General features: G+C 45.8%; 1 long non-coding RNA gene across 1 annotated transcript; it reads left to right on the top strand.

The window, feature by feature from the left end:
• Nucleotides 1-35,280: 35,280 nt before the first annotated feature.
• Nucleotides 35,281-39,159, top strand: LOC132673743 (uncharacterized). The gene is made up of 4 exons (XR_009608185.2): nucleotides 35,281-35,463; nucleotides 38,411-38,474; nucleotides 38,559-38,765; nucleotides 39,032-39,159. It is a non-coding gene; the product is annotated as an uncharacterized LOC132673743 (long non-coding RNA).
• Nucleotides 39,160-72,089: the final 32,930 nt, after the last annotated feature.

Raw genomic sequence — 72,089 nt, forward strand, 5'->3', positions numbered from 1 at the left:
AAAAATCATCACTTTTGTAAATGGTTTATTTATAAACCATAAATATATTTAACCACTCACTTCTAGTATACATACACACACACACACACACACACACACACACACACACCACAACACATATTTAGGGATGTTTATAGAGAGAGTGAAAAGTACATTGGATTTTGCACAGGACACATTTGACTTTTTTAACCCAGTCAGCCAAGCTCCCCTTTCCTATCCATTCCTGTTTTGTAAACATTAAATGCAGTATGTGAAGTTCTAGAACACTCAGTAAGTGTTAATAGCTCCCAATAACCCCACCTCTCCCCATCCTCACTGGAACCCACCTCTGGTCGCCCATTTTATGTAATTTCTTTTGGCTGAAATAACCATGAACAATGGGATCAGGGTTATTTCTGAAATACATTGAAATCCCTTTTGGGGTGAATATTGGGTGCATAGATTAACAGTGTCTTGTAGTCAATTTTGGGGCAGCATTTTGCCATATGGATTTGTTTTGCTTCAGGGGACGTGCTTTCCCTTAGTGGTAGATCTGAGTCACCAGTACATTTATGGAGTCATAGCTCCTCAGGGGAGCCAAGATCTTGAGGGAATTGAGAAATGGTGCAGCTTTGGCTGTCTGCTAGAGGGAGGGGTTACCTACAGAGGAAGGTGACTAGAATGGAGGTCATGGCAGGCTGTGGGAGAGCTGGATTTAGAATCTCTTGGTTACTGATGCTGGGATTGCTCTTATGCTGGGAAGAATTCTTTCCTCTTGGAGAATGTGTTTCACACAACTGGCAGCAGATAATTAGAATCATTTGGGGTTCATCTGGACTGTGACTCAACTAGTGGGGGACACAAATGCTTTCAGCGTCATTGCAATTCTGTTGGCAGCAAAGAGGACAAACAGAATCTCCTGATTGCATCCATTATCTTTTTATATATAAGACAAGGACTGCCAAGTTAAATTATGCCCACAGTCCCTGCTGCCATTAATTTACAGTTCAATGTTTCCTTTCCTCTTCATCAAAAAAAAAAAATCATGCATTTTCTCTATTAACAAAAATGTGAAAGTCAGAATTAGAAAGAAGAATTTTTAAATATCCGTAGTGCCTTCTACCAAAGACAACCACCATTGACATTTTGTGATACTTTTACCCATACAAAAAAAAAATTCTAGGATGATTTTTTTCTTTCTGTTTTTTAAATAGTTGTGACCATAGTCCATATACAATTGCATGTTCTTAAGTTTTCATCCTACATTATAACAGAAATCTTCCCCACATTTATCATAAATTCTTTATAAAAATAATTTTAGTGGTTGTACTATATTAACAACTGGACTTATAACTTTTCCTGTAACTAACTTCTAGGGCCGAAATTACTAGAGAAAGGTGTAGCATGATTGGTAACATATTTTAAATATCAAAATAACTGTAAACATGTCAAAAGAAAGTAATCAAATGTCCAAAAGAACAGAAAGTACAAAGCAAAATAAAAAGCACACGCCATGTTCAGCACCCCTACTAACCCACCATTTTTCTGTTAACCATTTGTAATTTTTGTTTTTCTGGAAATTGCCCCTCCAGCTGTAACTAAGAGTTGTCAAGCATTCTAAACCCCTGTCTAGTAATTTTAGTCCTTGTAGTCAGTAACAGCAAAAGATCTATGTTCAACTACCCAGGTACCTAATAAATTGCCCAGATAGGTATCATGCAGCTACTAAAATTATTTTTATAAAGACTTTATAATAAACATGAAATCAAGCATGACTCTATTCTTGATTTATCAACCACGACCCATGTATTCAGTCCTCAATATTAAATTGAAGAATTTAGCTCACTTAAGATATCTGGTACTTTTCACTCTTTCCTCCTCTCAATTGTTAATATTTATGCTATTACAAGCAGTTGTTATTTTGATGAATTTGGATTATGTACTTATACTTCTATTTCTGGCACGATCCACACTTGGGGCAGCTTATGGTTCCTGCATCACACACGAGGAAAAACATGCACCACTTTGCTTCTTCCTATCTTCCTTTCCTCTTTCCTACTGCTGATGTCTTGAAGCATCACTTTTTTACATGCCAGGGATGATAGGCTTTCAGCAAGGTTGCTACTGACCTGAGACTGGTTTTGGAGCTGCACTGACTCTAGTCAGGAAAATCAGAAATCCAGGGGTAGGAGAACCAGCCAATAACACACATTTGGGAGAAAGTAGGGCATAAATGACCATGCCCTGTGACTGCATCGCATGAGATGTGCTTGCCCAAAACAACAGGTCAGTTAGAGGGACCCTGGCCATGCTTTCTGCTGCTCATCTTTTGGAAATCTCAGGCTTTCCTGGAGGATGTGTTCATTTGTGTTGGGATAAGGGAAACATTGGCAGTGGCTTCCTTCCCCCATCCCCCCCTCCCTGCCTGTGCCGAGGGCTCTTGTTTCAGGGGCTACATAGATGGGTTAGGGGTCTCTCTGAGGTGGCTGTTCCCAGGGAGAAGCTAGTGGTGGGTGCCCAGTCTCTTGATGATCCCTGGGTCCAGGACAGCTCCAGATGCTTCCTCCACTGCTGACTGGGGTGTGGCTGGGGGAGAGGCTCAGTGATTGAGATCCTAGTGTTCTGGTCAGGAGACTAGTAGTATAATGCTTCCATCTCAGAGCTGCATGAGGAACACGGTGGCAAGTGCGCAGGGTAAAGTTTGACAAACAGCTGGGAGTCCTTGTGCTAAGCAAAGCCTTGGCCTTCACCAGCCTTGGCTCCTCCTCGGTCATATGGCATCCATGTTCTCCTGACAGGCCCACACCCATGGTCTGCTTCTGCTCATGCCCATGACTGTTCTAGGCCCTGGGAACATGAACAAAAGGGAAGAGAATCCCTGTAAGAAGCTGAAAGTCATTGGAGGAGGCAGACAATAAGCAAAACCAATGCTGTTGATGGGGTGGGGTATCAGAAGGTGGTGAGTGTGATGGAGACAGTTGCACAGGGAAAGGATGGGCATGTGGGATGGGCCTGGCCTGGATCCTGCCCTTCCTTGGGCTCCCCACTGGCTCCCTCTCCTGAATCACGCCTTCCCCACTGCTCCCTGTGCTCCTGATCCCTGTGCACAGAGCCTCCTGGCAGTGTTGGGGGAGTGATGGACCTACACTGCACTGAAAAGAAGGGTGTATACCAGCTCCAGTTAGGTGCTGCTGGGAAGGAAGGGCAGGAGAGGGGGTGAGAGCAGGGCTGCCTCATGAGACCTTCTGGAGATTGTCCCAGGCACACCCCTCGGCCATCAGGGAGACTCCTGGGGCTGGACTCCTTTTGCATGGATGAAAGGAGGGTGAATCTTCCTCTCCTGCTGGGTACAGCCCCGGAGGGTGAGCTGGGACTGGGTCCCTGCGGGGTTGCTGGCAGGCAGTGCTCTCAGCGTTATCAGGGAAGCTGCCAGCACAGGCAGAGATGGTCCCAGGCTCCCTAGCCACCAGCTCTGTCACTTCAGTCCTCAAATAACCCACCAAGCCTTGTCGGTGAGACAGGAGCCTTCCTCCCCAGCTGCCGTGGCCTGGTGTGAGTCATGCAGTAGGTGCTGACGGGATGTGCCAGGCTCTGTGTGGGTGTGACCCTGTGCTGAACGCTGCTGCCAGGCATGGAGAAGGCCCCGTGGGTTCTGCCTGGCTGTCATCATTCCTCATCAGTCCTACAAAGAGGGAAGAGTGGGCGAGGGCTCTGGGAGGGTGCCAAGGAGGACATAGGGAAGGAGGAGAGAGCCATTGCAGGCAGGGCAGCTTGTGGACACAGGAGAGGCAGACACTGGTGAACAAAGGCACAAAGCCGGGCCTGGGCACCTGGGTTGGCAGAAGAAGAGAATCGAGATATTTCTAGGACAGCTGGGGACGTCTTTTCATTATTCTTTTGCTCAAAATAGAATTATCTTTCGAAATCAAATTTGACAGGCAGCCTAGGCGTTTTGCCTGGGTTGTCTGGAGGAACTGGCTTCCTCGCCTACAGTTACTTTTTTTCCTTCCAAAGGAAGAGGAGGTAACATTCTGCTGGTTTAAAAGAAAGTGGGAGAGAAGAGGGAGACGTGCGGTAGATGAATTTAGAAGGGTGAGGCCGGGTAAGGTGGGCAGGGGAAGCTGGGATAAAGCCCTTAGCTAGTCAAGAACGCTGAGCTACTGTGCACCGACCATCTGGGCCCTGTGTCCTCCACTGGGGTGGCGAGTCTTGGACCCCAGGAGCTCCCAGGGATGTAGCCCCACAGCACAGGCCCCTGGCCCAGATGTCACTGTGATGACAAGAAGAAAGTTCAGTGTGAAAACCAGGGAAGAAAGGAAGAGGAAGAGACAAGAAGAGGGTGTCAGGCACTTGGGGTGGGGGTGGGGGGTAAGGAATGAGGAAGAGGTAGTTAGAGATAGCAACAGGGAAGCTTGCAGAACAGAGAGCAGGAACCCAGGCCTGCTCTAGCCACTGCTATTCTGTTTCCTCGTCCGGAAGAGACCCTTCTTTCCCTTGCTTGGGTGGTCCAGGCAGCAGATCTGGGGAGGCTCTGCACTGTCCCTGTCACCCTCTGTAGCTCCAGATTCTCCATCTGGGATGGTGTCTGTTCTCACTGTTCTCTCTGGAGCTGCTCTGGGTGAGCACTGACCCCAAGTAGGGGTCCTCTCTGGGTTTCTTTCTCTCTGCTGGGGGGGGGGTGGGCAGCCCAAGGCCTCTCCTTTGTGAAGGTGACCAGAGCGGGCTGAGCCCTCCCTGCATGCTCACCAACAGGGCCTGGACCTAGGAAGCATGATGCAGAAAACTTACTGCTACAACAAAAACAGATGTGATTTCTTGCTTGGCCTTGAACCTGAAATGAGGAAAATACTGTCTATATCCCACATTTGGAGGATTAACAAAAATAGCCCACTAAGTGCTCAGGACAGCGCCAAGTACAGTGTGAACTTTCCAGAGAGAGAGCTGCCACCCCAGTGACTGGGAGTCACTGTGCATCCAGTGCTGATAGACCTTCTAAGTCCCTTGTCACTGAGGCCTTCAGCAGGTGAGGGGACTGGAATGGAACCCCCCATGGCCTGTGTTGGCCTCTCTGGAGACAGGTTCAGCCTCTTATCTTCCTGGCTGGCCCCGGCCTCTGTCTCCTACAATCCAATGGTCACCTGTGCTCAGCACTAGCCAGCCTTGCCTCTTCTCTGGACACACAGGCCAGTCACGGACCTCATGTAGTGCTGGGCTGTGCCCTGGGGAGGCTGGTGAAGATGACATGAATGGCCAAGGACAGCACTGTTGGCTAATGGTTGGGCAGAATGAAGTCCAGGGACTTTGGAGACAAAGGATGGGCCGAGGTGTGCAGGGCAGAGCTGTGGCGTCTTCCTAGTTGATATGAGATGAATGGGGGGAACAGCACTTGAAGGCGTTCCAGGTGCTGGATCAGCAGGTGCAGAGGCCTGGAGGTGAGATAGTGTGGACCCATTGCACATGGCTGGAGGGCCCAGGCAGAGGATGGATGAGCTGGCAGGGAAGGTGGGGCTCACATTCCAAACAAAGGCAGAGTGGGCAGGCCCAGGGGTCTGACTTCACCCACATTATGGGGCCAGGTAGGGAGAAGCGTGTCCAGATGGTGGGCTCCTGTGCTGCTCCTCCCTGGCCCAGTCCCTCCCAGCGCCCTCTGACTCAGAAGGAGTGATGGCTATCCTTTGCAGCCCCCATAGGCGCTCTCTGCTGTGCATTGAGCCACCTGGCCCCATCTGTATGCTCTTCCCTGCTCCACTCAGAGTTCAGTCATGTCTGCTGTACCTCTGAATCCCCTTTGCACCTGGCACAGGGCCTGTGGCACACTTGCATGTTTGTGGAATGGATCAGTGCAACAACAAAAACCTCGGAGGAAACTTTCCAAAAGGCAAGAAGGGGCTCCTTTTTAAACAAGGAAAATGAAACATATGCAGTGTTCGGTCTCCTATCAAAATTTCCTTTAAATGACAGTAAAGGAATAAAAGGAGCAAAAACTTACAAGAACAAAGAGAACCAGGGAAGACATAATACAGGCATGCCTCCAAGACAGTGCAGGTTTAGTTCCAGACCAGCTCAATATAGCCAATGTCCAAACAGTGAGTCAAATGAAGTTTTTGGTTTCCCAGTGTATGTAAGAGTTATCTTTACACCGTGTTGTAGGCTATTAAGTGTGTAATAATAGCATTACGTCTAAAAAAAACCCAATTACATACCTTAGTTAAAAAATAGTTTATTGCTAGAAATGTTAGCCACTGTCTGAGCTTTCAACAGGTTGTGATCTTTTTGCTTGGTGGAGGGTCTTGCCTAGATGTTGGTGGCTGCTGACTGATCAGGGTGGTGGCTGCTGAAGGTGGGGGTGGCTGTGGCAATTTCTTAATATAAGGCAACAATGAAGTCTTTGGCATTGATTGAATCTTCCTTCCATGACCACATCTCTGTAGAATGTGATGGTGTTTGATAGCATTTCACCCACAAAAGAACATCTTTCAAAATTGGAGTCAGTCCTCTCAAACCCTGACACTGCTGTATCACTAAATTTATGTAATATTCCAAATCCTTTGTTGTCATTTCAACAGTCTTCACATCATCTTCACCAGAAGTAGATTCCATCTCAAGAACTGCTCTCTTCACTCATCCATGAGAGGCCACTCCTCATCCATTAAAGTTGTATCATGAGCTGGCAGCCATTCAGTCCCATTGTCAGGCTCCACTCCTGATTCTAGCTCTCTTGCTGTTTCCACCATATCTGCAGTTACTGCCTCCCCTGAAGTCCTGAACCCCTCAAAGTCATCCATGAGGGCTGGAATCAACTTTCTCCAAACTCCTGTTCATGTTATTTTTTTTTTTTTACTTCTTCCCATGAATCACAAATGTTCTTAATGGCACCTAGAATGATGAACACTTCCCAGAAGATTTCCAATTAGCTTTTTCCAGATCCATCAGAGGAATCACTACCTATGGCAGCTCAATCCTTAGGAGACATATTTCTCAAATAATAAGACTTGAGGGTCAAAATTTACTCCTTGATCCATGGGCTGCAGAACGGATGCTGTGTTACCAGGCATGCCAGTGTTAATGGTGGGCTCAAAATATTTAGTAAACCGTTTATAAACAGATGTGTCATCACCCAAGCTTTGTTGTTCCATTTGTAGAGCACATGCAGAGTAGTTTTAAGCATAATTTTTAAGAGCCCCAGGATTTTTGGAATGGCAAATGAGAATTGGCCTTAACTTAAAGTCACCAGCTGCATTAGCCCCTAACAAGGGAGTCCGCTTGTCCTTTGAAGCCAGGCATTGACTTCTCATCTGTAGCTATGAAAATCCTGGATAGCATCTTCTTCCAATAGAAGGCTGTTTCATCTGCACTGAAAATCTCTTGTTAGGTGTAGCCACCTTCATTAATGATCTTAGCTACATCTTATGGGTAACTTGTTGCAGCTTTTACATCAGCTCTTGCTGCTTTACCTTGCCTTTTATGTTATAAAGCTGGTTTCTTTTCTTGAACATCATGAACCAACCTCTGTTAGTGTGTTAGTTCATACTTTCTTCTGCAGCTTCTTCCCTCTCTCAGCATTCACAGAATTGAAGAGAGTCAGGACCTTCCTCTGGATTAGGGTTTGGCTTAGGGGAATGTTGTGGCTGATTTGATCTTCTACCCAGATCACTGACACTTTCTCTGTATCAGCTATAAGACTGTTCTGTTTTCTCACCATTTGTGTGTTCACTGGAGTAGCGCTTTTAATTTCCTTCAAGAACTTTTCCTTTGCACTCACAACCTGGCTAACTGTTTGGTGCAAGAGGCCCAGCTTTTGTCCTGTCTCAGAGTTCAACATGCCTCCCTCACTGAGCTGAATCCTTTCTAGCTTTTGATTTGAAGTGAGAGATTTGTGACTCTTCCTCTCACCTGAGCACTTAGAGACCGTTGTAGGGTTCTTTTAAATTAGCCTCATTTTAGTATTGTTGTATCTTAGGGAGTAGGGGACCTGAGAGGGAGAGAGATAGGAACTAGTGGTTGGTGAATCCGGCAGAAAACACAAGATTTATCGATTAAGTTCACTGTCTTATATGGGCATGGTTTGTAGTGCCCCCAAAACAATTACTATCACATTAAAGATCACCGATCATGGTCACCATAACAAAGGCAGTAATAATGAAAAACGTTGAAATATTGTGAGAATCACCAAAATGTGATACAAACACGAAGTGAGCAAATACTGTTGGGAAAATGGCGTTGGTAGACGTGCTCCATGCAGGTTCATCACAAACCTTCAGTTTGTGAAAAATGCAGTGTCTACAAAGCTCAATAAAGTAAAGGGCAACAAAATGAGATGCACCTGTACCAGACAAGAGACGCTCAGAACACTTTGGAAGCCTGGGAGTGGATGAATAAATAGTAAGTGACTTTGCACACTGGAGAAAGCTGGAAACAAATTATGTTATTGGTACAAAACCCCAGGAAGGCTCTAGAATTGAGGGCGGGGTATTGGGGGTGGGATTGGAATGGAGAACTGGATAAAAGTTTTGAGGAAAGCTATCCCTGATTCAGATCCCAATAATGGCCCACCCTGACTGGCTCTCTGGCCTGTGCCTGCACCTCTCCTGCTCCAGGAAGGACAAGATGTGGTTTCTGTGCCCCATGGAAATTTGGGAAATAAGGCAGACTGGTGAAATCACCAGAACCTGGTGAAATCCATGCAGTAAAGCACAACTCCTATTTTCAGGCCTCATCACTCACCCCTCCCACCACACTCAGCCATGTGGCTTGGGGACAGCACCATCTCCTTGTGAACCTCCCAGCATCCAGGCCTGGGGCAGCCACAGGAGGTAAAGGAGGCCAGGAAGCCCAGGGCTGCCCTGTGGCAGGCGATGATCTATCTCTGAGTACTCATTGGGCACTGAAGCAGCAGCTGGTCAAGTCTCACACTTTTCCTGGACTGCAGACGGCTTTATCAAGACATGTCTGACACAGGGGGGAACTTTTACATTTCACCTCTGGGCACACAGCTGGTCTCCCAGCCCAGCTGCAAAGCGCCAAGCTGATTGCTGGGATTGCCTGTGATGTGAACTCAGAATCTTCTCAGCGTTGTCATGGCTGTGGCCCTCTGACCCTGCCCCTCCATGGTCCCTGACAGGCAGAACCTGGGTCTGTGTGTGTGAGGCGCCACCCAGCAGCTTGGGTTGGCAGTTGCTCTCTCCAAGCATCATCTCACGTAGGACAGAGAGGTCCCAGTGTGAGGCTGGCCAAAGAAAGGAGACATGACAGCTCTTCCAGAGCTCACCTCGCCAGCAGCCCATTTTGGAAGACTCAGGTGAACTGGCTCATCCCAATGCGATGCCTCACATCACTCCCACAATTGTGTTTCCAGAGAGGAGAAAACAAGATCTCTTAGGTGTTGAGCGGATCACAGGAACCTTCTTGAGAATGCCATCTCTATCTTTCTGGTTCCTCAGATCGGGAATCTGGGAATCATCTTGCCTCCTTCTTCTCTGGTATTTCCCACATCAACAAATACATCCAGAATTGGGCCTCCTGGCCACCTCACCCATTTTCCTTGGTTCAAGCATCCAGCCCCCTGGCCTTGCTGCTTTCACTCCACCTGCTATCTATATGGGCACTGCGGCCAGAGTGACCCTGTTACACCTGAGTCATATTGGATCCCTCTTCTGCTCAAACCCTCAGTGGCTCCCACCCCACTGAGTGAAAGCCAAAGTCTTCATATGTGTGTTTATGGCCCTTCTGGGCTTTTTCCACAGGCCACCCCCTCACTCTGCCCCAGCCAGACTCACCTCTTCCCTATGGGCACCCAGCTCACCCTGCCCTGGGGCCTCTGCTCTGTGCCCCTCTGCTGGGAATGTCCACATGCTTGACCCCTACTCCCTCAGGTCCTCCTGATATGAGCTGTGGACCATGTCCCCACCCCGCCCTCCCTATTTGGTTTTGTCCACTGGATTTGTTATTAGGTGACCAGGTTTATGTTGATTTGTTCACTGGCATTTTTGAGTCTCCCCACACTGGAACACGAACAACATGTGGACAAGGATCTCATCTGTTCAGTCAGTTACTGTACCCCCAGTGCTATGTCCCCAGCATGCACTGGGCCCTGAGCTCCAGGTCATTACCACAACAGTGCTACCTCACTGAGCTCTCCCTATGGGCAAGTGTACAGGTTTCCTGTGCTGGTCTGCATGGGGCTTGCAAGCCTACAATTTGCAGTCTTTATGTAAAGCTCAGGCTACAGGGAGGCCCAGTCATGTGGCCATGGGCAGGTGGCCAGTAAGGGAGACCTAGCATCTCACCACTGCGAGGCTACCTTTCCTGATTCAAGCTTGGCCTCTAGTTCCTTGACCAAGTTATTTAAGTTTTCTTAGCCTTAGTATTCTCATCTGTAAAAGGGGGATAATAACATACCTCCCTCAGTGATAACAATGCTGATGAACAGATCTTCAAAGTGGATGGGCCAGTGGGACTGGAGTTCCTTCCTTTGTCCCCAGTGCCACTGCCCTATGGAACTTATGGATTCTGTGTGAAGATTTTTCTGAGTCCTGGGCCCTGGGATGTTTAACACTCTGCTTTGTAAGTATCCCTGAACATAACCATTCATGAATTCAGCTGAGGTGGGGTGCAAGGTGCAAAATTGATTTCCTACAGGTTCATTGTTGACTTTACGTCACCTTCCCAGCCCATGGCTGGCAGCAAAGTGAGAGTGAGGGGCCAGCATCTCCATCACATGCTCTGTGAGCCTGGCTGGCTTTTCTACTTGCCCTCCCAGCTGACCTACAGAGGACCAGAGACAAGCCAGTGCTGAGGGACTCCTTCTTTGCTCCTCTAGCTGCTGGGGGTGGGATTCAGGCCCCATTGCTCTCCCAGCGGTGGGCTGCCATTCTTGACCTGCTCACTGGGGGAGAGGGGGAAGAGTCACAGCATCTTTCGCAAGAGTTACCCATCCCCCACCCCCGAAGCATGTAGATATCTTACCTTTTGAGAACCTGTTTCCTCCCATCCGACACCTACATTTACAGACTGCCCTGTCTTGGAGAGGTGGGAGTGAGAATGAAGAGTTCTAAGACCTGAGCTACAGCTGAGTAGGCTCAGCTGGATGGGTCCAGGGTGTCTGCAGAATTGGTAACTTCCTGGGAAGGACTAGGAGTCTCCGAGTTCCTCTGTCAGCCTATGGGAGTGCCCACAAATAGCTGTCCTTACAGGCCAGACACTCCTGCTGTTGAAAATGCCACCCTTTACCTTTCACACAGGGAGTGGGGTGCTCCACACCCAGACAAATTGAGTGGCTAGGTGACATTCTCTAGAGAGGCTGTCTACCTCTTTTGCTCATGTTGGAAGAGACCCCTGTTCTTAGGGAATATCATCAATAATGTGACAGCCTTGTACAGTGACAGATGGTAGCTAGACTTATCTTGGTGATTACTTCAGAACATATACAAATGTTGAATCATTATGTTGTACACCTGAAACTAATATAATATTGTATGCCAACTACACTTTAATTAAAAAAAAAAAGGCATCCAGGGGCACCTGGGTGGCTCAGTAGGTTAAGCGTCCAACTTCGGCTCAGGTTGTGATCTCGTGGCTTGTGAGTTCAAGCCCCACATCGGGCTCTGTGCTGACAGCTTGGAGCCTGGAGCCTGCTTCTGATTATGTCTCCCTATCTCTCTGCTCCTCCCCTGTTCATGCTCTGTCTCTCCCTCTCTCTCAAAAAGGAATAAACATTAAAAAAAAAAAGACATCCATTCTGTCTGTGGGACAGGTGCAGTCCTGGTCTCTGAACTTGATGGTTCTTGAGCTTTGTATGGGTTGTTTTGGGATCAGGCAGCTATGATAGGGGGACTTTTGGTTCCTTTGTCCAGAACAAGAGGCTCTTGACTGGAATGCAGCTGGGACTGGAGAATTACCATGTGGAACATGGATGCAGACACTTCCCGTGTCACTGCATTCAATGTCCACCCATTGCCGGCCCCCAGGCTAGTGGGCTCTGCTCCTTAGAGCTTGTGACACCCAAAAGCATCTTACAAAGGCTCAGGACATCACAGACAAGTTTCAGAAGAACTAGAGAGGTGCTAAAAGGGGCAAGTCAAGGCTAGGGAGCCTTGAGTGGCCAAGGGGGGCAGGGAGATGGGGAGGGTGTGGAACTGGGCTGCAGACAAGGCTTTGTCGGGGCTGAGTTCCTAGGGTACCTTTTTCATAGTCCTGCTTCTGGCCACTCTGGTCCTGCATCTCCTTCTGGGCCCTGGACAAGTCTGTAGTCAGTGAGAGAGACAAAAAACAGGCAGGTGCTGTGCTGTGTAATGTAATGGAGTTGTGAGGAAGAACTGGAGTGGAGGGATGCAGGATGGGACGGTACTGAGGCCAGGCTCAGGGAGGTCCAGGAGAGGCAGCAGGTGACAGCTGAGGATGAGCTGGAGCATGAGCATGTGCTAGTCAGCACTGAGCAGCGGGCAGCAGCGGTGTGGGGGCCCAGGGACAGGAGCAAAGCCTGGAACGGTAATCAGTGTGTGTGCCAGCAATACTGTACAATGAGGAGGTGTGAGCTGGAGCTAGGGAGGTGGGAGACATCACACAGGGGCTGGAGCAGAGGGTTAACAAGTTTGGACTTTATGTTGCAGGGGGGCCATTGTGGGATTTCAGGCCAGGCAGTGACAGATCAGATTTGGATTTCACATAGTGGAGAAGTGTGGATGAGGGTAGGGGCAGGGCGGCTGGAGGCACAGAAGCCAAGGAGTCTGTGGCCACAATTTCAGTCAGATGGGATGTGGCCCTTGACTTGATATGGAAGACAAGCCAAAGGGAGGAGTTCTTTGCAGGGGCTATGGGAATGGAGGACACCAGAAGCACCCTAGCTGAGACCTCCTGAGGGAGTTTTCCTGGGAGGGCAAGTGGGGCAGCCAGAGGCTCTCAGGCTGCCAGCTTGAAGCGTTCCCATGCTGCAAGCTTGGCAGGCAAAGTGCTTAAATATTTATTACAAACAGAAATTGATGTTGGAGAACTAAATTTTCAAAAAGGAAATTGAAAGGAAAGGGAGGGTGGGCCTCTGAATTCCAATTTGTAGCGCCCAGCCTCTGCATATTTCAAGTCCTCTGAGTGTGGAGGGACCAGATGTTCAGGACGTGAGGAGGTCCGGCTATTCACACTCCAATGCTCTGCCTGGCAGCAGTTCATTATTCAGGGGCTGTGTGAGGAAGGTCAGATGCAAAGATGCTTGAAAAAACGAAGAGTGAATGAAATTGTGATGGACAGGGGGAGGACTTGTGTCAAGCTGCTGAAAGAATAATAGATATGAGAAGTCAGTTAAGAATTGAAATGAACATTGGAAAAAGGCAATAGGGTGTTTGGAAAGGCATTGACTATGAAATAAGCTAGACCTTCATGTTTTTACCATCTCTGAGAACTTGAGAAAATGTCTTAATGTCTCTGGACTCTGTGAAGTATAAATAATATAATCTACAACTATCATCATCATTATTATTACCATTACCATTATCACCATCACCACCATCATCATCACCATCATCATCATCATCATGGTCATTACCATCATCATCACCATCATCACTACCATCACCATCATAACCATGGCCATCATCATCACCATAATTATCACCATCATCACTGTCATCACCATAACAATCACTATTATCACCATCATTGTCACCATGATCATTATCACCATCCTCATCATGACCCCACCATCATTGTGATGTTCATTAATCAATATCATCATTATTGTCATTTTCATCCTATTGACCACTTATTGTGTGACCGACACATAATATGATCTATTTTTCAAAACAAAAGTATCATTGTAGACTATTGTCTTATATGTTTCCTTAAACAGTTGAAGAAACTGAGGCATAATAAGTTAGGCTCAAGTTGACCAGAGTCAATAAGTGGCAGAATGGTTCTGCCTGACAGCACAGCACCCAACGTCTTCTGAATTGAGTGTTGCTATGAGCAATAAATACAGTGATGTTTGCACATTGCTGGTGTGAAGCAGGTCTTATTACATGGGACTTCTTACTGCATATGTCTTACTTGGTGAACAGTGGCCATACTATGGCCTGGTCCAGGATTGGAATGAATCAGGTTGAGCCCTGTTAAGCAGAAACAAAGTCTAAAGACATTTTGGGGATCCTGCTGTATGCTAGGCAATGTGCTGGGAAGCACGGGGCATTGTGGTTCTTGAGACAAGCACCAAGAACGATGTCTCCGTGCTGTGGGGTGGACAAGAAGGTGGTTCACCTGCATGAGGGACACACTGGAGGGGGCCTGGAGACCCCCTCTCCTGCTGCCCAGTGAGTCACTGACCAGTGGCTGCTGTATCACTTTCCAAGGACAAAGGTGGAGAGAAAGGAACTTGGTCAGCAACTGCAGGGGTGGTGGGAGAAGCCAAAGGCCTGGTGGCTTCTGCTCAGGTGTCGAGGTGGGTGCTTTGCAGCCATATCCAGGCTTGGGTTGGTTCGCAGAAATGGCTTGAATCTGAGAATTGGTCTTTGACATTTTGAGAGCAAACGGCTAAGGAATTTGAATACATTTTAATTATTTTAATAAAGTACACCCTATAGAATGCATTTTAATGGTGGAAGGAAGGAGGGAAGGGCCTTGCAATTATTCCAGCCCACTGCATAATTTATTTCATGCACTGTAGAGTCACCTCAGACATAAAGGAATTATCTACTGTGCTATTGGCAAAGGAGAAAACAGGCAGAAAAGGGAGACTTTTTTCTTATCCACCTCATTAAACGGTCTAAATTTATTTTCAAAATCTAAGTCAGAGCTTTACCATCTGAAGATGAACCTTTTGTTAATATTTTGTAAATGTACTCTTTCAATTTTCTTTTTCTTTTATTATTTTTGTTTAAAAAAGGAGAACAAAAGGAAGCAATGGAGGATTAAGAAGTATTTGGGGGAAAGAGGGGCCTGCAGGGTATCTTGAGGGTTGCTCCATGCTGTGGAAAGTGGGTTGTCTGTGACTGGATATATGCAGGTTAAAGCTGTACCCTCTCCACAACTTTGACAGCCACTGAGTCTGTGTGCTTCAGTCTCCTTGTCTTCAAAGTAGTGATTAGAGTATCTGTGTGTCAAGGTAGGAAGCACCTGGAGAGTGCTTCAGTGGGTGGCCATCCCTCAGCTGCATGAGGTCTGGGTGCTCTGAATCAAACAGAGAATGTGCCCTGTGCCCATGGGGGTGCCTGGGATCAAGTCATTACCCTAGCACAGACAGATGTACAGTACATGTGCATGCATGCTTGTGTTGATGTGCACGCACACACATACACACACACATACACACACACACACACATACACACACACAGATAAAGATTGGAGCTGGGGACATAGCTGAAGATGACCAGAGAACCCACCAACAAGCCAGGAAACACTCAAAAGGCGGTGAGCATTCCAGGGCCAGTAAGACATGTGCAAGCCTCTGCTGTCTGTGTCAGCTGTGTTCGCCATAGCCAGACCCTTCTACCCCATGCACATCCCTGTGGGAAGCTCCACACTGTCACAGGACCAAGCAGAGGCTCAACTGGCAGTGACAGCTTCTCTCTTCTTAGCCATGACTATCCATCTTGGTGAGCACCATCAATCCCATAGCCCTGTGAGGCTCTGAGACAGCTCTTGAGACATGGGCCATCATGTATGTGGGGTAGACTGAGTGCCCTTGCCTTGAGAGACACGTGGGATAAAATGGTAGCTGTGTCTGCAGTGGACAGAAGAGTGTGTTCTGGTCACATTCTTCATGGCTCTGAGGGGCCAGGTGCTGGGCTTCAAGACTCAGAGAGAAGTTGTTAGGCTCAGCATGCCACAGGCATCTTCCTATCCATCTGGAATGGAGGCAATGTCTGCTGTCTGGAATGTGACTGAGAAGCATGCTCATTTGTGGTGTGCTCATTCATTCAATAGGTATTCTTTGAAGCTCACTCCCCTGGGGGCACTGTGCCTGTGAATGTGAAAGCTGAGATGCTGCAACTCCCTGCAGCCTAGTCCCCCAGGAAGGAGTTGGGTGATCCCTCCCCTTGCATTCAGGGCTGGCTTGGGACTGTGTTGACCAACATAGTAGAGGGCAAGAAGGCCCAGCCATGCAGAGAACTTAGAGAGGACTCGTACAGGGGAAGGGGTTCTGCTCTCCAGATCCAAAGGCACACTCTGCCCACTACGCTGCACTCCCGGCAGCTGGAAGGATGCACCCAACACCTGTCTGGGCTCAGAGTGTTCTGAAGTTCCCAAGCTACCAAGCTCCTCAGGAGCCGAGAAACCAAGCCTCAGGAAGTAAGGTGACTTCTCCAGTGCCCACCCCAGGGCTGACCTTGCATAAAGCAATTCTTCTACCCTAGGCTGTAAAAGTGTGGAAAATGAGGATTTAAAATTTAAGAATTTATCCAGGCAGGTGGATTTAAAAGGGGAGCTGTGAAAGAGTGGGTGGTATGCACATCTTAGGGAGCCAGGCTGTGGGTGAGAGGTCCTAGAAGGTGCTTTGATGAAGGCATGGATGTTCTAATTCCACTTGCTCCCCTTTCCACAGGGCTCCTCGCTATGCGCTTTGGCAGTCCTGGCTGCAGTTTTAGAAGTTCTGTGGTGTGAGTATAGGTGAATGTTTCTGAATATGCATGTGTGGTGCGTGCCTGTGAGTGTGCAAGGGAATGCTGGGGCTCAAGCAAGCCTGACCTGCAGACCCTCTGCCTCCATGGTGCAGGCACTCTGCTCACTGCCTGGTTTGGGGCCAGGTTTTGAGCTTCAGCTATGGACATGCAACTGTACTTTGCCAGGTGAAAGCATGCCGAGGTAGAAGACAGGTCCCCAGAAAGTGCCTGGTCATACTCTGATGGGAGACGAGTGCAGGCAGTGACTACCTGGTGGGCAGTGCAGGGCACACCAGCACCCACAGCGGGAGCCCTGAGGGCATCAGACCCAGCTGCAGGGCAGGAGTCCTCAGGTCAGGGAGAACCACGGGGGAAGGAGCTGGAGTGCAGCGGCAGATGTAGGAGGTGGTGCTGCCTGGGACAGTGGGGTGGGGAAGCCAGAGGCAGGCAGGACAGACTAGGGGGCCCATGCACTGTCTTAAAGACTGGACCTTGTCTTGGGTGCCAGGCTTAGGTCTGGGGCCAAGGGCAGATATGTGTGAGGACTGGGTCTGTCAGCAGTGGAGGGCTGTGGAATGTGACGGTGTATGAGGCTCCTGGGGCCAGAATCAGAACAGTGGTGGGTGGGTGGGAAAGAGGAAAACGGCTAGAAAAACCAGGAGTCTGTCTTTAGCAGCTGGTGAAGAAGTGGAATAGAATCTGAAATGAAGAAAGGGGCTGACGCAGGTGTGGAGAAGGGCTTCAGGCAAGACCAGACAGGAGCATGAGGGTCCTGTCCACATGCACTGAGGACCCTTCGGTCTCATGTGGGCTGAGTGTCCCCTGGGGCGGGTCACTCCATGTCCACCTATTCTCCAGGTCTGCCTCTGGCCTCCAGAGAGTGAGATGGGATTCGGGGATGGGAAAGGGTGCACTGTTCAGACACAGACAGAAGTGCCCTGTGTGTGTGCAGCTGCCGGCTGACTGTCTCCTACTGTGTTGCCCAGCGAGCCATCCAGCAGTGCGCTGGGTGGATTTCTCCCAAGGAGCTCACCCCAGTGGAACAAGACACGAGTGTTGGAAGGAGAGAATCCCAGGCATATTTTGCTTATTACTTAACTGGAGGGGAGACTGTAGGATTTGCAGGCTATGTGTCAGTTACTGGCCAGAAGCAGTGCTACAATCCCCTACACCTTCCCAGGTGAGATGTTGAGCAACCTGTCAGCCTCCCCATGGAGGAGCCTCCCCATGGAGGAGGGTTCAGAGCAGGGCCTACCCTGGACCTCTCCATGGAGCCACTCTTCCTCCTGGGACTGAGCGCAGAGCAGTTTAGGAAGCACACCTGTCAGTGAACTTTAGGGCTGGGAGGTTAAAGGCAGGCTTTAGCCAACAGACTCTATGCGTCCATTTTTGCGAGAGAGGAAAACAACAGTGAGAGTAGCAGCCCCAACACATCAACTGCCTGAGTTCTTCACCCAGCTGAGCCTCAGAGGGGCTGAAGCAGACTGTCCTCCAGGTCCAAGCGTCTCACCCAAGGCCAGCTGCAAAATCTCTGGGGTCCAGGACACAATGGAAAAGTGTGATGGTGACATCAGAGTATTAACACCGGGGTCTTTCTGAACACACAGCTTGTGTAGTCACACAGGCCTCACACCCATTATATTGGCCTGACTCACACCCCACCCCCTGTCCTCTTGTCCACATCTGGTGCACAGAGCAGCTGGCCTGCACATCCCAGGCTCCCTGGGCTACCAAACCCTCAATGGCACCAGAGATCCTGAGTGGTGGAGTTCTGCCAAGATTCAGGAAAACCTGGCTGCTCCATGTCAACCTGTGAGTGAAGCCTAGCATGAGGATTTCCAAGGTGGCCTTTTAGGAGGGCTGCTGACTGGGGATTCTGGGGGATGTGGGGTGGTCCACAGAGCAGGTCAATAGGAGGGAATAGGAAGGAACTGCCAGCTGGGGTGTATGTGGGCACTTCTCTAAGCCTCAGTGTCCTGGCCTAGAAGAGGTCACAGCCCGACCCCCCACCCCAACCCCCTCAGCCCCTGGGGAACCTGAGACACCTGACATCTGAGAAGGGCATCATGGACATGTTCACTGACCAGCTCAGTGCTCAGCACATGGTGGTGGGCAACACAAACCTCCTTTCTGTCCTGGATGGGGGATGGCTTGGGCTGGAGGCAACAGGAAACCAGGCCGAGTAAAAGCAAACAGGAATGAGTTTTGAGGGTATCATAATGCCCAAGGACAGGATTATGGCTGCATGTCAGGTTCAATGAGAGGACAGTACCATGCTGTCTTCTTTCTCCCCTTCTCTTCTTGCACACTGGCTTTTCCATCTGGCCCCTTTGAAGGGACACATGAGGGCAGCCCTGAGATCTTCCTCTTGTGGTCAGACACCAAAGAGAGGCTGGCCCAGCTTCAAGGCCCCAACTCGAGAGGGGGTCCTGGAGCCCAGCTAGGCCTGTTGCCTGAGGCCAGGGGTGGGTCCTGCTAGGGCATACTGCCCCACAAGCCCAGTGAGGGCTGGGGTCCCAGAGGACAGGTGCCAGGAGGATTCTCTAAAGGGAGACTTCCCACTCCTCCTACCTCAGCTCTGTTCAGTTATGGGGCCCTGAAAAATATGCCTTGTTTTGGTCTGTATTCCTAACTTCTTCCTTCCTTCCTTCCTTCCTTCCTTCCTTCCTTCCTTCCTTCCCTTCCCCCCTCCTTCCCTCTCTCTCTTTTTCTTGAGAAAGAGAGTGAGCAAGGGAGAGGGGCAGAGGGAAATAGAGAGAATGTTAATCAGGCTGTATGCTTACCATGGAGCTCGACACGGGCTCCATCCCACAGCCCTGGCATGATGACCCGAACAGAAATCAAGAGTTGGATGCTCAATTGACTGAGCCACCCGGGTGCCCCTGCATTCCTAATTTCTGATTGGAAATTTGGGTATAAAGGAAAAACAGAAATCATCTGTAATTATCCCACTCAGAGATAACTCCTATTATAGCCTGACAACTTCCTTCTTACTCTTTCAAGAACCACTCTTTTGGGATAAGGACTGCAGGCTCCCCATTAGTGGAGAACGGGAATGCCCACACACTTGTGCTCGGGAAAAGTTTGATCCCGGTGGCCTCGTGGGACATGCAAGGCACTTAGGCAGCTTTGTGCCTCTGTGCCTCAGTTTCTTGCTCTGAAATGTGAATAATAACAGTCCTTACTTCATCGGCTGTCTTTGGAGCATTCATTGCCCTGCTAAAATTGATCCAGGGTCACCATGTGAACATTGGTGCTTGTATGACTGTGCCAAGAGCTGGTGTCCCCCAGTCCCCCTCTTTGGAACTTGGAGTTCCACACCTTTGCCCCAGGAGTGGCACATAAGGGCTGCCTGCCCCAGGGGAGTCCCACTTCTCCAAGCAGTCTGTGCCTGGAGCCTCAACCCCCTCCATCAGAGTGAGAATGACTTTACCTGAGGTCAGCCCATGCTGGCCCTTTTACAGGTGGAAGCTGTCCTGTGCCCCTCACAGAGCTTCTGGGAAGGCTCATACAACACTTCTCGACATCCTTGCACATGCAAACCCCAGGCTCTGCTTCTAGGGGAGCCAACCCAAGACAGCTATATGAGCTTCTTGTGTCTACCATAACAAATACCCACACACTTGGAACAGCTGGAAACAACGCAGACCAAATAGTGTATAGTCCTGCAGGCCAGGTGCCTGACGTCAGCTTCACTGGGTACTAAGGTGTTACTAGGGCTGGGCTTCTCGTGGATCCTCCAGGGGAGAGTCCCTTCCCTTACATTTCCCAGGATCCAGAGGCCACCATGCTCCTAAGCTTGTGGCTCTTCTCCCATCCTCATTACTTGTCCTCCAACCTCTGCCTCTGTCATCAAGTCTCCTCTCTGATTCTTCCTGTGCTTACATTAGGCTAATCTGTTATCTAAATAATCTTCCATCACAAGATTCCTTTTCAAAATTTTTTAAATGTTTATTTATTTTTGAGAGAGAGAGAGAGAGAGAGAGAGAGCACGAGCAGGGGAGGGTCAGAGAGAGAGGGAATCTGAAGCAGCCCCAGGCTCTGAGCTGTCAGCACAGAGCCCAAAGTGGGGCTCGAACTCACAAACCATGAGATCATGACCTGAGCCAAAGTCGGATGCCCAACCAACTGAGCCACCCAGGCGCCCCTCCCATCTCAAGATTCTTAATTTTTATCACATCTGGACGTAGAGGAGATAAAGACAGGGACATCTTTGAGGGTCATTACTCAACCGTTATTACTGTCAAAATCCTCCTTCTCAACTGTGTAGACAGGGGCACTTTGGGAGCCAGAGAAGTGAAGAGGCCAATGCCTTGAGGCAGTGGTCTGGGGCGAGCTTTGGGTTGTACTCCGTCCTTTTCCTCCTCCACACCAGACATGAAATCAGACCTGGTTCCTCTGTGCGACCATCCTCCAGTGGCTCTCATCCCTTTTGCAAGCCCCAGCCCTGGCTCATGCCTGCTTTTTCCCCACTGGCCACTTGTAGTTTCCTGAGAGTTCCAAGCATGTTTCTGCCCAGGGTCTTCCCAAATGCTGTTGCCTCTGCCAGACACCCATCCCCAGACTTTCCACACTTCTTTCAAGTCTCTGCTCAGTTTACAAGGTGGACCCATCCTCCCTGACTCACCTCTTCTAACTGGCCCCACCCCCAGTTTTACTTGCTTTGTTTTTCTTCCTAACACTTTGGAGCAGCTGGCATAGGTTTATTTGGTTGTTTGTTTTGCTTCTGTCACCCCAGGAGAATATAAACTGTTGAGGCCTGGGACTTTGCTCAGTGCATAAAACGCTGCAAGTCTTGGTAAACATCAAATGAGTGAGCGAGTGAATGAATGAACGAATGTCAGATGCCTTGAAGAAAAGCTCCCAAAACATGAGATCCAACATCAGCAAGATGGAAAAGAAAATTCTGGCTTGGGATTCCTACCTCAAATCGTGGGGCTGCCTTCCCGCACCCTCAACCTCCTGCTGTCTGGGAACTGTGCCACGTGACCCCTCCTGGAGTTGACCTCAGCGACTGGGGAGGTGGGCTGTGGCTGCCCACTGAGGAAGAAGAAATGGCACTTTTCAAAGCTGGGTGGTATCAGCACCTGCACCGCGTGGCTCCTTGGGCATTGTAAGCTTCTTAATGACGTTGGACCTGAAGGGAAAAACCGCACTCTGTAAATATGCTCTCCCAGACTTAAAATTAAATTCTACATTTTCCTGAGCTCTTGGGAACTGACACTGCCATTAGTCTGTAATTTGTTTCTCAAAATTCTTCTATTTTAAGAAATTAAGCAGGAGGAGGAGAGGGTGAGAAACACAAGGGAGGGAGGGGCTGGGAGAAAATGAGGACACTCCAAAGGCAGACAGAATGGGGGGTGGGAAAGGCAGTGGTGGGGGAGGAGTGGGTGGAAGAGACCGCTGAAGCCTGCATTTTTGAGTCTTTTCCTCCCCATGCTGGCTGTGGATATTTCTAGCTGAGATGTCTTTGCTGCCAGTGTGGTGTGGAGGTCCTGGTAAAGCCAAGGCGGTTGCAGTGGCATTGGGGGACATCTTGGTGAGGCGCAGAGTCCCAGTCCCACTGGCACTCGCTGCCCGCTGTGACCAGCCTGACTGGAGCAGAGCTGCTCAGGGAGGTTAGGCAGAGCACCCTCCCCACCCAGGGCTCTGTGCTTCTCACATTCCTGCTGCCCTCTGGGAGTGTGGTAATGCTTCTGGAGAGCCGGCTGGGCCCTCCAAAAGCACATGCCCCACAGCTCTTGGAAGGAATGGTGGGCAGTGGGTCCTCAGATAAGCTGGGATCAGGCTTTCCTGGTGGGTATGGACCCCTTAAGGTGTCAGGAGCGGCTATGTCCATATTTTGCCCTGGAAACGGATCCACTGATTTCTGTCACAAAGGATCGTTTCCGTCACAAAGAATCACCAGGGTCAGCTGTAGCAGGTGCCACACACCTCACTGCTGAAGGAGGTAGGGAATGAGCCCCCAGTGATATATTTGGGTTGAGTGCTGTCTAGGCCAAGAATAGTAAGTACAAAGGCCCTGAGGGGACATGCTCCCGGCTAGTTTGAGGAGCAGCAAGGAATCCAGAGTGGAATGAGGTGGGAGGGAGAGTAGGGTAGAGGGTGAGAACAGCGGGGAGAGGGTAGGGGATGTGCTTGGAGGCCCGAATAGGATGGGCCAGATGGAGCCTTACTGGCAACTGTGGGGGTTTTGCCATCACTGTGAGTGAGACAGTGGCACTGGGGCTTGGAGAGAAGAGGGCCCTGCCTGACCTGCACTTTGGCAAGACCCCTCTGGTGCTGTGCTGTAGGGAGACTATCAGGGCCAGGGGTGGGGAGAAGCACAGCAATGCATTAGGAGGCAGGAGAGGAGGGTGGGCTTGAACCAGGATGGCAGCAGGGCAGGCAGGGAAGTGGCTGGATCCAGGTTTATGGCATTTGAAGGCTAAAGACTCAGTTGCTGGGGGATGAGGAGTGGGAGAGGACAGTGGAAGCCACAGCGGATGGCAGGCTTTGTCGGAGGTGGGCTGACAGAGGGGCAGGTCTGGGAGGAGGTGGATGAAGAGGACAGGAATGTATGATGGCGTAGGTATGTGCATTCCTGGGCAGTCCAGGTGGGCTGCCATGGTGGTTAAGGTGGTGGCAATGTGAGTCACGCCTGGGGCCTGCCAGAGTCTCCAGGGCCACGGGGAGAAAGGACATGCTTGCCCTCAGGGCTGTGTGGAGCCACCCGTTTTCGGGTCCCATGTGTGGTGGCCCAGCTACCCAGGGCCTCTTTGCTGAGCAGCTCTGAGCCTCACTTGTTAAGGGGGCGGGATGCTCGCAGCTCTGAGACCTGGATCGCTGGGCGTCCCATCACTGTCCTCACTTCCTCTGTCCGGGCCCTATGCAGCTGGGAGCTGTGGTGGTGTTGCCTCTGCCTATAAGCAGGGCCCCCATGCTGTGCTCAGGGGAGCTGGGCCACAGACTTCCTCCCCACCCTGGGGAGCCCCCAGCCTTGGTCAGCTCCACCTTCACTCATACTGTCAAGACCCATGGTGTGTTAACCTTCACTCATACTGTCAAGACCCATAGTGTGTTAAGTTCCATCCTGGACCCAGGGCTGAAGCTCTGTGCTTTTGGTCCAGAAGTGAGTTCTACACTGAGAACAAATACCCACTTTGACTATGCCTCTGACATGTGGGAGGGTGTCCTCTAGCTCTGTGGCCAGTCTGGACCCTCTACAACATTGAGGTCACGTGGAGACCCTGCCTCACCCCGGACTGTTCAGATCACTCTGGGCTTTGGTTTATCTTAAATTTGCATCCTGCCTTTCTTCTAAGGGTTTTCCCTTGAAGCTTCAAGTTGTGTTTTTATTGTTATTGTTGCTGTCATTTTTTACTTCTTATGTGTCTTTGTTTTACCCCAAGGCTCTCTAAAGACCCCTCATCTGCTCTGAGACCTCCTCTCTAGAGCCTTTCTCCTCTTGCCCCTGCAGTCCTGGGAGCCTGTCCCCTCCTGAAGCTCAGTGGTCCTCCTGGGTCACCTCCACCTTTTTGGTCCTTTGTCTTCATATATTTTGGTTTTCACTATTACTTTACTGGACTCTATTAGGAATAACTTCCTACAAACACAGGTTTATTGGGGTTTTATATAGACCTCAAGTTTTCAGTCATTGCATTTCTAAAAAGATATTTATTTTGGTCTCACATTTTTCCGATAATTTGGCTAGGTAAACAATTGTATGCCTGTACAAAACATTTCTGCTCAGAGCCTTGCAGGAACTCTCCTCTGTCTTCTGGAAGTCCTTTTTCTGATGTTTGACATTACTAGGACAGTTGAATGTTTATAGGTGATGTGTTCTTTTGTCTGAAAGACTCATATCTTCCTTTGACTTCAGCAAATTTCCCTCTTAATTTTTAGACTACCTTTTCCCCTTCATTTTGTTTGTTCTGCTTTTTTGGAACTTTTACTGGTAAGTTGTTAGAGCTTCTAGATTGATCTCTTATATGGTTTATCGTTATTTTGCTAATGTTTCCTTCTACAGTCTGGGGAATATTTTTGTTTTTATCTTTCTATTAAATTGTTCACTTTGGCAACGTGTGTCTAGTATTCAAGAGTATTTTCTTGTTCCCTGGCTTTTTATTTTTATGACAGTCTATTCTGTGGATGCCTTCCTTATCACATCCTGTTGTCCCAGAACACTAATTGGATGTCTCTTCCTACAGTTATTTGTGGAGATCTGCTTACTGAGTGATAGGTGCTTTGTTTCAGATTGCCCTTCCTCTTTGTGCTGGCCATGCTCTTCCAGGCTTTCTTCTTGGGTGGTAGTCCTGGGACCACTCATGTTTGACAGCAAGGCACACAGGCTGCCTGGAAGCTCAGGGTTTGGGGAGCTGCAAGGCCATGGTCAGGAACCCCTTTAGATGATGTTGGCCATTATTTGGGGACATGTTGGAGACATGATGGCTGTCGTGGGGTGCCGACTGCCTTCATTCCCAGCAGCATGCAACACAGCTGGCCACTCCCAGGTCACTGTCTTCTGGGCTGTCTGCCCACCTCCATGGCCACCCTCTGCTGTCTGCTGTCCTGGCCTCTCTTCATCTTCCTGACCCACAAATGTTGGAGGCCCTGGGACTTCATCCCAGTTCTCTTCTCTCCTCCATCTTAACTCACTCTCTTCAGGGTCTCATTCCAGAAATAAGTACGTGCTAATGACTCTGAAGCATGTCTCTGGAGCTCTTCCCAGAGCTTCATGTGCCCCATCCTGTTCAGGGCCTCTGAGCACACCCCTGCCCTTCTCTCCCCTGACCTTACTCATCACCCTGTTCCTCAAACTAGCCAGGAGCATGTCCCCTCAGGGCCTTTGCACTTGCTGTTCTTGGCCCAGACAGCACTCAACCCAAATATACCACTGAGTGCTCATTCCCTACCTCCGTCAGCAGTGAGGTGTGTGGCACCTGCTACAACTGACTCTGGTGATTCCTTATAATGGAAATGATCCTAATTGAAATCAGTGGATCAATTTCTAATTGCGGGAGCTATTGGGACCTAACACCCTGATTATACTTTCCCTTGGCCCCATGCCAGAGGCAGAGCTGGGAGGAAGAAGGGGGCATAGGTCCTGAGCCATGCAAAGGAAGCCCTATGGGTATAGGTGGGAAATGGGCAGAGTGGAGTTGATTTGCAAAAGCAAATGGGAAGATTGTTTTTATTTGTCTTCTGACTGGAAGGAAAGGAGGCAGAGGTGACAGGAGGGAAAGGAGTGTCAGCATGGCATGGCCCAACCAGATGTTTCAGTCCAGGAATGTGGACCATGCCATGGCAAGAGGTTTGTGTGTAGTCACAGGGATCTTCCTGACATCCCTGTGTTTCAGTCACTGCCACATGATGATTATGGACAGCAACATGACTTAGAAACCAGAGAAAAGAGTTCAGTGGGAGGAGGCTGCCAGAGCTACTGGGGGCAGGAGTCTGAAAACCACCTAGAGTTTCCCAGGAATATTGAGGAGGGCTTTAGATCTTCAGTGGAGCCTGTCTTCCATAGACAAGCAGCAGGGAGACCTGAGCTGATGTGGCAGCCGTGCCCCACCCGCAGCAAACACCCTGCCCCTAGTTCCAAGGATCTGGAAATATGTTATCACATGGCAAAGGGACTTTGCAGATGTGATTTGGTTAAGGATCTCAAGATGGGGAGGTTATCCTGGATTATCCATATGGGTCAAGTCTAAGTCCTTTAATGCAACATTAGGAGTGGGATTGCCCTTGTTGGATTGAAGTTACAGGAAGAGGGCCATGAGCCAAGGGCTGCACGCAGCCTCTAGTAGTTTGCAGCCAGCAAGAAAGTGGGGACCTCAGTCCTACAACCACAAGAACACTGAGATCCCCTGGAACGTAAGAAACCCTCCTTGCTGACACCTTGATGCCTGTGCAGTGGACTTCGGACCTTCAGAACTAGAAGGTAATGAATTTGTGTTGTCTTGGGCCACTGAAGTGGTGGTGATTGGTTCCAGCTGTGTACAGTAAAGGATTAGCTCTGCAGGCCTCTGTTGTCCAAACCCTATACTTTCCAAAGTCCTGCAACACTGTCCCTTCTCAGCTCCTGGGGCCTAACTTCTGAGCCCTTGGAATAGCCTGCCTGATAAGAGGGTCTTTGTATATCTTTTTATATCTGAGGCATTGGCCAGGCCAGACTGTATACACTAACAATGTGATTTGGGGCTGTCTCAGTCTGATCGGGCTGCCATAACAAAGAGTCACAGGCTGGGTGGCTTCAACCACAGAAAGTTATCTCACATTCTGGAGGCTGGAAGTGCAAGATGAAGGTGTTGGCAGGTGTGGTTTCTCCTGAGGCCTCTCTCCCTGGCCTGCCTATGGACACTGTCTTGCTGTGCCCTCACACAGTCTTTCTTTGGTACTTACACTTCCCCTGGTGTCTCTGTGTGTCCCGATTTTCTTATAAGGACACTGGTCACGTTGGATAAGGGCCACCCTAACAGCCTCATCTAACTTAATCACACCCTTAAAGTCCCCATCCCCGAATAGAGTCATATTCCAAGGTGCTGGGGATCAAGGTTTCAACATAAAACATTTAGGGGGGGATGCAATTCAGCCCATAATGATGAGGGCTCATTTTTCTTTGCCTAGGCCCTGGGCCACGCTGTGCACAGTTTGGCTGCTGCAGGGCTAGAGACTGAGTCACTAAGGTCATTCACATGGGCTCGCCATGCCTGTGTGAGTGGCCCCAGAAGACACCCTGGATGGCCACACTGCACACACATAGTCACATGTCCTCACTGGAAGAATTAAGTACTGTCCACGTGACCCCACTGGGAGTGGACACTGGACACATGCCCAGTCTCTCCTGGAGCCACCTTGTTGCCTTTACCCTGTGTTGATTTTGACGCATATCCTATCATGGCAACACCCCCTAAATGTGGGCATCAACAGCTTTTTTGAGTTTTGTGAGTCCTTGTAGTGACTTATCAACTGAGAGAGGTCCTGGGGACCCCCCAATACTAGTAGCAGTAGAAAACTAATGCACATTGAAAACAAAGCAGGGCTGTGAAGCAAATCAAGGGGCAGTGGGGACAATACTTCATTAGTGAAAATGTCACCTTTCCCAGAGACCTCTGCATGTGCGTGTGGGTCCAGGCTTTTGCTGGCATGAGTTAACAGTGCTGTGAAGGGGTTCAGCACACTTGGCAGAGTGGGTAGGGGTCTCCTTCCTGGTGGAAGACACTGTCCCTCCTCCTAGGAACAGCTAGCTTCCTGTTGTATGTTTTTCTTGGAAGGAAAAATGTTCTTAAAGGAATCTGAATCCAACTCTGTGAGAAGGACCAGGTTCTCCCTTCTCCCAAGGAACCTTGAAGTGAGGTGATGGCTGTCGTGCCAGCATCAGGATGCTTGGGAAGAGAGTCAGTGTCTGCAGTATTAATCCCCACTGCCTCTTAGCTGTTCCCAGGAGCTGTGGCAACATCAGTCTCCTGCCGGTTCTGTCGGTCCTGGTGGGTGAGCTGCATGTGAGCTGAGATGTTTCCTTGCTACTGGCTCGAGAGCAGCGGAGGCTGCCACTGGGGAGACTACACAGAGCAGCTTCCCTGCTGCTGCTCAGTCACCTGCCTATTGTAGCATCTGGCCCTTTTGCTCTCCGTGACTTTTCTCTCCCTTCTTCTTCTAGTTGGCTTGTGCAGGCCCATGAGCTCTGCTGTGCTGGGGACCATAGCTCTGACTCATTCTCAACTGCAGAGACTCTCAGGTTTGCCAACACAGTATGCAGCCTGGGTGTTAAAACGATTAAGTCAAAGTGAACACGCCAGAGTCATGGGGTCATGAGACATGAAGTAATGGGATGGCACTTTGCAGATGGCAAAGGGTACATGGCAAAGGGATGCTAGGCAGGATGATGGAGTTCGAGAAGGTGGCCATGTGGGATAGCTCATGGAGAGAGTGCCGCATCCATAGTCCTTCCCAGAAGTTGTGCTGAGGGCTCAGGAATGTGTGAGGAGGGAGTGGGGAGGGGGACGTGGCAGCACCTCCCCAGGCAGGAGGATCAAGGATCCAGCCTGTGGAAATATGCTGCTCATTAGGAACACACAGCCTGGCTGACCACACACTCAGCTGCTCTCTGTGGAGATAGAGGGATAGCCCGCACCACCACACCACGTACTCTCTTCAGTGGACCCTCAGCTCTGCTAAATAAACTCCTTCCAGCTGGGTGGCCTGCCCCAAGGGGCTACACTGACCCTGAGGTCCTGGCACATTCCTGCCCCTATGGCAGGATCTCCTGGGCTGCTGTTTTCCTCTTCCCTACCCTGACTTCTTTGGTTCTCAGGAAGAGAAGGAAATAAGCAAGCACTGAGCGCCAGTCAGGCCCTGCAAGGGTGACTTGGCACAAAAGTCTTTTCTGATCTTGGCAAGATGGTGACATCACCCTTTACTGATAAGCTGCTGAGGCTCAGAGATGGCCAGGGCAACCCAGCCAGGACAGGCTTGGGTTTGTCAGCTCCCAAGTGCCCTCTTGAATGTCTTGGTGCCTAAGAGGCCCCTGCCTCGGCTCCCTCTGGGTCCTGGGAGCCAAGGCACTCAGGCTGCTATACAGATGTGTCCGTGGAGGGAAAGAGCTGCCTGCCTGGGGAAGGTGGAGGCTGCACACTTCTCTGCCCTCCATCCCCAGTGGTCTCTTCTGGGGCTTCTTTGGTTCTGAGCAGCCCTCATACCTGGCAGTGCCATGTGCCCCTGGGCCCGTGAGCAGAGCTTCCTGTCTTACTCTGGAGCACTAGATCTGTGGCCGCAGGGCTCTCCAGGCTCAGGTTCCTGGCACTGCCCCTGCCCTGGAGGGTCCTGGTCTAGCCCCTGCTGCCCTCCTACCACCTTCTCCTCCCTTCCCCAGAACTGCCTCTCTCGTTCACCCAGCCATGGTCTCCAGACAACTATCCAGGTGTCTCCCAGGCAGGAACCCCAGCGTGCCACCCTCAATGCCCCACTCCGGTCCCCCTACATTCCTTCTCAGGTGTAGTCCTTCCAGGCCTGGGCCCCTGGCTCACTCACCTTGGAACCTCTGCTAGTTATTCATGCTGCATAAGTAGTCCCCCAAACTTAGCGGCATACGACCCCCTTTAGTCATGCCCATGACTCTGTGGGTCAGGAGTTCAGGCAGCACACGGTGGGGATGGCCTGTCTCTGTTCCATGATGTCTGGGGGCTGGCCCAGGAGGCTTAATGATGGAGGCCGAAGTCACTGAATGCCGGTTGCTCACATGCTCGGCAGGTGATACTGCTGTGGGCTTGGGCCTCGGCTAGGGCTGTGGATGCACCATGTGCATGTGGCCTCTCATGTGGCTTGTCTGGGCTTCCTCACAGCATGGTAGTGGGTTCTGTCTGGGACCAGGTGGAAGTGGTATTGCGTTTTATGACCTAGCTTTGGAAATTGCCTTGTGTCACTTCCCTGTAGTCACAGACATTTCCAGATCCAAGGCAATGGAAACACAGCCCCCACTTTCTTGATGTAAAAGAACCAAAAACACATTGGAAGAAAAAGATGTGTTTTGAAAGAGATTGTGGTGCCATTTAAAAAATACACATTACCCACGGATGAAATGAGTTCATCAGTCATTCATTCATTCGTTTACTCAGCCACAGTGTCACAGCTCCTCCTGTATGCCGCTGCCTACTAGCCACCTGAAGAACAATGGCAAACACCACAGACACAGCCCTAGTAACCTTGGAGCAAGCAGTCTAGTGGTGGAGGCTGACAGAAAACAGACCAGAGTTCAGTGCTTGTGTGGACCAGCCTTTCCCCCTTATTGGGCATTGTTAAAAATCTCCTAGTTCCAAAAGTCTTTTAACTCACAGGTTGAGTCCTTAGCAAGATTCACAGACCATTTAAGCCCCTTACTCATCTCAAATACTCCCCAGCTCTGGTCCATGGGAGTTCTGGAGGGAAGCAGAGCTGGCCTTGGCAAAGTGGGAGGGTGGGTGATCCCACAGGAGGGGAGAGGAGGAAGCAGCAATGGAGCAGTGCACTCCGGAAGATGCCGTGGGTACTGGTGGACTGGCCTCGGCACTGGAGTGAGCCAACTCTGTGACTCTGCCCCACCACAGGTGGGCAGCCTGAGCTTGCTCACATCTTGTTCAAAACATGTCATGAGGATTAGACAAAGCAATATGCAAGAGTTAGCCTGGCCTTGTAACCACTCTGTGCAGTTGTAACTACCTTTAGCAGTGTGGTGAAGCTTATGGTTCCCTTCTCAAATAATGGTTTTAAATGCATCAGATAAAATCCATAGGGTTATAAAGGAAGCCAGTTATATTGAAATACAGTTATCAAAACATTTAAAAGGCAAGTTTGAGTTCCAGCAGCATCTGTGTTTCTCAATTAACATGTTGTATAGAAGATTAGCACGGGTCTAATGATTACCATAGTTTCAAAGTAATGATGAGGTAGGTGAAGGATATTTTGAGATGTCTGTGGCACCTGCTGCGTGAGAGGAAAATACCAGTGACTTCAGGTGGCAGTCACGGTACTGCTAACCTTACTCTAGTTTGTTGCTCATATTCATGATGAAAGGAAGTGCTGATTTCACTTAGAGCTTGGTGAAAAAAAAGATAAAATGTTTTTGTTCCCCTGTTCCCACATTCAGGGGTCTCCTGAAATTCTATCCTTAGATGCCCCAAGTTCAGGTTTCCTGAGGTTTCCCTGTGTTCCCTGGTCGGGGAGGCACTGTGTTGCCAGTGCTCAGTAAATGTTCCAGAACCTTCTCTGCTGTTGCTGCCCTGAGCCCCACCCACGGTGGGGAATCCTATTCCACAAACCCCTTAGTTCAGTCTGAGCTCAAGCAGCAACTCTCAGGATGGCCACGTTATGCCCCCCAGAGACTGATTTTCTCCCTGCTCTGAGCAGAGTCTCCTCAGATTACACTGACATTTGGGGTTTGGGTTTCAGCCACATTTTCAAATTTTTCTTTTCATTTGCACAGAAACCTGAGAAGTCTCTGTGGTCTGTTCGCATCATTAATCATTGTGGGACTCTTGTGCTTGCATGCCCAACTGGGAAATCTGTTCTTTGTTTCATTTTCCTTCTTGGATTTTCACTGCCTCTGAATGAGGATTGGACAACTCCATGCTTCTCTGTGCTGTGCCTGCTATCACCCCACCAGGCTCCTCCTCTCCCCTCCCTGCCCCCTTCCGCATCTACCCCTCCCTGTCCTGCTATGAGGAGGGTCACACACACACACACACACACACACACACACACACACGTGAGCATGCATACAATTTATTTGTTCTTTCCAAGAACTAGTTGGCTTACTGCAAAAGTGCTAATTAGTTGGGGTCAGATTCAGTCGCCAGGGAAAATTACACAATGGAGATAAATGGTTTTGTGGAGGTGAACATGAGAATTGCTCTGTCTGGGCTTTCTCTCTTTCCTTTTCCACAAAAAATTTAGAGAAGACACAAGACTGAGACCTGGCTTTCAAAAGCTATTATGGTTTGATTCTAAAGGGGCTTCTTAACTCCATGTCCCCATCTCCTCACCATCAAGGCAGTCCTGTCCTGGTGGGCAGGTTTTTCACTGCACAGGCGCTGGCCAAGCAGGGGTTGAAATCCAGTCTCTTCTGTTGTTTTTCACTAGGTCTAACTTCCAGGTCTAAAGTCTCTCTCTGGCTGAGACCTTGACCTCCCTACTGCAAGGCAGAGTTCATTCATCCTGTCTCAGACATCTCTGCACATGTCAATCCAGAGCAAACTGACCCTTCTCCTAGAGAAGGGCAGTTCTTCCCTTGGACTCACCTCTCCAAATACTAACCCCTGGCCCAGGCTCCTCTCCAGATTGATGAGGAGGTGGGGGAGGGGCCTTGTATTCTGTTAGTAAAAGTCCAGGACCTCAAGGAAGCAGTCACATACTTGCAGAGTTTCTGCTTCTTTGTCTGTATCTCATTCCGTCATAAATAGGAATACATCATGGGGCCTCACTGAGTCCAGCTGGGTGGGATGCTGGCAGGCTTTTAGAACCACACACACACACACACACACACACACACACACACACACACACTTCTCTAACTGAAGAGTACTCTGTCTCTAAACCCAGCTCACATTCTGCATTCAGAATCAGTTGCTGTATTGAGTCTCCCCCAGGGCAGTGGGTGGGCATTCACCACCTCAGCCTCATATTTGCATAACTAAAAGAGCCACCCAGGGTTTCCCTGGAACAAAGGGGGCAGTTGCACCTCTAGGTTAATTCCTGTCTCCTCTACAAATGCAGAATGTGCTGGTAACTTTTGAAATGGCAGTTTGCTTTTAGATCCAAATGTTCATTGTAAGGATCACCCCACAGGGATTTCTTGGGACAAAAGCAGAGAAGGATCAATGCATTTCAGATAGGATCTCCTCTTCTGTCCTCATGCTCTTTGGTGAGAAAGAGCTGGAGTCCCAAGTGGCCCTGAGGTCATCCCCTGTTTTTTTTGTACCAGAAAACAAGGAGTGCATCCTAAAGGGGCCTCCTTTCATTAGGGAGTTTGGTTTTATCTTGGGAAAACAGTGTGTTACTCATGTTACTGGTACTTGGGCCTGGTGATTTGAGTCCAGCTTCTCCTGTGCAGAATGAACATGGCCAGGTCATCAGGCTCCCACTCTGTGTGTTCAGGTTTGAGGTTGCTCTGTGGAGCACTGGTGACAGAGGAAGCCTTTGTTAATTATATGGAAGGGAGGGGTTAAAAAGCAAAATTCATTTGAGTAAATGAAAAGATCTGATTGACTTTATTCAAGGACTCGTGAATCAAGCAATATTCCATCTAGCAGAAAGGAAGGGATGAGATTGAGGGCAAAGGGCAAACTGACACTCCACATACTGTCCCCTCCAGGTGGGAGTGGGGTGTGTGTGACATTTCTCAGACACTCATGACTGCCCAAGAACAAAGAAAGGAAAAAGCCACTGGTCAACTGATATAGATCACAGTCATGAAGGACATGAAGCTCTATCAGCTTGTTAGGTCTTAATGATTTACAACAGAAGCACAATCTTGAGAATAGTCAGAACTGCAGAAACCTATAGACTCAGTGTGCTGGAGCCCTAATGTCACCTTCCCCTCCTTAGGATAGAAAACCTTACATAATCAGTCACTCCTCACACTTTGAGGAGTGTGTACAGGTTCTGTCCCTGTGCTTTAATAAAATCACCTTTTTGCACTATAAAATGTCCCAAGAATTCTTTCTTGACCATTGGGCCCAATGCTCCCACATCATATTTTGGTGGCCCTGATACAGGGATTCTACATCTTCCTTCATCTGGGCTTCGAGCTTTGATGCAAACTTAGTGACTACTTCCTCTTCCTTACTTTTATTCCAAGGGTCTTTTGAGGAGTACGGTCTTGTTGAAACACTTTCCTGTCGATTGCTCAGGCTGCAATCCTCTAGCTCATGGCTGCTCTAGGGGAAGGAGAAAGCCTGTTTTTCGGCTGGAAGGTGGTACCCTGACCAGAATGGTAATAAGACCCAGAAACTTGATGCTCTCTCTTTGTTTCTGTACTTATTCAAAGTTGTCTGTCTTGGGCACAGGACAGCCACCTAAGTCCCCAGGGCAGGTACCAATCTTAAGACTCCCATGTGAGGTTTCCCCCTCATTGGTCTAATGTGATCCCCTCCACATCTAGTTAGTTTTCACTGGAGACTAAGGTTTCTAAGAGTTAAATTTCTGCTAAATGTAATTAAGACCAACGGAAATAAGGAAAGCAACTCAGTATGTGAAAGAATAGGTGATGTGTAGATAAAGATGTAAGAAATGGGAATACATTTTTGTCAAGGTAAAATGAAGTAATTCTGTCCTAAAATGAGACTAGCTGTTTGGAAAGAAAAGGCTTGAGACAAAATCTGAATAAAAAAGAAAGTTGTAGAAGATTTGTGAAGGGAAATCTTTGGAAAGGAGTTTTATATGCAGTTAGGATGGACTAAAGTTGAAATGAAAATATTTTAAAAGTACACTGGTATAAGATTGAAATTCTGCTTTACTTTCTATTAAAAAGACAAAGTTTTCTTGGATTGTTGGTTTGCACTTGATAAAAAAATGTAAACAAAGTTTTTTCTCTTTTCTTTGCCTGGAAAACCAAAGTTTCTATGTTTTGTCTTTATCAGGTCTTTGGTTACTTAAGATAGTTAAAACTTCTCAATGTTAAAGGAGCTAAGCTTTGCTGACAACTATATACCCTTCATATATGCCTTTGGAATCTCTTATTGCCACTTTGGTTAAATAAATAATTAAATTTTAAGTTTTATAATGATCCATAATCCTATGTAGGCATGCGCTTTAAAACTTTCTGAGTGTTTTAACAAACTTTCCCAAGATGTGAATTGTAAATGAATTCTTTGACCAATTAGTCTTGTTTATGTGGTATGTTAAGTTATTTGGAAAGCAGTCGAACAAATAATGATAATGTTTTGGCAATAGGTCGTCACTGAACTTTCTGATTATTGAAGTGTCACAGAAATAACTGGATTTCCTTGTCAGCTATATTATAATGAACTGAGGAAGATGATTCTAGTTTTGTGACTCTTGTTTGAAACATTGCTGTTTCTGTGTTTGCTCTTCCAGATTATGATAGGATAAAACATTGCTTTGTGAACAAATTGAAGTATTTACCTTTTCTCTCTATCTGAATACTCTGAAAGTCAGAAGTGCTCAGTGAATATTCTTTCTTTCATGTCAATTACAGCTGTTTGCATAAGTTCAATGAGAATCTGTTCTCCTTGTAACAGGACACCACTGGAAACATCTGTTATATTACCAAGGCTTCTGACTGGAATGTCATGTTTGAGAAATATACATAGACTCAGATATGACCATGCAGTTTTAAGAAACTAAGGTTGACTTTTATGAAACATGGAGGCTCTTGGAAATGTTGGCCTGACACCTTGCTTACAGAGTCCCAGCAGCCTTACCAGGTGAGTAAAGAATGTCACTTCTTGGCAGGTGCAGGAACTTTAGGATATTTGGGGGGTCTTGAGAAGAGGAGTTCACCCAAATCCACAGGGATTGCTGGCAAATATTTGGCTTGGCTTTTGATCCAGAGAAGCTACTAAAAGTTCAATCAAGATTCCTTATAAAAAGCTCCAACAAAGCCAATTTTAAAAGTTCTATGTGATCAATTACTATTCTTGATGAGCTAATGAAAATACTTAGGCATTTGATAAAATTGAACTTATTTTTCCAACAAATTAGTCTTGATTTGGCTATCTTTGGAAATAAGGGTGATTTTGGAGAGAAAAATTATGTTTCAATAATACATCTTTGCAGATGCCAAATTCTAGATCTGATGGTCTTGAAATGTTTGTTGTTTGCCTAAGCTAGACAACTTGAGATAAACTTCAGAGAAACTGCCACAATAGCTCATGTGTAGACAAATGTCTTGCTTGTTATTCTGTGGGGATAATAACAGGACCCCATGGGCCTGTTCAAATATGATTATTTGAACAGCTGGAAAATGGGATGGATTCCCTGGTAATGTATAACTCAGCTATCACCTTGACCAATTCTGTGTGGCTGGATGACAAAACTGCTCCTTAAAAGCTGGAGCATACCCCACTCCATGGGGCTAACTGTGGACCTGTGGAGATAATGGATGGCCCCATTTCCTTATGATTGGATTGGATAATGCACTTGAGGATGCCCACATTCCCAGGCAAATCTTCTCCTACTTGCCAACGATTCCTCGTAATTAGGATATTGTTAAAGTTAGACATCAAACAAAGAGGGCTTCTTGATGGTTTATCCCTTAGCCATATTTGTCCCAGGATCCACCTCTATTGATATAAAATTGCAAATAGAGGCTTTGGCCAACCATACATTGGCCACCTTTAACCAGATCCAACTCGTAGTCACCCACAAATTCAAAATGTGGTCCTCCAAAACCTTGATATCCTGGCTGCAGCTCAAGCAGGAACCTATGCTTCATGAAAACAGAGTAATATGAATATACTCCAGATTATCACAGAAATGTGACATGATTACTAACTGATGTGAATACTCAAATTGAGGCTCTATAGAATCCTTCCCTCTCTTTCAATGACTGGTCAAGTTCCTGGTTTAGGGGAGGACTGCTGTCAACTATTAAGGGTCTCTTTGCTGGGCTTCTCATTCTTATAGCCATACTGGTCCTAATATGTTGCCTTTTTCAATGTTTTTCCACTTGGTACTGAGACTACTTCACTATGTTAACTTCACATCGACAGATGGGCCTTACCACCCACAGAGATACTTCTTTGCTGTCCACATTGGACTCAGCTGCCTCCACCTTATTAACTCCCCTATATGTCCCCTGACTTCCAATGTTGACCCATAGGTAGGGACATCTCTATGCCCTTATTCAGCAGGAAGAAGCTACACAAGATGGGACTTTCTGTCTTCAACAACCTTAAAAATTTAAAGGTCAAAATTGTTCAGGGGGGGAAATGATGAGATAACAAAATGCAAGCTGAGGGATAAAGGCAAACTAATACTCCACAAACTGCCCCCCACCCCAAGGTGGGATGTGTGTGACATTCTCTAGGCACTCATGACTGCCCAAGAAGAAAGAAAGGAAAAACAAATGGTCAGCTGATAAAGATCACAGTCATGAAGGATGTGAAACTCAGTTTGTCAGGGTCTTACTGATTTACAAGAAAAGCACAATCTTGGGGCGAGTGGGTGGCTCAGTGAACTGACTGAGGGTCTGACTCTTAATTTCAGCTCAGGTTTCGATCTTACAGTTTGTGAGATCAAGCTTAGCATTGGGCTCTGTGCTAATAGCCAGACCTTGCTTTAGATTCTTTTTCCCTCTCTCTCTGCTGCCCTCCCTGCACCCGCCCCCTGCCAATAAATAAACTTAAGGAAAACAAATAAGAGGCGTCTAGGTGGCTCAGTCGGTTAAGCATCCTACTTTGGCTCAGGTCATGATCTTGGGGTTTGTGGGTTCAGGCCCTGTATCGGGCTCTGTGCTGACAGCTCAGAGCCTTGAGCCTACTTCAAATTCTGTGTCTCCCTCCCTCTCTGCCCCTCCACTGCTCATGCTCTGTCTCTCTTTCTCTGAAAAATAAATAAATATAAAAAAAAGAAAAGCACAATCTTGAGAATAATTAGAACTCTAACCTTCACAAACCTATAGACTCAGTTTCTTGGAACCCTAATGTCACCTTCCCCTCCATAGGATAGAAAACCCTATATAATCACTCTTCACACTTGTAATGCAGCCCTTTCTGCCCATGGGTTCTGTCCCTGTGCTTTAATAAAATCACCTTTTTACACTGTAAAATGTCTCAAGAATTCTTCCATGACTGTTGGGCTCAACAATCTCACATCAGAAGGAGCCTGGAGGAACTGTACAAAATGGAAGCCTTTTCAGGCAGAAGGAGGTAGGATAAGGAAATTATTAGAAAAAAAAGAATTCTTTCAGGCAAGGTCAACTGCCTTTGGGGACAGCAGGGTTCTATCAGGTGGATTACCTCACCAGTGTCGACCAGAAAATTCCAGACTGACTGGTTACAATTATATTCCTGGAGAGGCTGAAACTGCAATTAGGTTAGACATTAAGTCTTGGTGTGGTGACATGGGCTTAGCACAAGTTACTCAATTTGGAGCATGTTGCTTCTTTTTCTCTTTTAACAGAAGGAAAAGAGAAGGAGCAGGTGGGTGCAGGTGATGCTTCTCTGACTTAGGAGTGTGTCTCTGAGATCTGGCTTGGACCTGAAGCCTGGACACAAGCCACTCTGCAGACATGTCACCCACCCACAGAAATAAGACATTTGAGACCTCATAGAAATAAGACATGTGGAGACACCCCCAAAGGGAGAAATTCAGGGTGACAACAGCAAAGCCCTTTTCATGATCTGTTTGAATTACTGCCTTCTGTCCCAGCTCGCCAGTTCTCACATGGGACCAGAAGGGAAGGTGCCATTGGGAGACCCAGCCTTCATGCCAGGTGAGCGCCAGCTGTGCCTCTGCTCCTAAGCCCAAATGAGGGCAGAGAAGCCCTCTGGCCAGCGGCATTACTTATCTTCCTTAGATTCCTGGGCAATCTGGTCCTGCATCCCTGCTGTGAGAAGGGGTAGGCTAAGGCTGGAATCATCTGGAGGCCTCCAGCAGGAGCCATAGAAGATGGCAGGTGTTTCATGTGGCTGCACTAAGGGCTCTCATGGCCTGGGTCCAGCCCAAAGGGCCCTTTTTTGACCAATCCTGGGAAATCATGTCCACTGCATTTTATTGATTACAGGTGAGTCCCAGCCCCACTCCCTAAAGAACTCAAGGCTCTAAATGGGAGGAGCATCCAGTAAACTATGTAAAAGAGCAGGTGGGGTGGGGAGCATGCTGTGGTATGATTGGAAGATATACTCAGTGGACAGCATTGCTCCATCCCTCTGCTCAGGATGTCCTTCTTTCTGGCCCACCTGGAGTCAATATTCCCTTTCCACAGCTCAAAAAATCCACAGCTGTGATTACACCTTATTCTCCATCCACTTTGTGTCTCCATTTGAACAGCTAAAAGTACTGAAGGAAGCATATGAGCCCCCTGGCTGGTCTCACATTCAGTTGGCAAATCCTGAAGTAGCCTGGCCATCATGCAGTATCTCTTCATCCTTTCCTATGGGAAGGACTTCTCTTCCCTTTTCACCAACTTGAGAGGTAAGCAGAACCTCTGTAGGCAAGTTACCTGCAGGCTGCCCTCCTGAGAAGAGGTCAGAATGAGGGCTGCATTAAGGCCTCCTTCTGGCAAAAGGGGAAGACAACTTCAGAGGACCATCTTCCTCCTCATAAAGTTGTCTCCATTGGATCTGGAATTCAGGCTATCATCCCAGGGAAGGGTCTGGGACCACCTAAAAATGAACGTTGTGTAGCAGAAGACCCTACAGGTCAAGGGGCCATGGAGTGAAGCTGTTGTAAGCAACACCTTGGCAGTCCCCTGATCTTGCCAAGGAAGGGATGGGTGTATCTCTAACCAAGCAGCTTAAGATCCTGAAACCTGAGGGCCAGGTCCTCTCCAGGAGTCTGGTTCAACTCTGCTGACTGTGGGTCATTTTCCCAGGCTGTGAGAGGACAGGTGAGCAGGCACCTGCTCCTGTTTTGAGCTTTGAGAGTGCCCCTCCTCATTCACTGTTTCAGAAATGCTGGCCTCTTGCTGCCCAGTCATGTCCCCTGACTGGAGGACACTGCTACATCTCTTCCCTCACCTACAGGCCTTTCACAACTCTATGTGCAAAGGTGGTGTGACCTGTTTTTGTAGCCAATCCCATATATTAAGCTTTTATCCCACCAATAAAAGTCTACTTCTAACATACACTCTGCTAACTGTCACCTGGTTCAGACTTAGTGATATCTTTGTAATTGTTTCTGTTTCTGATTAGGGTCCCTTTAATGCTACCTAAGCACCCAAGGGTATAGACTAAAGTTGACTTCTGGCACACTCTTCTCAAGTGTTTTAAAGTATGTTATAGTCAATATAAAATACGAGGAGGAAATGGATGGCTCCAGTCTTACCTTCAGGTTCTGACAAGTGCTCCTGGAAGAGTGCTTGTGTGTGTGCATACATGTGTGCATGTGTGTTTGTGTTATAGCTGTTCATACAGACGGTGCCCATAATAAGCTGGGTAACTTGGAAGCAGTGGCTGAGCTGTCTGGGTAAGTGGATTCACAGGTCTGACATGGGGGTCCTGGCTCTGATGACTTTCTCTGAGCTCCCAGCAAGATGGAGGAGGAGCAGGGGGAGGAGAGGTGGTGGCAGTTCGTTCACTCCTGGGTAGAAAAGAATGTCTTCCTGAGGATCACTGCTGTCTTCTTCTAAAGCAGCCCTGGCCATCCATTCCAACTGATTCCATGGGCAAACAGGGATGCAGGGAGGGGGTACATGATGTGACTTCTCCATGAGAGGAAGCCTAAGGGCCTGCCCCCCCCCCCCATTGTAATGCCTTAGTGTGTCAGTCTGAAAACTCAGGGGGCTGGACTCTGATCCCTCCCAGTTCTGACATTCTGAGCATATGGTCTGCGGTGGCTGTTGTGTGGGTGCTGGAAGATCTGCATGTGTTGGGAAAATAGGCTTCAGAATCAAGAGTATGCATGTAGCTCTGAGTGTTGATGGAAGGCTGAGAGAAGCATACTCCCTTCTGCTCAGTAGCGTCTGGGCAGTTTCCCTTTTCTGTGGGAACCTGCTCACCTTCTGCTTTTCCAGTGAATACATTTGCAACTTTAATATTGCGTTGCTGGGAATTTACTTGGTTCATTTAACAAAATGACTTACTGTGATGGGGATTGTTTGCTACTTGGCTTCCCTGTGATAGACACCTGAGTCTGTGCTGTTCTGCAGAGATGATTGGAAGGGACTCCCATCAAGACCCCCTCTTCCTGCCACCATGAATTGTGTCATGACAGACATTGGTGATATAATTCCAACCAATGCATTCACCTTTAGAGCCTTGATTTAAGAACGCCCACACAGATATGACAGAGGGCTAGTGTGTAATTTTGGCTAGCAGAATATATGCCCCCAGAATCCAATATATTTCTTAACCTCATACAGTTTAATAGAGGCCAGTGTGAATTTGCTTGAGACCTAACACACCATAACTCAGTCTGTTTTTTATAGCTAAACTCTGGAAATGAACTAATGTCACCTCAGAGCTACAGATTTGCAAATATATGTTAAGCTAAGCCTGCTTTGCAGAGACGGGTGTCATCCTGAACATCTCTTTAGAACGTGTTGGGTTTGCCAGTCCTTAGATGTGTGAAGGAGTGATGCCAGTTGAATGCGTGAGGCCAGCATGGCCGTACTCTCTGGAGGTCTTCCCTCAGGGAGGATTGTCATGTCTTAAACTCTTGGGTCTGTTTGCCTATAGACCAAGGATAGACTCTCCTAGGGACAAGCTAAAAGATTCTCCACAAGCAGTGAGGGCTTGGCAGGCAGAAATTCACCTTTGTTTCCCAAACTCTGGCCCCTGGCAAGAGTCTGGCCAAGTAGAATGGCCCATTGACCATGCTGAAGGAAGCTTCATGGCTTGCTGGGTACTGCTGGCTGCAGAGCTGAAGCATCAGTATGTGAGTGGCCTGAAGACAAGAATTACAAAGTGGTTCTGGTGTGTGTGGCCAAGGCATGGTGGGATGTTGGCTAAAGCTGAGAAGTAGGCAGGCACATGACCAACTTCTCTACACGGGTCTCTGAGTCCCTGGGAAGAAGAGAGGGGTTTTCTGGAGGCGTGAGGCTAGCTCTGCCTGGATGGAGTGTCCTTTCCTCACCTACAATACATCTTTAGCACAGCCCCTTTGTCTTTGTTCATCCCACCTCATTAGATAGACTTTTCTAGAGGGATTGGATCTAATTCTATGATTGGATTGTGACAATAGCTAGCACATGGCTGGCACTTCCTAAATGTTTAATAAATAATAATAATTATCCTAATGATAGGCCTTCTGCTTGCTGACAGTTTCTGCCCTCCTCCCTCCCACGAGCTGCCAGCTCTTCTGAGGGTTCCTTCCTTCCCCTTTGCCTTCTTCACAACTCGGTGGCCACGATCTAAGCCTCCCCTTTGCACTTCCCCTCCCTGGAGGAATCTTTACAACTGCCATGGACAGACACAGGTCTCTTCCCTTCTAGGATTCATGCTCTTTCTTTTGCAGCATTTGTGAGCTACCACAGGGACCCTTGCACAGCTCACAGGACGACCCAGAAGGAGAGTAAGCCTCGTTTAGTGTGGAGCCTGAAGGAGAGAGTGTTTTCTGGGATGTTCAGAGCAAGTGCCAGGTTCAGCCCATGGAGACCTGTACCCTGTCTCCCAGGGCGGTCACAGGCAGGGTGGGTAAAGCTAACAATTACCCACAGTCCTGCTGCCTTCATTTGAAGACTGTGTGAATAGTTTGTAATTAGCAATTCTTTGTTGCTGCTGCCAAAAGGCTTGGAAACTGTCTTATTATTTCCCTCTTGAGTAGAGGCTCTCTTCATGGATTGAGCAATTGGACGGTGCTGTCTAGGTTTTGCTGGACTATTATTTGATTTCTGAATTTTTTGGAACCTGTGTAGTAAAGTTTCAATGGAAATATGTGGCTATTATCTGAGCAGCAATGCAGCTTTTTCCAAATAAGCAATTCTTCATGTATTCACTTAAAAATGTTTATGAGAGGTTGTATGTGATGGTGAAATGTATATGTGTGTGTCAGTTTTGCTGGGACACAGCATTCAGATATTTGGTCAGACAGTATTCTGGGTGTTTCTGTGAGGTGTTTTTTGATGAGATGAAAGCAGTTGCCCTTCATAGTGTGGGTGGGCCTCGTACAATCAGTTTAAGTCTTGAAACAGAACAAAAGCCTGACCATCCCCTCCCCAGTAAGACAGAATTCTTCATGCCAGATAGCCATGGAACTGGGACAACAGCTCTTGGTTCTACAGCATTTTCTACTCTACAGATTTTGGATTTGTAGACTCCATAGTCACATGAGCCAGCTCCTTATTGTAAATGTCTCTCCTGTTGGTTCTGTTTCTCTGGAGAATCTTGGCTGACACACTGTGTGATATTATGGAAACAGCTTGGGATTGAGTTAGACCTTCAGCTCCTCTATTCAGCACTTGGGACCCTTAGGTAGGTCAATGAAGCTCTCTGAGCTTGAATTTTTCTCACCTGTAAATAGGGGATCTGTCTTATAGGGTTGTTTTAGGAACTGGGTACTCAGATGAGCACTAGTGGAACACGCTAATGATGATACATGACTAGCACAAAGCAGGCATAAAGGAAAGTAGATTGCTTTCTCTTTTTCTAGTCCTGTGTTAAGCATCAGGATTGATTAAACCTAGCTCTGCCACTAGGGAGGACACAGATCTCCCTCCATCTCTGCCACAGCAGTGGCAGCTGCAGACCCTTACTGGGGGTGCGCTCCAGGCAGGGAACACCTCTGGTGCCTCATGCCTCTATTGGGAGATACCCCTGGGAGATCCAGTGTCCAGTTTGCCATCAGCCATGCCCACTTTTCCTCATATTTCACCTGTCTTTTGACCCTGTGTTCCAGCTCTTTTAAACTTTGTTCTCTACTCTGCAGGTGAACAACTAGCTAATTCATTGGCCTCATCCTCAGAAAGCAGAAGGGAATCCCTTGTTCCTACTTTTTCTAGGTGTCATTTCTAATAGTGATGCCTTGGAGACTTCCATGTGGCATGAATCTGCACTCACTGGCATCACTACTGATAGACACTTCAGGAAAGGGATGGGGCATTGGCTTCTCTGTCCACTGCATGGCCACCTCCCCAGTACAAGTCCTGCTCTCTCTGACCTGATCTGCAGCCCCTGTTTGGCCTCCCCCTTCTCCTTGCTCTTGTCTGGCTCAGCTGTTCTCTACAAGTCACTGGAGCCATCATTTGAAGGTACAAGTCTGAGAGCACCTCATCCCCATTCTTAAAACCATCCAATGTCTTGTTGTTCTCAGGGATAAGACCAGAATCCTTAGAGGCTTGAGGAGCATTGGAGGACACAACCCTGTCCTCTCACACACCACCTCTGGCCCCCACTGTCCAGAGGGCTCCCCCACCGTGCGTCCTTGCCTCTCCACACAGGGGCTTCACAAGGGCTTGGTGTTAGGGATTCTTTCTCACCATCTGGGTCTGATGATCTAAGAGAAGATTTTAATCTAATGTTTTAATTCTTTTAGTGATACAGGTTTTTTAAAGCTTTTTATTCTTTTTGAGCCTATTTGGTTAAGTATTATTTTACTAGAAATTTGTAAGTTATTTGCTTTACTATTTTTAGACTTTTGCTGTTATCTGTAGTTATGTCCCATTATCAATCCTGAGATTTTTAATGCCTCCTCTTATTAATTTTTGATTATGCTTGTCAGAAATTTGTCTATTTTATTAACTCTTTCAATGAAACAACTTTGGATTTTTTAAAAACACTATTTTCTGTTGCACTATTTCTGTAGTTATTGCTCTTATTTCCTTTCTTCCTTTTTGGGTGTATTTTGCGATTATTTTTCTAACCTCTTTGGTTGGACATTTGACTCATTAAATTTATAGCTTTTATGATTATTATTAATGCAAATGTAACATACCTACTGTATCCTACTTCAACTTGCTGATTTTTAGAATTCTGAGTTGCTGATGTCGAATTTGCCAACAGTAACATTTATTCATTTAAAGTATATATTTTATTGAATTTTGATGAGTATACAGTCCTGTAACTACTATCACCAAGGTATAGAACATTTCTATCACCCCAAAAAGTTCCTTTACAACGTTTTGCAATCAATGCCCTCCTCCCATCCTAGCTCTTAGCAATGACTGATCTCATTTCTTTTTCTTTATTTTGCCTTTTCCAGAATGTCAGATAAATGTTAACTCACAATATTACCATTTTGTGTTTGATTCCTTTCATGCACTCAACAATATTTGTGTGATTCATCCATGCCATTGCATATATCAATAGTTCATTTCTTTGTATTGCTGAATTGCTAAATAATATTCTGTTGTTTGCATATGTCATAGATATTTATGGATTCATTAGTAGATGGACATTTGGATTGCTTTCACTTTTTGGCTGTTATGAGTGAAGTTGATCTTTATGAGGACAAATGCTTTCCCTTCTTCTGAGCAAATGTACAGGAGTAGAATTGCTAGGTTGTAAGTATATGTTTAACTTTACAAGTATTTGCCAAACTGTTTTCCAAAGGGGATGTACTATTTTCATTCCCACCAGCAATATATGAGAATTCTAGTTGTTCCACGTTCTTGCTGATATTTGTTATGATTATTCTTTATAATTTTAGCTATTCTAGTAGCCATTCTAATAATGAATGGTATTTCATGGTAGTTTAAACTTAATTTCCTGTATTGACTGAATTGTGTCTCCCCACCAAATCCATATGTTGAAGTCCTAACCCCCAGTATCTCAGAGTGTAACTGCGTTGGGTGATAGGACCTTTAAAGGGGTGATTAAGTTAAAATGAGGCTGTTATGTGGCCCTAATCCAATCTGACTTGTGTCCCTGTAAGAGGGGGAAATTTGAACATATTAAGAGACACCAGGGATGCACACATATAGAGGAAAGGCCAGGTGAGGACATGCAAGAAGGCTGTCTGCAAGCCAGAGAGAGAAGCCTCAGAAAAACTGACCCTGCTGGCACCTTGATCCTGGCCTTGGATCCTCCAGAACTGTGAGATGTAAATTGCTGTTGTTCAAGCCACCTGGTCTGTGTTATTTGTGATGGCAGTCTGAGAAAACCAATACATTTCCCTAATGAAGAATGCTATTGTGCATTTTTGTGTGCCATTCATATATCTTTTTTTGGTGAAGTGCCTGTTAAAATAGTTTGCCCATCTTTAAAAATTGAGTTTTCTTATTACAGACTTATAAATATCCTTTTTTATTCTGAAAGGTTCTTTATCAGATTAGATAGATAGATACAGGTATAGATATAGATATATATCTGTATGTATTCCAGTCTGTGGCCTGACTTTTAATTTTTTTTAAATGGTATCTTTCAAAAACAGATTTTAATTTTGACGAAGTCTAATAAATCATTTTTTTTCATTTGTGGTGTATGATTTTTAAGTCTCATTTAAAACATTATTAACTAATCCAAGGACCCAGAAATTTTTCTCCTATGTTTTCTCTTTTGAGTTTTAGCTTTTGGTTTTACATTTTGTTTTATGCTTCATTTCAGTTATTTGTTGTGTGCATATGATGCAGGAGTCATGATGCATTTTAAAACGCAGACATCCAGTTGTTTCAGGATCATTTGCTGGAGAGACTATCCTTTCCCTGTTGAATTATTTGGCATGCTGGTTGCAGATCAATTGATCATATACGTGTGGGCCTTTTTATGCACTCCCAATCCTATCTATTGCTCTCTGTTGCCTATCCTTATGCCAAGACCACATGGTACTGATTACTATAGAGTAAGTATTTAGGTCAAGTGTGAGATTCCTCCAAATTTCTTCTCTCTCTGGCCCTCTTTTTTTCAAAAAGTGTTCGTGGTTATTCTAAGATCTGCTTTTCAATAAAATTTTTAGAATCGGCTTGCTAATTCTAGAGGTTCTTAATGAGTTTGCCTTGAATTTGGATCAATCTGGGGTTAAATGCCATTTTAACAATGTTGAGTCTTCCAATCCACACATTACATTTCTCCATTGTTCTAGGTCTTATTTAATTTCTCTCATCAGTTTGAGAATTTTTAGCATACAAATTTTTCACATATTCTGTTAGATTTATCCCTAAGTATATGACATTTTTAATGGCACAATAAATGATTTTTTAAATACATATTTTAATTTCCAGTTGTTTGCTGCTAGTCTGTAGAAGTACAGTTGATTTTCTCCTCAACTTCCACTCTCTTCCCCTCTCAAGGCAGACTCTCCCTAGTTCTTTACAGTGGACCTGAGACCCAGTTCTGATTCTTTGTGGGGGAGGGGGCAGCAATTAGAGCACTCTTCTGGTATTGGTGTATGTTAGCTATCTTTTCTTTTTTTCTTTCAAACTTCTCTTTTGAAGACTTTGATGAAGCCTTGCTCACAGTGGCTAGATGTGAAGGAAAGGCAGAGCCCCCGCCGCCCCAGTGTTTCCCTGTCCTCTTCCAGCTCCTCCCCACCCTGGTGGGGTCATATCTTCACATCCCAGACTCTATTGCAGTGCTGCAGAGTGTCGGAGGGAAGGACAAACATCCACAGTGATAGCATCAGCTGACCATGAACTCAAGCCTAAACCTGGAGAGCTTTCTAAAGACACTAGGGAGAAGGAGTACATTGAGTTGTTGACTGAACTGGTTTGGGATAAAAGGAAATTCTGTTTTAGACTGATTTTTTAGGTGAGTTTATTGTGGAGACAAAGGTTTTCTGAGATGATGTCCAATAAAATCCAGCATGTGCAGGAATGAATAATGGACAAGACACTTAAATAAATGGTGACCCCGAGAAGAAGGCTTCTTAATTGGCAAAGTGTCTTCATCAAAGGCAAAACCTTCTTCTCATGCCCGTGTTCAACTTTTTGCTTTACATTGCTTCCTCTGGTGGGTCTCAGACAGGTAGGGCTCATCTTCAGACTTTCTGCTGCTGGGTATGCATGTCTGCTGTCATTCTTCCAGGTGGAAGACTGCCTTCTGATCCTTGTTGGCTGGACTCAGAAACTTCTCCTCTGGACCTTGATCAGTACTCTGTTGGAGTACTGCTCCACATCTGCTCACACATCTGCTCACACATCTGTCTCTCTCCTTGGAAGAAGTACTGGCCTCCATCATCTCAGGGTTTCTGATGCCTCCATAGTGATGCAGACATGTCATGTTCACTGGATGGACACAGGACATTAAAGGGCCAGACAGGTTGGAGACTTGGTCGGTCTGGATTTCTAGACACTGAACATCTTCCTGTGACAAGTATTCTGGACCTCCCAAGTGCTGGATGGACGAGCACTAGCTTGACAGCTTTGGAGTTTTCAGGGACAGCTAGCTCATTAGAGGTTAGAAGCAAGATGGGGTTGCAAAGGACTCATCCAAATGGAGCACAGGATGCAGCAAAAATGTGGCCAGGAAGACCTGTCTTCTTCCTGGGGCCCCTTACAGGTTCCTAAGCTCTCTCACTGTTGGTCTATCTGATCTTCCGCCAGCCCTGGCACTTATAGGCAGTCCCATTCAAAGTAAAGAAATTTGCATTTACGTCACACAGCTACAAATTAGTTCACTGGGAAAGAAACCCAGGTCTCTAGCCTCCTTGTTCAGTGCTCTTTCTAGCAGCGAGCAGGGGCTAGAGACAGGGCAATGTGGCAGAGTGGATAGATACAGCCTCCTTGGGCAGCAAATCTCAATGCAGCCCCAGCTCAGTCACCTAGTTGAGTGACTGCTGGTGAGTGACTTCACCTTTCTACATCTCAGTCTCCCCATCTGAAGCAGGGGTAAAATAATGTCCACCTGAAGATTTCATGTAGGGCATAGTGAGAGATCAAGAACATCTGTACTATTTTGTTTCTTTTGGCTGCTGTGTTAAAGAAAGGGCATTGACCATGGGTGTAGTACCTGGAGTTGCACTGGAATTGTGGCAGGTGAAGAGGCCAGGCTCTCTGTGTGCAGGTGCAGAGTGGAGGTGAGGGGTGACACATGCAGATATACCTGTGTTCTTGAAAAGCTCAGAGGTTGGATCCAGTTGCAGGAGGCTGGCTTGGGTTCAGGAGCATCCAGAGGACTGTATCATTGATCTCTGGTAGTGAGTATGCTGTTCATGGATGTGCTTAAGCAGAAGTTTCATGAGAACTCACTAGGAATGTTGGGGAGGGAGTTTTGGGTTTTTGAGTTGACTAAATCCAGTAACCCTAAAAGCCTTTCCAGACCAAACATATTTATTCATTTCTATGGTAGGCTTAATAGTAGCCCCTCAAGAGGTTCACATCTTAATCCCCCAACCTGTGAATGCATATGTTAATGGAAAAGGGGAGTTAAGGCTGCTAATGAGCTGTCTTTAAGGTAGGGATATTATCCTGGATTACCTGGGTGGGCTCAAGGAGTCATGGGATCCTCACAGTGGGAGAGGGAGACAGAAGGTGAGAGTTAGACAGACTGTGAGGAAGAGTCCACCCACCTTTGCTGGCTTTGTAGACAGAGGGGGGGATGGTGGACCAGGGAATGCAGGCACCTTGAGAAGTCAACAGGGCAAAGACACAGACCTTATCCTACAGCCTCCAGAAAGGAACACAGTCTCGGCAACACTGGATTTCAGTCCAGTGAGACTCATTTCTGGTTTCTGGCCTCCACAACTATAGGATGATAAATCTGTGTTGTTTTAAGCCACCAAATTTATGGTAATTTGTTACAAATGCAATAAGAAATGAATACAATTTCATTTCCTATGTAGTGAGAATTTTGGTTATAATGGGAAAATAGCAACTCCTTCAAAACCTACAGCTGTGATAGGCATTTCCAGATGGTTGGGCAAGTACACATCAGTAATAGTAATTTGACAAGAAACAAGGACCATGGCCCAGGCAGGGAGGTCTGAGGAAGACAGCCATATCATGGTAGATTTGAGGCAATTCAAAGGGCTCTATTGCTAAGCTTTGCAAATGGTTGAGCAAATAACACAATAACAAAAGCCATGTATTGGTTCTTGTGTATAGGATGATGGATAGTTCATGAGCCAGACCTGGCAGCTCATAACAGGGTCCCTGGAATGCAGCTTTACAATTTGGAATTAGATGGTAGGGTCTCAGAGAAGGATGTTCCTTTGTCCTCTTGTCCAATACCTCAGACCCTGCACCACATTTCAGACAACTGCTCAGAAGCCAGATCTCCTTTGTCCTTGTGGGGCACCTTGGACAAGTCACAAGCCTCTCAGGAGCTGGTAATGGTAGCCCCTTCCTCCTGTGGTCTGTGCAGACATTTACATGGTGTACTGCATCTGGAATGTTTTGTCAAGGCCTGGATCATACAGCAAGAGCAGTAATTGTGTGGAGTCTAATGTAATCTTCCCAGAGATCTTGAAGGATAGCTGTTACAATTATAGCTTAACATTAGGGGTTGGGGACCCAAGACCCAAGGACCAGGTCAGCTGGCATTGGATTTGGCCAATGGGTCACACTCAGCTACCTGTCCCTTTTCCCATGACCCCTGTACACAGTTCCTTACAAATATCTGGCAGAATGTAAGGCAGCTGGTGGAGAGTTTGGGGTCTGAGTCCCCGTGACCCAGAGACCCTAATGCTGAGATGCCTAATACCATGGCCATGTTCTTCTGCTCTGTGCAAGTGTTAAAGGAAAAAGGAAATCCTGAGATTTACTAAAGACGGCAAAGCAGACTATTAAAGGAGGGGTGTGGGAAGTTGATAGGAGTAGGGACCACTATAATGGAGTCTTGTAGTGGGAACAGGGATTGGACTCAGCTTACCTGGGCAAGTGGGAATGTACAGCCAAGGAATGGGGGTGGTGGGCAGTGGATGGAAAATTAATAAGAAGAAGCTTCAGGAGTTGAGGAGGGGCTCTGGCTAAACCAATCGAACAGGACTCTAGCTGAAGGCAAGCCTGGGAGACTGTGGTGCATGAGGGACATAATTAGTTATGCAGGGTGGTCTGATACTGAGGTTGGGGGTTCTGGTTAGATGGCCTAGCAGAATTCTTGCTAAAACTGGACAATGCTCAGAGGAACAAGGAAGTAGGCCTAGTTGGAAAGGTCAGAGGGGGCTGGGCCATTTGACCAAGGACAGAATCTGTGTCACAGGCAAAGCTATTCCCCATGCCAGCTAGGTGGACAGGTCACCTGCAATACTGGCCAGGGACTGACAGACTCCCTGTGCAGACTGGGACAAGAGGCTGGGCCTGGAGTAGAGCTTCCCTCATCCAGTTCCATGTCAGAGCCAGGAGGACCCCCACTGGACAATGGATGGCCTGGACAGAATATCACTGTTGTGGTGAATACATACACTTGTGTCATCACACAGAGTCTGCTACTACACAGGATCTAAATGCCCATGGTGACAGGAAGCTCGAGGCTGGTCCACACCTTGCCTTGTGTCCAGCTATGTGGAAAGCACTAGTGCCTGTGTGCCTGTGGTGACATTTTTCCAAGACATTCTGGGGACAGAGAAAGTCTCTCTTTTGTCTGTCTGTCTCCCTCTGTCTTTCTGCTTTATGGGGTTTACTCAGGTTTGTAAGGCTAAAAGTGAGTCACAGCTAAGCTTGCAAAGTCCCTGGTGAATGGAATGTGGCACAGGGCACAGAGTCAGGAGAAATGGGGCCTTTCCCTGCTTGAGCTGTCACATCAGGAGGTGGCCCTGGGCCAGGTAACTACTCTTCCATGTCCTTCCCATCTGTGCACAGCCCACAGGGGCTGCCCCATCTCAGGCACAGAACCACTATGGGTCTTGTGTAACTTTGGGAAAATGGCAAGGAGTCAGAAAAGGAAGGGGGAGAATCTAGGAAGGGAATTAGGCCATTTTTCGGGTCAGACTCACAGCTTGTGAAAAGTCTCCCAGTTATGTAAGGCTCCTGAGTACCTGGTGCTTTACATAGGCTACCACGTTCAATTCTTACCACCTTCCTATGCCCTAGAGCACACTACTTCATTCCTAGTGAGGCTCGGATAATGGCAGACATTTACCCTAGGACACATAGCAAGTGAATGGCAAAGCTGGGAATTCAAGCCCAGGCTTATCTGAGTCTCAGACTCATGCTCATGACCTCTCTGTCCCACACCATCCAGGTGGGCTTTACTTGAAGTGCAAGTCCTCTCCAGGCAGCTTTGAAAAGCCTGTGCCAATTTGAGGTGTGAACAGCAGAGTCTGTGCAGTGGGAAGGAAACTAAGCTCCTCCTACATTTTTAAAAGCTTCTCTTGGTGGCAGATGCTATGCTTGGTGCTGGGGACACACACCAGCAGTTACTGATCCCCGTCTGAGGAGCTTGCAGCATGGTGGGGTGAAGAGACCCAATCAGGAAATTGCTGCAAGAAGCAATGGCATGGAACTCTGGGAGCACAGAGCAGTGTGGTCCTGCATAGGACCTGGAGGAACAAGACATGAGTCCAGCAGAATGAGGAGGAGGCGGCCATAGCAGGGAAAGTAGTGAGGAGGGTAAAGACCCCAGAGAGAAGCAGCATGTCCTGGGGGGAATCACAGGCTGTCAAGGATCACCGGGTCCCATGTTCTAGCCTGGAAAGGCTGAGTCAGGAGACTGTGGGTTGAGGCAGGACCTGAGGGCTTTGGATGTCTGGGATTTCTAGAGTGGACAGAGAACCAGAATCTCCTGGGAACTTTCAGAATGACAAATTTATAGGTTGCTTCCAAGACCAGCTGAGTGGGAATCTCTGGAGAACCATGAAGGGCCTGGGAAGGGCTTGAGTGGTGGTGTGTGCACCTGTGTTAAGAGAGGGGCGACCTGAGGAGATGGACTTCGGAAGGATCATCTGGACAAGTGTGAGCCTAACCTAGGGAGCCACGTGCTCAGAGACAGGAAGAGAAATCAGGGCTCAGTCTACCTGAGCATACACAAGGCCTGGACAGGGGTGCTGCCATGGGAGTTGGTGATGGGGTGTTCCGAGGAAACATGTATGAGCACAGAGCCACATTTGGGGCCCAATGTCACCTCTGCTGCCTCTTCATTCATGAGCTAACTTACATAACCTCCTAAATGTCAGTGTCCTCGATTGTAAAATGAGACACAAATGTCTACTTGGTGGGACTATTGTGAGGACTGAATGAAGAAAATGTATTTAAAGGGTGCACTGCAGTGCCTGGCATTCAGGTGGTGGCTTGTGTTAGGACATTGATTAAACCTGGGTCTTTATCAGATTTCATCTTGGAGGGTTGGCCCATGCACTGGGAGCTTTCTCACTGGAGTGCAGATGCTAAATACAAGATGCACACACCACCACTCTCCCTCTCACCTCCCAGATGTTGTTAACGTCTTAATGCCTGGTTTCCTACTGAGCTCAGGTCTGGACAAAAACCTTCTCCCTGCAGCATCCTCGAAAGCCACTGTCTGTCAAGCAGACCTGAGGTCTGGAACCTGGGACATTTGTCAGCCCAGTACTAGACCTTCAGTAGGCCCCCAGACCCCTCTCTGTCCCTTCATGTTCTCCTCGGCGCCACAGGGCTGGAAGCCTGCGACTACATTCCCTAGATGACTTCTTGGCTGCTTTCCAGTTAGTCCTGCCCAATGGGAGGCCCTGGCAGGAAACAGGAGGGCATAGGAAGAGAGAAACCATCTTTTCCCCCCCTTTATGTGATGCTGCCTCTGGTAACTGTAACAGGTTCCTGGTCTACCTCTGCTCTCCCCACTGACCTGCCCATCAACTCCAGCAGCAGGAGCAGGAGTGTCGAGTGCTCCTGCAGGCTTGGTCACACATTACTCATGGGCTCTGGCTCATGCACTGTCCACAAGAGTGAGGGCATCTCATTCACTGCTAAGTGGTGGGGACGGTGGCTCCAATAAGCAACAGCAGGGGCAGCATGTGCTCTGAGCCTCAGAGGTGTGGTGATCATGGCTACAGCTACACTGTTTCTTCTCTTGCTTCTCCAGCTCCAGAGCTATTAACAACTCCCCATGGTTATTAGCATCTGGGTAACCTCAGCTTCTCCTCCTAATTCTGCAGCCTTTCAACACTTTTGTGACTGGCACTCCATATTACATTCCTGCTCTGTGCATCTGACTGGATGCTGGGTGGTATTATAACCACTATACACCGTGGGCTTCGAAGTCAGGCAGGATTGTGGTTAAGTTTGGACTCTGCTGCTTGCTAGTTGTAACACCTGCTGCAAGTAGACCCCAGGAGCTAAAGGCGCTGATAAGACAGAGGTCAGTTTTGTCTCCCACAACTGTCTGAGTTCCAGGCCTGCAGACAGTTCTGCTCCAAGTGCTTATTTAGGAACTCACGATGATGAGTAAAGGAGGATGTGCATAAGGTTCATACTACACTGCCTGGTCCCAAGGAACCCTCAACCAAGGTCATATGCCCAATGTATACACTGGATCTGGCCCTGGTGGGCTCCAGGAATGTCAGGTGAACATCAGCTCCAGGGGGGAGAACCCAGGTGTGCCTGCTTCTGGTGTCTCCCTCTGATTGTTACAAGTTCAGTGTTCAAGGTGAGCCGGGAGGTGATGTCTCCTTTCGTCTATTTACGCATGAGTCTTTGTTTACAGCTCTTTGGGTTTATAGTTACAGGCTGCTTTCAAACTGGAGCCCAGGACAGGGAAATTACACCCTGTGATGGAGCAGGTGGTGGGTGATGATGGAAGCGTTCCCCATCCATCACTGTGGATGGACCAGGGCTTGACAGGTGTGATCTGCCACTTGTTTTAAAGGGCTCCTATTCCTTGGCAGCCTGGAAATTGGGGGGACCTGGCCTCTGGAGCACTTACAGTAAGTTACCACTTCCCAGCATGGCTTAGGAGTGGTTGCCATGACAGTAGATTTGTGCTACTTTCTTGCTTTCAAAGGAAGCTGGGCTGCCCAAGAAAATGAGGGCACCTCCTTCCTGGAAGGTTGGAGGCCTTTGTTCCCTGCTCCCCTTCCCCCTCCAAGAATGCATAGGGCCTCATTATGCTGCTTCTGCCTTCCACAGTATAATTTGGATAACAAAAGAGAGGCACAAGATGGATGGGAGCCATTTCATTTCTTGGCATCATGGCCGGAACATGAACTTGCTTCTCAGGCTCTGATTAATTTGCTCAAGTGTAGGCTCAGAAAGTCAAGTTTGATTCTACTCCTCTGGGTCAAATAGCTCTTTTCTCATTTTTGCAACTAACTAAGTAACGAAGTAACTAACTGGCTAACTCCCTCCCTCCCACTTGGTTCCCTTCCCTCCTCTCCTTCCCCTTCTGTTCCCTCCCTCCCACCCTTCTTCCTTCCTTCGTTCCTTCCTCTCTTGCTTCCTTCCTTCGTTCCTTCCTCCCTTGCTTCCTTCCTTCCTTGCTTTCTTCCTTCGTTCCTTCCTTCATTCCTTCCTTCGTTCCTTCCTTCGTTCCTTCCTTCCTTCCTTCCTTCTACAAACATGCACTGAACACTTTCATGCTGAGCCCTGCTCTGGCTGAGGTCACAGATACACATAATTAAGGCCATATGGCTCAATCTGAAACTTTACCACCCGCATGGGTCACATACATGAAAAGGTGCACTTAGGATGAGAAACTCTAAGTGTTATGAGGAAGGCAGGTATTTGCCTGGTTGCTGTGGAAGCCCAAAGTGAGAAGGGCCAAAGTGCCTTAGAAGGCACTATGAGCTGAGCCTGTCTCCAGTGGACTGAAAGGGAGAGTCTTTGGGGAAACACAGAGTGCCCAAGATTTGGGGAGTGAGTGATGTAGAAGGTCAGGTCAGTAGGGTACAGAGTAAGACTGGTTAGTCTGGTAGGCTCTGACTGCCAGAGGCCTGATAGTTCAGCATAAGTTATCTGGGTGCTGTCTCCTGGCACTTGGAAGCCACTGAAGGAGATTGAGCATAGGCTAGCTATGGCTAGATCAGGCAGCCATGTGCAAGAGAGGTTTAGAAGGTCCAGACTGGGAACCCAGGAGTGAGCTGGATGGGCCAAAGGTCCAGGAAGGTCATGGCAAGGAGGATGGGGTGGCTTGGGGCCAGGAGGGATGCAGTTTGTCCTTCTTCTCCTTCATTCTATATCCAAGAAACACTAAGCCTCTGTTCTATATGAAGCCTGTGCTGGACCCCTTACTCCAAAAAGCCTACCATTTAACCCTTTCAACACCTGAGAGGAGGTGAGGACTTCTCTTCTCATTTTAAAGATGAAAAAACTGAGCCTTGCAGAGATTGAGAAAAATGATCATACAACTAGTGAGTGGCAGAATAACAATGAGAATATAGGTAAGCTTCCCCTGCTTCAAAGCCCATAGACTGCAATGAAAACTGGAATTTTCCATGGTACTGCATCCCATTCTCAGTAAGTGTTTGCTGGAGAGCTGAAATGAGCAAACGAATGCTTCACCTCTTGCTGAAGGCAAGGCCACCAAACCCCGCAGGTTCTGAGCTGGGCTTATCCAGGGACCCTCGATTTCGGCAGTGCCTTCGGGGAGTTCTGGGCTTCATCAAATGTGGGAATGACTGGAACATTTGTTTCTCCTCCCAAGGGATACCAATTATTGGAATTAAAATGCCTGTGGCTCCAGAGGGCCCTTAAGGAATGAAGCTAAGAACTGCCAGCCTTGTGAGGGGCTGGGAGTAGGTACCATGGGGCAGGCAGGTCTTCTGTCTCTGTCTACTTTTCTACTCATTGTATGGTTCTGATATGGTTAATGTCATGTCATGTTGAGTCTTACCACAATAAGCCCTATTTTACAGATGAGGAAACTGAGGCAAAGAGAGGGTGATATATAGCCAGCATCACTAGCTGTTAAATGATAGTGCTGGGATTCAGTCTTACCACAAAGGGTCAGTTGACCCTCCCCATGCTGAAGGCTGGTGCTGACCCTGCCCACACCTGTGCAGCTATCACTGTAGGTTCCTTTGGATTGCTTCTTCTGAGCCCCTGCAGTCAGAGGTCAACTCTACGTTGTTCCACTGCAGGTGGATAACTTTATAGGTTTTTTCTGTCACATTTGGAACTGCTCTCCATCTCAGAGGCCATGTCTGTGAGCATCTCAGGCTTGCTTCCTCCTCTCTGTCTCCTACAGGGCCTGGCCAAGTCCCAACCTTGTGCATCATTTGGGACTGGAGCTATCCAGCATAATGGTGGACAGCTATTTCCACATCAATCAACTGAGTGGATAAGATGGACTATGAGACCTCAAAAGCTGCCCTAACCTATATTTCTAAGGCTCCATGGTCTGAACAGCCATCCAGGGATGAGCTCCTACACCCCACCTCCAGGCATGACTATGGATTCCTTTTCAGGGGGTAGGATTTGCTTTTCTGATTTCCAGAGGAGCTCAACTGAGTGCAAAGGCAGTCCTAGAATTTAAAACCCTCACACAAGTTAAGAAATATGTCTTACAGAAAACTTAAGCATTGTTTTTGATAAATAGATCTGGCACAATAGGACTGCTATTCCTGTCAAAAAAGAGTCAGTACCTGTCTCAATGTCTGGCACTGCAGTCCCCTCCCTCAGTGTTCCTTGCAGGGACCTATGCATTTTTAAGAATCTGACTTTAGCAATTTCCTAGTGGACATGGTCTACTGAAACCAATCTACATTTCAGGACACACTTGGTGATTTGAAAAAAATCCTAACTTTTATCACTTTCAATGAGTAATTTATTGAAATGCTTATGTGCTTGAATAAAATTTCTCTTCATTCTACTTCTATAGACACATTTTTGGAGATTCTCTTTGACCAGAGAAAGCTCTGGTTGTATTGAAAGTAGCCCTTGTCTGTCCTATGCCCACCATGATGCTGAAGGGGACAGTGCAGAGAAAGAAGGTGCAGATCAGGGCAGAACTGCTTCCCTAGTGAGACTCCTGAGACCACCCCCCCCCAACCCCATCCTTAACCCCTTACTACCCGTGCTATCCATTTCTATAGTTTTGTTATTTCAAGAATGTTAAATCAGCAGACTCATACAGTGTGTAATATTTTGGGATTGAGTATTTTCACCCAGCATAAGTCTCTAGATTGGTGTATATATCCAAGTTGGTACACATATCAGTAAGTTTGTTTCTATTTACTGCTTGGTAGTATCCCATGGTATGGATGTGCCAGTTTGATCAACTGGTTATCCATTGAAGAACACCTGGGTTGTTTCCAAGTTTTGTCTGTTATGGATAAAGCTGATAAAAACATTCATGCAAGACTTTTATGTAATCCTGAGTTTTCATTTCTCTGGGATAAATGTCCAAGTGTGCAATGGTTGGTTTGTTTGGTCATTGTATGTTTAGTTTTGAAAGAAATTGTCAAACTGTTTTCTAGAGCTGCCATCCCATTAATTTCCTACCATAATATATGTTTTGGTCCAGTTTTTATACATTCTCATGAGCTTTTGGTGTAGTTACTAGTTTTAATTTTGCATTTTGATAGATGTGTAGTGATAGCTCATTGTAGTTTTGTTTTGCATTTCCCCAGTGGCTGGTGACACTGAACGTCTTCTCATGTGCTTCTTTGTTATCTCTATGTCCTCTTCTGTAAAATGTCTGTTCAGGTCCTTGCCCATACTCTAAATGGATTTTTTCATTTTTTACTGTTATTCTAGGTACTAGTTCTTATCAGGTATGTTGGTTGCAGATATGTTGTACTAGTCAATAACTTGTCTTTTTATTCCCTTTAAAGGATCTTTCTCAAAACAAAAGTTTTTAATTTTAATTTTCTTCCTTTTTGGTGTCAAGTCTAAGACCTCTTTGCTTAGCCCTACATCCCAAAGATTTTCTTTTTTTTGGGGGGGGGGCTGGGTGGGAGTTTTATAGTTTTAAATTTACATGCTAAAATCCCTGTTCCAGTTTGTGTTAATTATTGCACACGGCATGAAGCTTAGGTCAAGTTGTTTTGTTTTGTTTTGGCTTGGTTTTGCTTATGTATGTCTAATTGTTTACTGAAACGTTCCTTGATTACATTGCTTCTGCACCTTTGCACAAAAATCAATTGGGTACATTTACTACAGTCTGTTACTGTGTTCTCTATTCTGTTCCATTATTATGGGTCTGTTCCTCCACAAGTACCATGCAGTCTTGATTACTGCGTGGTTTGAATCAGATAGACTGAAAGCTCCTAACTTTATTCTTTCTCTCTCTCTTTTTTAATGTTTAACTCTTCTTGTTCCATTCCATTTTCATACAAATTTACCATAAAAATCTATAAAAACCATGCTGGGATTTTGATAGGAATTGTAACAAACATGTATGGAAATCTGGGGGAGTATTGACATCTTCACTATATTAAGATTTGTAGTATATGAAAATGGCATATCTTCCCATTTATTTAGATCTTCTATGATTTTTTTCATCAGCATTTTGTAGTTTTCAGAATACATCTGTACATGTTCTGTTAGATTTATACTTAAGCATTTCATTTTTGAGTCATTTTAAATAGTATTATATTTTAAAATTTTGTTGTTCAAGTGTTCATTGTTAGACTATAGAACTGATTTTCATATGCTGATGTTCATTCTTGTGACCTTACTAAGCTCATTTATTAGTTATAGGATTTTGGTTTTGCAGATTCCTCAGGAATTTCTACAGAGATCATAATGTCACACATAGATAGTGACAGTTTTAGTCCTTCCTATTTTTCCTGTGTTCCTTTTCTTTCTAAGCATATTCAGTGGGTAGGACTTCTAGCACCATGTTGAATAAGAGTGGTGACAGGGGCTGTACTTGCTTTGTTTCCAGTCTTCAGGGGAAAGCCTCAGTCCTTCAGAATCAAGTACAATGGTCCCTGTAAGTTTTTTGGTAGGTGATCTTCAGCAAGTTGAGGAAGTTCTACTCTATTCCTAGATGTCTGAGAATTATTGTCATGAATTGAGGTTGAATTTTGTCAAATGAATTTTCTGCACCAATTAAAATGCTAATGTAATTTTTCTTCTTTACCTTATTAATATGATGATTGGTGTTGATTTTCAATATTTGAACCACCCTTGCATTCCTGGAATATACTTCACTTGTATATACTATTTCATACATTTCTGAATTCTATTCACTAATATTTCTTTAAGTTTTTTTGCCCATATTCAGGAAATGTATCAGTCTGTGGTTTTCCTTTATTGTACTATGCTTTTTTATTTTTACTTTTAATATTGAGGTAACACTAACCTCATAAAATTAATTGGGAAGTGTTTCCTCTCCTATTTTCAGAAAATATTGTATAGAATTAGTGTTCTTTAAACATTTAGTAGAATTATCCAACGAAACTATATTGGCCTAGGGATTTTTCAGGGGTAGTCCTTAACAATGAGTTCAATTTCCTTACTAGTTATTAGCCTCTCCAATTCTCTATTTCATATTGCATGAGTTATGGTAGTTTGTACCATAGAGTTTTTTTTTTTAAAGAATTGACTCATTTCATCAAGTTGTCAAATTCATATATAGAGAGTTGTAATATTCTCTATATTTGTATATTCTCTATATTTGTAATATTCTCTTATTACTCTTTGATGTCTCCCAGGTCTTTGGTGATGTCTCCTACCATTCCTGATATGGGTAATTTGTGTCTTCTTTTTTCTTGCTAGAGGTTTGTCAATTTTATTGAACTTTTCATAATACCAGCTTTTTGTTCCTCTGTTGGTTTTATGTTTTCAACTTCACTGACCTTTGTTCTTATCTTTCCTTATTGTTTCCTTCCTTCTGCTTCCTTTGGGTTTATTGTGCTTCCTTTTCAAAGTTCTTGAGTGGAGAACTTGGATAATTGATTTGAGACATTTTCTCTTTTCTTAGTGCTATAATTTCCCTCTGAACATTGTTCTATGAACTGAATTGTGTTCCTCCACCAAATAGATGTGTGGAAGATACAGGCTTCAATGTGACTATCTTGGAGACAGTACCTATAAACAGGTAATTAAGATTACAGAGGTCATAAGGCTGGGGCCCTGATTTGACAGGATTAGTGTCCTGCTAAGAAGAGTTATCAGAGCTTCCTCCCCTCCCATTGCTATGTGAGCACACAGTGAGAAGGCAGCCATCTACAAACCAGAAAGAAAGCTCTCACCAGAAACTGAATCAGCTGGCACCTTGATCTTAGACCTAGCCTCCAAAACAGTAAGAAATAAATTTCTGTTCTTTAAGCCACCTAGTCTGTGGCTTTTTGTTATGGTGGCCCAAGCAGACTTCCATATATATATTTCTTTAGCTCCATCCCATGAATTAGATATGTTGTATTTTTAGTTTAAGTTCAGTGTGTTTTTAAAATTTCCATTAGGATTTCTATTTTACCTATAACTTATTTAGAAGGTGTTGCTTAGTTTCCAAGTGTTTGGGGACTTTTCTGTTATCTTTATGTTCTTTTATTTCTGTTTTTTTTTTTTTTTTTTTTTTTTTTTTGTACTATTGTAGTCAGAGAACACATAATATAGAAGTTTAATCTTTGGAATTTATTGGGATTTGTTTTATGGCCCAGGATATGGTTTAGCTTGGTGTATGTTGCATGGGTGCTTGAAAAGAATGTGTATTCTGTTTTTGTTGGGTGGAGGTTTCTGTAAATTTTTATTAGATTCTCTTGGTTGATGGTTTTATTGAGTTCTATTCCTTTCTGTTTTTGTCTTTTGTTCTATCCATTGCTGAGAGATGGGTGTTGAAGTCCCAACTTCAAAACTAAGGATTTGTCTATTTCTTTTTTCAGTTCCATCAATTTTTGCCCACTGTTTTTGCAGCTCTGTTGTTTGATAAGGACACATTTAGGATTCATGTCTGTCTTCTTGGTGGATTAACCCTCTTATCATTATGTATGTTCCTCTCTGTCTCTGCTAATTTTACCCAGAGTAAACTCTGAAGTTTATTTTATCTGATCCATATAGTCACTCATTCTTTCTTTTGATTAATGTCTGCATGGTATATCTTTTTATATCCTTTTAACACCAACCTCCCTATACCATTATAATGAAGTGAATTACTTGTTGAGAGCATAAATTTGGGTTATTTTTTATCCTCTATGTCAATCTCTGACTTCTAATTGCAGAATTTAGAATATATACATTTAATGTAATTTTGACATGTTAGGGTTTAAGTCTATTGTTTTAATTTTTGTTTTCTGTTTGTTCTATTTTTCATGTCGTTTTTTAAAAATTTTTTTCCTTGTGGGATATTTAAACATTTTTTTAGAATTTTAATTTATCTATAATGTTTTTATTATATATTACTGAATTATAATACACATACAATGTTATATTACTGATTCAACAATTCTACACACTACTCAATGCTCACCACGGTAAGTATGTGTAGTCACCATACAATGTTATTACAATATTATTGACTATATTCCCTGTGCTGTACTTTTCATTTCCATGATTTATTTATTTTTTAAATAGAAGTTTGTACCTCTTAATCTCCTTCTCTTATTTCACCCATCCATCCCCCCACCCACCTTTCCTCTGGCAACTCAGTTTGTTCTCAGTATTTAAGAGTCTGTTTGTTTTTGTTTGTTTATTTGTTTTGTTTTTTTATATGATATGAAATCATATGTCTGACTTATTTCACTGAGCATAATGTTCTCGAGGTCCATCCATGCTGTCACAAATAGCAAGATTTCATTCTTTTTTTATGTCTGAGTAGTATTCCACTGTGTGTGTGTGTGTGTGTGTGTGTGTATGTGTGTGTATGTATCACTTCTTTTTTACCTGTTCACTTATTGATGGGCATGTGGGTTGCTTTCATATCTTGGCTATTGTAGATAATGCTGCAATAAACATAGGAGTGCACATATCTTTTTGAATTAACATTTTCATTTTCTTTGGGAAAATAGTAGTGGAAGTACCAAATCATATGTTAGTTCCATTTTTAACTTTTTGAGGAGTCCTCATACTGTTTTCCATAGGGGCTGTACCAACTTGTATTCCTACCAACAATGCATGAAGGTTCCCTTTTCTACATCTATAGTATTTTAAGTACATATTTTGGATAGATATTTTTGTGGTATCTCTATGTATTAAGTTATATATACATAACTAATCACAACCTACAGTTGTCCACACTTTACCAGTTTGAGTATAGAAACCTTCTCCTTTTAAGTTCTTTTACCTTCCCAGATTTGTAGTATAATTGATTTACATACATCCTTTACACACATTTAGGACCACAAACAACAGTATTATAATTTTGGCTCAACTTTCAAACATAATTTAGAACATTTAGAAGGAGGAGAAAAATGTATTATACTTATTAAACTTATTATATTTATTATACTTATTAAACATCTACTTATATGTTTTGATTCTTTACTTTGTGCTTTTTCCCACTCTAATGTAGGAGCCTTCTTTCCAACATTTCCATTCTGTTCAGAAAACTCCTGGTAGCCATTTCTTTCAGGTGGACTATTGGTAACAAATTTTCTTACTTTTCCTTTGCCTGAGAATGTCTTGATTTCTCCTTAATTCCTGAAGGATATTTTCTCTGGATGTGTAATTTTGAGTTTTTTCTTTCAGCAGTTGAAAAATGTTGTGCTATTTCCTCCCTAGTTTGTAATGACAAATATGCTGTCATTTGAATTGTTTTCTCTGATAGGTAAGGTATAATTACTCCCTTGCTGCTTTCAATATTTTTTTCTTTGTCTTTACTTTTCAGAAATTTGATTATGATGTGTTTTGGAATAAATTTCTTTGGGTTTGTCCTGTTTCGAATTCTTCAAGCTTCTTGAATTTTTTTTTTTATCAAATATGGGGAAATTTTAGCTATTATTTCTTCAAATACTTTTTCAGTCTTATTCTCTTTTTTTTTTCTTTTGGATTCCAATGATATGAGTATTATATCATTTGCTATTATCTTGTATGTCTCTGAGGCTCTGTTCATTTTTTTTTTTCAGTCTAATTTTTTCTTCTATTGTTCTGATTGGGTAATTTCTATTTTACCTTCAAGTTTATTGGCTTATTATTATCATCATCATCATCATCATATTATTATTATTTTCTCCATTTTGCTGTGGAGCCCATCCATTGATTTTATTATTTGGGATATTATGTTTTTTAGTTCTATAATTTCTTTTTGGTTCTCCATTATACCTTTTACATCTTTGCTGAGAATTCCTATTTTTCATTTGTTTCAGGCATGTTTATAATTATTTACTGAAGTACTTTTATGATGACTGATTTAAAATTTTCATAAGATAATTCAAACATCTCTTTCATCTCAGTTTTGCTATCAGTTGCTATCTTTTTTCATTCAAGTTGACATTTTACTGGTTCTTGTTATGGCAAGTGATTTCCAACTGAAACCTGGAAATTTTTGGTATGGTAATTTGGCTGTGCACTAGACCTTTATTGATATTACTGTGGCTAGGAGGGTAGGAATAATTCATTACTATTCCCCAAGGGCCACCATTGAGGCTAGGGGTGTTGGCCTCCTTACCATTGGGCAGTGGCAAAAGTCATGACTCTCTGCAAGGCTGCCTCTGATCCCACCCTTGAAGACAGGCAAGGGTACCTCTTTTCTGTCAGTGAAGAGTGGAAATCCAGACTCCTGCATGGTCTCTACCGCACTGTGATGAGATCTTACTGCTTAAGGCAATGAAAGACTCAGACCTCTCTGACAACTCTCTGATGGAGGTTAGGTTAAAGTCTAGGCTCTCCACTGGCTCTTGCTAGTGTCCATGCAGTATGACCACAGTTTTTCTGTGCTGTTTGGCTGGAGTTGATTGGTTATTGTTTAAAAGTTCTCTGTCTTGCTGGACAGCCCCTTTGCTGGTCTTTGATTAGAGAAAGCAAGCATTTATTGGGAGTTTGAGAAATCTGTGCCTATTGTATTTCTGGTAGTCAGCTTCTTCTACTACAAGTCTGGGATATATGAGGTAAAAAGAAAACCTAAGAGGTATAGCACTGTTTTCCCATGGGTCCCTCAGTCAGTAGCTCATCTTCTGTTTTCTCCCCACTGTTCAGTCTTCTGATGTTTGTTTTATATATGATGTCCAGGGGCTTTAGTTGTACTTAGCAGGTAAACATCTGGAGACTAGAGAGAGATTTATTTACTTCATCTTCCCTGAGGTGGAGACCCTGAAGCCTGTGTGTGTATAGTCTTCAAGCTAATAACGGTTTTTACATTTTAAAGGGTTCTAAAAAATTCAGAACAAAATATAACAGACAAAAATAACTGTAAAAACAAGGAATATGTGACAGAGACCATATATGGTTCATAGAGCCTAAAATATTTACTATTTGATTCTTTGCCAAAGAATTTTATTGACCCTTGTTTAAAGTTAAAGCCACTCAGGTGCCCCATTCCTTGTTTAGACATAAGCTAACTTTTATTTTACTTTTTAAAGTAGGCCTCATGACCAGCATGAAGCCCAAAACAGAGCCAAGCACAGACTCTGAGATCAAGACCTGAGCTGAGATCAAGAGTTGGGATACTTAACTGAGTCACCCAGGTGCCCCAACATAAGTTAAATTTTAGAGCAGAATTAGTGTTATGACATTTTACTTATGTCATTCTCAGTGCTTTCATTTATTTCTGTAGATCCAGGTTTTTGTATCATTTTTTTTCTATCTGAAGAACTTCCTTTTACATTTCTTTTAGAGCAGGTATACTGGCAATAGATTTCTTTGTTTTGTTTGATAAACATGTTTTTATTTTTCCTTAATTTTAACAATTTTTCTTTTTGAGAGCTGGGAGGGGCAGAGGGAGAGGGAGAGAGAGAAACTTAAGCAGGCTCCACACCCAGCATGGAGCTGGATGAGGGGCTGGATCTCACTACCATGAGATCATGGCCTGAGCGAAAATCAAGAGTCAGGTGCTTAAAACACAGAGCCACTCAGATGTCCCTTTCCTTAATTTTAAAAGGTATTTTATTAAATATGTAATTGACTCCACCCACCCCTTTCAATCCTTTAAACATGTCACTGTATTGTCTTCTGGCTTGTATAGTTTCTGATGAAAGTCTTCTGTAATTCTTATATTTTTTCCTCTGTATGTAGTGTCTTTCCCATCCCTGTGGCTGCCTTCAAGATTTTATCTTTATCTTTGGTTTTCAGGAGTTTAAATATAATATGTTTATATTTTTTAGGGAGTGGGTGTATTTATTCTGTTTGATATTCTTTGAGAGTTTGGATCTGTGGTTTGGTATCTGTCATTAATTTTTGGGCATTATCTGTTCAAATATGTTTTTTTCTGCACTGTTCCTCTTCTTTCCATCTGGGATTTTGCATGTATATACATTAGACTGTTTTATGTTATCCAACAGCTTTTAGGTGCTCTATTTTTTCACTAATTTTTCTTTTTGTGGTTTAGTTTACATAATTTATATGGACCTATCTTTCAGTTTACTGAGTATTTCCTCAGCTCTATTGATCCTATTATTGAGCCCATGAAAACACTTTCGATTCTTTTATCACACTTTTCATTTTTAGCATTCCCATTATTATTTCTCATAATTTTTATGTCTCTGTTGAAGTTGCCCATCTGATCATGCAGGCTGAATACCTTTTCCACTTGAATGTTTAACATGTTAGTTATAGTTATTTTACTTATTTATTATTTATTTATTTATTTATTTATTTATTATTCATTTATTTTTGAGAGAGAGAGAGAATGAAGGGGAGGGGGCAGAAGGAGAGGGTGAAAGAGAATCTTAAGCAGACCCCATACCTAGCTCAGAGCCCAATGAAGGGCTCAATCTAATGACTGTGAGACCCTGACCTGAGTCAGTATCAAGAATAGGATGCTTAACTGACTGAGGCACCTAGGCACCCCATATGCTTTTTTATTTTTAAGATGACATCTTTTATAGGACAGTGGAGACTAATGTAACTAGTGTTATTGCCTGGAAACGGATATTCTCCCTCTCATTTTTCTGAGTCGTTAGTTTGGAATTGAGTCATCTAAGTTGAGCTGTGTTTGGGTTTTCTTATTACTATGGTCACTCTCAGTCCAACAGGGTCTTTAAATTTTTGTAGTGTTATCTTATTTTAGAGTGAGGTTGTCACATTAGTCCATGTTCAACCTTTAGCAATTCATTAAAAGTTTGAAGGGTGTCCATTGTCTGCTGCAAATAAACAGGGGGTTGTGTCCTGTCTCTCCTTGGAGTTACCTGTTTTTATTTAGATTTTGGGTTAGTTGTTTTGTTCTGCAATCTCAGATCTCTTATTTACTCAATAAAAGTTGTGATTTCACAAATTATTGAGAATTTTTTGGTTGTAAGATGAGAGCAATGCTCTTTTCAGTTTTTTACATCCCGATCTGAAGCTTAAAATCTTATGAAGGCCATTTTGAGTCTTTGATCTCTCATTCATGGCCTGCTCAATCTAATTCAAGTTATGTAACTTCTTCTACAAGCCACAGTTTTCTGATCTATTAAAGGAAAATAGAAATATTTACCTCATAGGATTGTTGTTTAGGATTAAGTTAAAGATAAAAAATATGCATGGCCTCAGTGCCTGACACAAAACAGTATATTTTAAATCTCCTCTGCTTTCTATCACCTAATGAAATAGATTAAGGATGTTTTACAAGTAGAAATTATTTTAAATTATATTTTTGTCAACCCACAATACAAACAACATAACCTCATTTGCCTCATTTAGTTTTAGTCGGGGAACGAGTACTATTCTCATAAATTTGGAGAGAAGTTTTCAGAAGACTGAAATCTGCCGTTGGGGTTCGAAGTAAATGGTTGCTTTCTTGGACATTTCCTTTGAATTCTCTCTGCAGCATCTCCTGACAGATTGCCTTTGCCAGTGAACATGCTGTCTACTGAGATAGCTCTTCCCTTTGAAGCAGCTCAGAGGGGTCCTAGGTTTTCTTTGTTTGAGCTGAACTTCTGTGTCTCTGACTCCCACTCTTTGGTTCTGATGATAGTTCTGAATCCTTATTGCCATTATACCCTTAATTTATGTGAAAATAGCTCTCACATTCTCTCTAACTCTTCTTGCCTTTGGGAGAAACCTCCCAGGATTTAATTTTTATTCATGTGACAGGATGTCCTGACTCACAGTCACATGCCACCAAGTTTCTTCTGCTCAAGTTCTTCTACAGGTGGGACTCTATGAACTGAGCCTCCAGGTGAGGGCTGACCCAACCTGAGTTGATCAAGATTGCAACTTTGTTGATCCAGACACTATTGTGCAGCCCAAGTTTGTGCTAACCTTTGCAGGGTCATTATTTCTGCTGACTCCTTGAGTAAAAGCCCTGTCTGTATCTTCCCCATCTTTTATTCAAGCAGTTGGATTTTAGCCCCAAGAACATCTGATATTCATCTTTGTTGACTGCTATCCTATTCTTCAGCACATCACAGTCATTTTGGGTCTTTGTCTTGTCCTCCATCACATGCTTTCCTCCCTATGGCTTCTTTACATCTGTGAACCTGATAAGCTTAATGGACCCATCCATCCTCTAGTAAAGGCCAGATCCAGAGGACCTGGACAGGAAGCTAGGGTTCCTTCAACCACTTACTGTCCTGCCCACCTCAAGGCTTCGGGGAAGCCTGCCTTGCCCCTAGCTCTGGGGGCCTGTCAGGCTCATAGACACAACCAGCACTTTTGGTTCATGCTCCTGACAATTTACTTTCTTTGTGGTCCTTGTTAATGCTCCTTGGGTTTTTCTATCAGTGTCTGCTTCTCCCCAGTACCTCCTAACATAATTTTCCTGGTGTTCTCCTCAGGCTGTCCACTCCCACAGTGGTGGAGGGACCTTGTTAAAGGAGATCTGCCACTAAGACTTTCCCTAAGTTGTCTTCAGATTCTTTGCACCAGTCCAGCTGACTTTGAGTTCATCTGTCCTTCTGAGTTCCAAATTCTAGTCTTATAATTCCTCTTTTTAGTGTATGACTGCCACCCTCCCCCCTTAGTCCTTGCATACCCCCAAATTCCAGCCCTAGTTCATGTCCCACATCATCCCTCACATATTTCTTGAAAGCAGGTTTCACACGACTTCATACAAGCCAGTGATAATTCAGTGACTAAGAGGACAGTGGAAAGGATGAGGTCTGGGGACATTTGCCAGAAACCTCCCCCAGGCCATCTGTATGGGTTATGCATTATAAAAGGTGACTGGGACAGGTCACAACTGTCCTACGTCACCTGACTCATTGTAGGCTTTCCTTCTACTCCTTTACTTCTGAGGTCATTTTCCAGGAATGACAAGACAGAATTATAATAGGAAATGGGAAACCCTGCTTTCCTTATTTCCTCCATAAATTTTATGTCATCAGCCCGAGACTTCAGTTCTGACTTTCCTGAACTTGCTGTGAAAAATAATACTTCCCCAGTACCTACTCTTGTAGTTTAGACATTTGAACTTATTTCATGCTTGCCTGGCTTGAGGTTCTCTTTTTCCCTTTCTTGGTCTCAGAACCGCTCCTTGTTTCTGAGCAAGATAGAACAAAATTAAGGGCAGTACAAATTAATATAAGAATTTTCTAATGAGGAACAAGAATGAAGATCAGTTTATTATAGAAAAGGCTAAGGCATATTAATTTATTTTACAAGTAGGGGGAAAGAGAGGGGGAAGAAGGATTTGTGAGGTAGCTGGGGGTCAGAGAAGAGAAGAGGTAGAGAGAGGGGGGAGGAGGGTCTGTGAGGTAGCTGGGGGTCAGAGAAGATAAGAGGTAGAGAGAGGGGGGAGGAGGGTCTGTGAGGTAGCTGGGGGTCAGAGAAGATAAGAGGTAGAGAGAGGGGGGAGGAGGGTCTGTGAGGTAGCTGGGGTTCAGAGAAGGTGGGGGTAGAGAGAGGGGGGAAGGAGGGTCTTTGAGGTAGCTGGGGGTCAGAGAAGATAAGAGTTAGAGAGAGGGGGGAAGGAGGGTCTGTGAGGTAGCTGGGGGTCAGAGAAGAGAAGAGGTAGAGAGAGGGGGTAAGGAGGGTCTGTGAGGTAGCTGGGGGTCAGAGAAGATAAGAGATAGGGAGAGGGGGGAAGGAGGGTCTGTGAGGTAGCTGGGGGTCAGAGAAGTTAGGGGGTAGAGAGAGAGGGGAAGGAGGGTTTGTGAGGTAGCTGGGGGCCAGAAAAGGTAGGGCATGGAGCGTTAGGAGACTCTTAAGGTGAAACTTCTTTCCCTGACATTCAGTGCTCTGCTGGGGTCCTTTCTTCCTGGCTCCACTTGGCTCTTTTTTCTTAAATTGTGCATGTGTCTGAAACCAGAGCACCCTTCTTTCAGTTCATTTAGGAGATATGTGCAGGTGGAAGCTATAATAGTGCACTTTAAAGCAACTCACAAAGTTATTTATAGAACACCAACTATGTGCCAGGCCCTTGTAAAGTTCTGGGGATTCAGGAAATGAGTAACATAGTCCCTTCTTCAAGAAGCTTGGGGTCCTGTGGGGACTATGAGCCAATAGACATCCAGCAATAAGGGATGTGGGCATAATGTAGTGGGGGCAGGAAAGGGTCAGCTAGGATGCATCAGGGAGGCTGCTATGCACAGCCAGGAGCCTGAGATCATATTATTGTGCCAAATGGCAAGAGAAACTGGATCCTTGCATTGACCCATAGGCCATTCTTCAGGGACACATGTCTCCCCTGAAACCCCAGCCCTGGCCTCTGTCTCCTCATCTGCCACCCAGCAGACACTTCCTGTTCCTCCATATTTAATTTGTCCACAGAAGCCCTTCAGCTGGTGATCTGGCAATCTCAAGTCTCCCCACTGGCAAGTGCAGAAGGGGATAGTAGCAGGGGGACAGGGATGGGAGCAGCAGGACTTCACGCTGCTGGCAGAGAATAAGTTGGCACGCTATCTGGTGAAGCCTGTAAGGGCAAAGATGCCTGCAGCCCCAGCATCCCACCCACAGATCTGTTCCCTGGAGAAGCACTAGCACAGGCCCCAGGTGGCACAGGACTGTTCTTTTCAGCATTACTGCAGCGCCCCACATTCCAGCAGTAAACAGATGGATAAATGAGGGCAAGTGCATACAGTGGGGTGCTGCAGAGGAGTTAAAATAGATGTGCACTTACCCACTTTGGTTAGTCTTATAATCATCCTGTGGAGAAAAAGGAGCATGTTCCAGAGAGATCTAGGCAGTGTAATACCACTTATACACAGATGAGAACCCAAGAAAATACTTTGCGATGTTTCTGGATGAATAAATATGTAGTAAAAACATCGAAACATGCATGACAATGACAAATAGTAAGTTCCTGATGGCCTTTGGGGAGGGAGGGAGGGGCAGGAGATTGAGGAGAGGTCTGCAGGAGACTTTGAGTGTGTCTGCAATGCCCAATTTCTTAAAAGAGAGTCTCCACTTCACACATCACTAGCTACTGACCTTTGTCTCTCCTCCCTTTTATAGCTGAGTTTCTCTGAAGAATTGTCTAGACTTTCTGTCTCCTTGTTCTCAAATCTCACACATTCCTCCATTTACCCTCATCTGGTGTCTGGCCCTAACAAGACATGGAAGCAGCTGTTTCCAAGACCCCCAATGACCTCCAGGTCACTCAGTCTGACAGGGAGCAACAAAACGTTGTGCACACATGCCTGTGCACATGCACACACACACACACACACACACACACACACACAGTTTCAAGCATAGGAAACAAGTGAATGCATCATCCAGTTTTAGCAAATCTTAACATTTTTATCTGCTTCTGACTTTTTTCTAAGACCTTCCCTCCCCTCTCTCTCAGCCCCATCAAATCCATTTCCCTCTGCAAGCTCCTGGGTCCCGCGCTCTCCTCCATTCCACTGCACCATCACCCGGGCTGTGGAGGCCACAGGGTGAGATAGCCTCCACAAAGTGATTCCATCCAGGCTCCACCACTGACCAGCCACATGACCTGGACAGGTTGTAAATCATCTGTGCCTCAGTTTCCTCATCCTGGGTTTATTGGGGGGTTAAATGACCTAACACATGGGAAACCCATGGCACAGAGCAGAACACAGAGGTGAGCATACATCATGGCACACTGAGGTTCTGTGCACTCTCTTTCTGGCTACTTAGTGGGCATCTGGGGGTGCATATGTCCATTCTCCCACCTTCAGCATTTCCCATCCTGAGGGCAGAGGTGGGCTTCCAAAACTCAAACCTGGATAGGTCACCACTCCGTAGGCTCCTCTCCACTGTTTTCAGAATGAATGGTCAGCTGCCTTGCCCACCTCATCCACATCACCTTCCATTCATGGACTATTTGTCAACAAAACTCCCCTCCCTGCAGGACCTTTGGATGTGCTGTTCCATTCTCTTGGCCTTTCTTCACTCCCAATGTGTTGCCTTGTCAGGCTTGAGCCCTTTTAGACCACCAGCTGAGGGTCTGTTTGTGTGATGGGCTTTCATAGTGTGATGTGTTTTGTTTACAATGTTTGTACAGTGTGTAATGGTGCAGTTGTCAATTTATTCAACAATAAGTTGCTGAGCACTTACAGTGTGTCAGGACCTGTGCATGATGCTGGGATGTGGCAGGGAGCACAGAGGCCTAGGCCCCATGTCCAAGGCACCTTTAGTCCCTTAGGAAGCAACACTAAGCGGGCAGCTGGGAGTACCACAAGGCCTCAGAGGAGAGATGCACACCTCACAGGAGTGTGCAATGGGGGCTGACCTAATTGGGAGCATCCTGAAGCCTTCTCTAAAATAATCTGAAGAGTGAGTCATATCTACCTAGAATGAAAG

Source organism: Panthera onca, chromosome C1 (genome assembly GCF_046562875.1).
Source record: "Panthera onca isolate mPanOnc1 chromosome C1, mPanOnc1 haplotype 2, whole genome shotgun sequence".
Classification (NCBI taxonomy): Eukaryota; Metazoa; Chordata; class Mammalia; order Carnivora; family Felidae; genus Panthera; species Panthera onca.